General features: G+C 43.0%; 1 protein-coding gene across 1 annotated transcript; it reads right to left on the reverse strand.

Annotated features, from left to right (window-relative positions):
- Positions 1-2249: 2249 nt before the first annotated feature.
- On the reverse strand, positions 2250-49798 carry LOC147461703 (putative methylesterase 11, chloroplastic). Its single transcript, XM_086509171.1, has 5 exons — positions 49255-49798; positions 14309-14542; positions 14082-14225; positions 2863-2997; positions 2250-2774 (listed from the first exon to the last, which is right to left on the reverse strand). The coding sequence occupies exons 1-5, from the start codon at positions 49534-49536 to the stop codon at positions 2490-2492; spliced, it is 1080 nt and encodes a 359-aa protein (XP_086365297.1). The 5' UTR covers positions 49537-49798; the 3' UTR covers positions 2250-2489.
- Positions 49799-72089: the final 22291 nt, after the last annotated feature.

The following is a 72089-nucleotide window of genomic DNA, read 5'->3' on the forward strand; positions in this document are numbered from 1 at the left end:
AAAGTGATTAGTATTTTGAATGGACGTTAAAAATATTAGCCAAAACCTAGCCTTAAATTTCATGAATAATATCCAACTCAGAAGTACATAATTTAAATGTTAATTAAGAAACCAATACATGTGGAATAAAAAAATATCTCCACAATCACAAATAATAGTCAAAACAAAATTCCTAAGACTGTCCAAAAAGGGATGCCACTAGTAACAACAAGCGCATTTGTCTTACATGTATATGCATGATTGGTTACATGCGCCCCACACATTATATGGCACGTATTTAAAGGTTGAAGGCATCAAAAGAGAGTGTATATACAAGAACACAATATATAGAGACATTTCTAGTTAGGCACATGGGGACAATGACATTCGCACAAGGAACAAAAGCATTGCTAATGAGGTTATTAAGATTTTACTAAGAAGCAAGGCCTATCAATGATGTCTTTGTATGATGAAGATAATGCTTCTCATCAAGCCTCTATGAGCCTTTTATTACCTACAAGATTAATGAAGCAATTGATGCATGCCCACCATGGACCACATGATTAACACATTGCAAGTAGACGAAGCATCTGACTTAGCATTTTCAAGTACATTCAATAATCCCTTGTGTGGCACTTTTGGGTACCTTTAGCAACCACATATTATTTGTTACCCACACTAGGCTCCTGAAAAATTCTTTTAGTTTTAAAATTATCTCCATTTTACTTCAACCTAGACATCATATTATGTGTTGAAACTTCTTGGTTGGCAGTATTAAGGTTGTTGCCGTATTGTAGATGTCAAAGGTGCAATGTGGGCTGAGGGAAATTTTGCTTGCATGAGCCAAAATTTGACCACAACACAAACAAGAATGTACAAATTTACTCCACTTGAGCTTGAAAAGGAGTTTCTAATAAGTAGATTGTTGAATGCCTTCAAGGGTAGTTATGCATGTAGCGTGAAAAGACATAAAATCTATGACATTTGCATCAAGATGGAGGGAGCAAATAATAGCCCAAAGATGCTCATAGTCATGAGATCACATGTTTTTAGGTACCTGCCAAGACAAGAAATTTGTGATATATGCACAATAGATAGTCCTTCAGAAAAGAGCGAGGAAGCACATAGACCATTTGAGTGGCAAAAAAGACATTTTCAAAAGTACAATGTGGACATTGGAATTGCAAGCAAAACCTCATAAAACCCTCATCAAATTGAGATACAACTAGCTACATCTCGTCGGAAGCATTTCGCTAATAAGGAAGAAGAGAATGGCAGCACTCCTAGGCAATCTCAAAGTTTTCATGGCAATAATGAATATGTTGCATGTCGTCACATTCAATTCCACAGCTCTGCATTGCTTGTGATGAAACAAGGTGAAGGGTCACATTGGCATTCTACAATAAATAAAGAAATGGAAAGGACATTGAGACTCGATGAAAGGACCCATTACAAACCAAACAAGGTGAAAGTCATAGTTGCCTACATAAGAGGATGAGAAAGAAATTGCGTGATCCAAAGAGAAACTGGACCATCTAGCCAAGTGTCAATTGAAGTATATGAAGACATTGAAGACGATAGTATAAGTACCGCAGGAGCCCAATACATGATATCCCTCTTTATAGAGAAGGGAAACAAATGCCAACTATCTCTAACAATGACCTACATATACATAAGACAATGCTTAGTTAATGGATTGCTATAAATATCTTTTCTGGTGGCATTGATCAACTAGTCCATGATTGTTCCCAAGAGTTGGATGCTTTAGTAAGTCCTTATGTGGGCCAAAAACTAAAACAAATTCCAATGCTTCACGTGCAAAAGTCAAAGGTATGCCTATCTTCCTTCTTCACTAAGACTTATTTTAGAAATTAAAGAACTGTTAATGAGAAAAGAGAGAACACCTCTAGCTCTCTTGTGACTTTGGCCCCCTGCTGCTGAGCAACTAATCTAATTTCTAAGTTAGCTCATAGCAAAAGAAAAGTAGGAAGCCTCAGGATAATGTACATCCTACACGCAAACCATGAGGAACAGGGTCACACACACACACACACACACATTGAGGAGAGACTTATTGGCTGAGGAGACAAGGACTAAGCTAACGCATGCTCATGCTGAGGGGGTCCATCCCAGATGGAGCACGGGAGGCTGCAGAGCAAAGCGCGTGCACGGACAACCGGGGCACACATGCAAAAGCAAGGGCATGGGCGTAGGATGGTGGTGTAGCAGAGCTCTCTCTCTCTCTCTCTCTCTCTCTCTGACTGAGCATGTAAAATTAAGTCAACCCTGATTAGCCAAGTTGAACAAATGAAATATATACCCATATGCACCTGCTGCAAAGGATGAATTTGTAGTATCTCTATCTCTCTCTTTAAAAGAATTCCTCAAGGCCCTACGGTTTCTCACAGCCTCCAAGGGTGCTAATTGATGCATTCAGCAATCAAAGCCCCATATGAGTAAGGCTTCAAACAGCAAGGGACCCTCTTCCATTACACAAGAGCTTCTATGTTTTACACTGTTTTTGATTTGATCTGAGTGATCTCCACGAGTAGCTTGAACAAACCTTGTGGCTTCGAAAAGAAAGGCGAATGATCACTGCCCTTCAAGCGGAAGACTTGATGTGGAGGGTTCTGCTTGATCATGTTCTGCTGAACCGCCGTTGTCAAAGCACGATCTTCTGTTGTTTCGATGTAGTAACGAGGAACACTACCATAATTCTCCAGTGTCAAAACTATCTTCTCAAGTATGGGAGCAAAAGGCATTGGTCTGATTGATAGAGATGCCAATGCCACATCCTGCAATATCATCAGACACCTCTCAAAAACTTGTGAACACCTACCTGTAGTAGCTAGCACACACAAGTGATTCAAGTCAATGTGAGACCTTTGCTGGACTTTGATTGAAAAGCAACTCCTTCAAAACCTCCCTCTTAAACTCCACTGATGTTGGAGCGTGTGTGTTTCCATTACCATAAACAAAGACCTGCGACTTTTGCAGCAGATCATCTGCAGTGATTACCTGTACACAAAGAAGAGACATACAGTTTAACTGCACGAAAACAACACCAGAAAGCAATCACTTGGCAGAAACAAGCCTGAGAAAAGTCATAAAATATACAATCATATACCAACACTATTTCTTGGTTCTCAATCTCCCAACTCTCCTAGCATATACATTCTGAAAAATGCTCATCACTCTGATCATGAGGGTACAACACTTATCAAGCTCTAGAGAAGCAGGTGGTATATCTGTTGAAGAGGAAGAAGCCTCAACAGGTGGAATATGTGGTCCTAGTGCCTTTAACCCGTAAATCGGAGGTGTCTCTGTCTGCCTCTGTCGCCTTCTCCTCCTTTTCTTTGCTTCCCTCCTCCTAGCCCTCTTTGCCTCTGTACCTACAGATATACCTGTACATGCCTCTCCTCAAGATTTGTCTGCTGACTATGCTCTGGAACTCCACTCTCTGTATGCATCTAGTTGCCATATGCCCTACTCTACCACAAACCAAACACTGTCGTAGAGGCCCAATAAAGAACACTCTTTACCGAATATCCACTCCATGCATCGTACGAAGAGATGAATTGAGGAGCATTCTCCATGAGAGGGGTGAAGAATCAGTCACAAAGTGGGACTGTAGACTAACTAGATCCATCCCCCATGTCATCTGTATAAATAACAAAAATAAGCCCTGCTGAAGTCCAGGGCATCTTGTGCTAGAGCTCAACTGGTTCGATGTCTTGAACTGGCCTCCTCTTCTCAAAGGGAACAGATCACAATTCTAGGAATGAGCATGCCAAAAAAGGTAGCCCTGAGGTAATCCAATACTTGTGTAGCTGATAGCCTCTTCTGTCACTTTGTATACCTAGCAGCATGCCTCAAAGAGAAAACTCACCTCCAATGAGCAATACTGAATGCAGCCCGGCTGCTCAGGTTGGTGACTAGTAGTGGGATTCCTCGCCAATAAGTGACTTACCAAAGTCTGGAACCTGAGAGGCCCATGACCACCAATACCGAGAAAACACTGATGATGACCACCGATGAAAACATAATGGTTACCACCACTTTTTACTTTTTACTTTTTTGGGCTAGAGCCGGCAAGCCAGCAAGGAACTGCCTTTGCTTCGCGTGCACGCAAACGAGTCAAAGACAAATTACCTTGTGGACTTGCCGACAAAGGGAAAAGCGCTTCCATGCCGTATCGTGGCATGTCAACGGGGAATGGAAGCAAGTTTCCCCCTTGGGGGAGTAAAAAGTCTTTTCATGCCATGTTAGTCAGTCCATGTTCCCTTGTTAGTCACGCCACCCGAGGGTAACGTCGGGAAATCACCAAACGAATTCAGTGATGCATTTAAGGACCAAGGCTGAGAGAGAGGGACAAACCCTTGTAACTCACAGATCGTACTGAATCTTGCCCAGGTACTCCAGGATTTTCGCCTGGTAGAAAAAGGCCCCCGTCCAGCGGATGTCCGGTAGGACTGCCATACCCAAGGTGGGCGTCGGCTCAAAGGAGGCATCCCGATCCGGCCAACCATGATCACCAAGGCCCGCTCGGAAAGCCCGAGGACCATGTTAGGCGGGACCGCACCGTACGCAATAACTACAAGCCCTACGAGCTTTCAACACCCTCACGGGCCAGAGCATTGTAGTATCGCGGTACGGCCCCGCAGAGGAATGTTGCAACGTTATCCGCATAGGCACTCCTCAGCTGCGGTCCACGACGACCATTATGGGCCCCACGGGGGACAACCCATCCTGGCAATCGCTTTCCGCTAATCTCCCCTCCCAGGAGTAACACTTCGGTATCTTCACCGCTCGGATTGTTTAACAGCCGTCTAACATGTTCCAAACAGGGTCGTATTGAGCTTCTGAGAATGTCCAGTTCAGGGCACTGTACCAACAAGTGCGTAAGTGACCTTGAACCTTCTTCCATTCCGCATAACGGGCAAGTCCTCGACTGTGCCCGTTCAATCTTATCCTTAAGCCTTAAACCATCCACTCTTGCTAGTAACAAGACTTTCTCCTCCATCCCACCAGGGTTCTTCCCAATGCTCTGCCTATAGAGGTATCCACGCGTGTCCTCATACTTCCTCTCGATATAAGGATCAAGGGAGACACATTGATGTGAGTGTTCCCAGAGCTTCCAGCTCTCCTGTCTTGCGGTTTCAACAGAAGCGCCGTTGATATACCTCTGCCCCCAAAACTTTGTCCTTTTACACCAGGTCCACTTCTTGAATTGGTTCCATTCTGGTATATTATTAACCAAATCTGCAATCCAAGTCTTTAGACCTGCGTACTTGGTAAAAGCTCGTACCCTCTGTCCTGCACAGTAAGCTGGTACGGGGGGGAGCCCTAACTCCCGGTGAAGAGTTGCTGCTGCCACAGAACTCGACTTCGCGGCCTTACCGACTACCCACCTCATTCCAGTTGCTATAAGCGTCTCTAATGGGTTCAACTTCCTCATGTCATGTGAGCCCATAATCTCTGCTCCATAAGTCGCCACTGGGAAGACGCACGCCTTGAGAAAGGCCAACCTTGACCACATCGGAATTTTCTTAGAGCATAGAAGATGTTTATGGGCATATAAAGACTTACGTGCGCTTTCAATCCTATCCTTAAGGATAGTATCGATCGAGACTTCGCTGTCTATTAAGATGCCCAAGTATCTATATTCCGAAGCTACCTGAATCTCCTCAGGTCCGATGTGGGGTTTGAAGGCAATAAGTTCCTCAAGGTCCCCGTTGAACACGGTCGCCTGGCATTTCTTTATGCCGAACTTCATCCCCCACTTCTCCGCCCAACTATGCAATCTATCTAAACTAGCCTGCAACTCCTCCTACCACCACTAGTGAAGACTTCTACCTGTAATGCAACAAAAAACTGGACCTGTTTCCTTACTGTGAGGTATCCCAAAGACACTGTATCTGTGGGGTATGTGCCTAAATGGATAAGGATGGCAGCTTGGTTGTAAATTTTGGTATTCTTTTAATTAAAAAGGAAATAATTTGTGACTGGTACATCCAAATTTGGATTGCCGTATTGGTATTAAATAGCGTGAAGGCATAGCCTGGCAAGGTATATGTGTTGGATATACTAGAGGGCTATGTGATGAGAAGGTACATACTGTTGTACTAGATATATCAACGAGATCAAGCATGGTTGTGCAGGGTATGCTTCGTTGGGCATACTATTGACCCATATAATACGATGTCAGACAACATAGCATTGATCTGTCAGCGCATGACTCGGATGTGTTAAGACATCTGTTTTGTGTTTTACATCCGTTTTGTGTTTTATGGTACATTTGTTGTAAGTATTTGTGCTCAGAGACCAGTGTTTGCAGCATTCTCTCTTCATCAAGCTTGTCTCTAGTAATCGAATTTGTATTGGTAGTAACTGTTCACAATATTGTTTTGACTTTCTATGTCCACAACTATAAACAAGGACAATTACTCTTCTCTAAGAGGTGAGAGAAGAGGTGAAAACGTAACAAAAGGATGACGTGTACACTACAGATTGGAGTACAAGCATGCACACACATATACTTTGCGCATGTGGTTGTCAGTCTCTAACTCCAACCAATACTTATCTCATTTGACCAAGAAGACCTAATGAAATCTTCCACAACATTTTTTGCCATGCCCATCAATAGGGGTGATGGTCTTTGATGAAGACCAAGATCAATAATGACCTATGAATAATAAAAGAAGAAGAAAACGTAGAATTTATTTTTAATAGAACATTTTTCGGAACCTTTGAGGATGTCACTACCTCCTTGTGTCCTACTTTTTCAGACCATTGCTCTATTGAATACCTTTAGTTTGGTACCAAGCTCTTAAAGTTTGATCTAAATAGGACTGTAGTTAATGTTATGGATGCACACATCTAGTTCATTTTGGAAGCTTTTACAAGGAAAATCCTAGAAGGTTCTAGAAACACCTAGAAGAATGTGAAAGGTTCTAGAAGCATCTAGAAGAATCTGGAAGGTAGAAGATTCTAAAAGATTTCTAGAAACATCGAGTATCTAAAAGATTTTAGAGTTAGCTAGGAAAATCTAGAAAGTTCTAAAAAAGATCTAGAAGCTTGAAGAAGAACCTAAAAGGCTCTAGAAGAACTAGAAGATTCTAAAAGATAGAGCCTTAACCTACTTTAATATAAATTGAGGTCTTGCGCTACAAGCCCCTCACTCTAGCCAACAGTTGTGAGAATCTTGCTAGGTAAGTCCTCTTCCAGTTCTTGTCTTGTGTTTGAGTTTTGTTCTTGTAATCAAGTCTTGCCTTGTACTCCAATCTTGTAATCCAAGTCTTGTCTCAAGTTCTCTTAATCAAGTATTAACTCTTCCAGTCAAGATTAATTTAAGGGAAAATTACCAAAATACCCTTGAAATTTGTGGAAATTCTCAAAATATCCCACAAATTTCAAAAATTCTCAATATACCCCTCATATTTGGCCAAAAATTCCCAAATTGTCCTTCAATTTTTACAAACTTCCCAAAAATCCCTCATTAACCTCACAAACTCCAAGAAAATTTTTTGCGACTTTTCATAGAAAGATTGGTTCTCCCTCAATAGAAGATGCTAAAACTAGGGTTTTGTGGGCTCTAAAGATGCAATCATTCATTATTTTTGAACACAAATGCCTCTATTTGTGAGCTCACTGGTGAATAATTTTGTCTTAAGTCGCTTAAAGATAGTTCTCTACTATCAAAAGACCAGCCTATGCCAAAATTGGAGTATTTCATCCAATAATGATAAAAGGGTATATTATGAATTTTCAAAATTTGAGGGGTATTTTGGGAATTTCTACACACTTCAAGGGTATTTTGGTAATTTTCCCTTGATTTTATAATCAAGTCTCAAGTTGCGATTAATTGTGAGTGCCTCCTCTCCATCTCTTTTAGCTCAAGAGCGCTCATAACAATTAAATAGTTTTTACATGGATAATAACTCATAGGCTCTTTGACACCTGTAATACGTATTTAAGGCTGACAAAATCTGTTGTTTGTTTATATGGATATAAAAGAGTCCTATCCTTGCTTAGAGATGTTTAGGCTTGATACAATTTAACCTTGAAGATGAGGACCTAGTTCATCTATATACCTATTTTTTGTCTTGATGTATAGGATAATTGGAATGAGTATTCATTTTGAAAAAAATTATTGGAATACAAAATTGTTTTGTTACATATACTTTCTTGTTGTCTGGAGCTAGCTCTCTTTTGAACATGGTGTTTTTTTTTTGTGTCTCACTATTGTATTAAGAAAAACAACACACGCAATAAACACAGGGCACTCCCAGATAATTGGGTGGGCCAAGACGCTGGCTTTGGAATACGCTTTGTCTATGGTCTTTGGATAGACCCACTGTCGGTAATTCTTATATACCTAGATGAATCCAGGATAAGCCCAGATTCACCCTTAAAGGAAAGTGCAAGGTATAGACCCATGGTAGTCACCCACAAGACAATATAACCATCAGCTCCATCATGCATAGTATTGACTAAATACCACAACATCCCCACTAACGTCGTCAATGCCCAATAGTGGGTGTAGAACTAGGTACTAACATATGCTCCCAAACACAACACACAACACACGCACACACACATGAGCATACATCAAAACCTATGCTTGTGATGTGTGTTGTGTTTGGGAGCATATGTTAGTACCTAGTTCTACACCCACTATTGGGCATTGACGACGTTAGTGGGGATGTCGTATTTAGTCAATACTATGCATGATGGAGCTGATGGTTATATTGTCTTGTGGGTGACTACCATGGGTCTATACCTTGTACTTTCCTTTAAGGGTGAATCTGAGCTTATCCTGGATTCATCTAGGTATGTTTTTTAGTTGTATAGGGGACATGCATACTTCACATTGTGAAGCACAGACCTCCTTACAAAGCTTGGACACCGCCTTGGAGTTCACACCACCTGTCATAGAGGGCACTGACTACGTAGGAAGCACCTCTAACTTTGACTCTCTATTGCCTTTCTCACCTGCCATGAACTCAATTCCAGCATCGTTGAGCTCCTCCTCGTCAATTGGCTCTTCAAGGTCAATAAGCACCGCTTGCTTGTCCGTTGCAATTACTTGCTCTTCTACCGCTGCATTATCAAGTTCCACCAAGGAAGAGAGAAATTTGTTCTATCACATCCTCCCCATCCTCTTCCATAGGACGCACACCTGCTTCATGCCTTTTGGAAAAATTTTGCACCTGTTGCACCACCATGGTATACTCTACTGCTATCTTCGTCAACATGGCCATTAGCATGGCACTGCACACCAGCTTTACCTGCTCTTCACCACATGTAGGGCTAAACCGCTCCACTTGGTCCTCACTAAGCACCTCGGCTTGCACTTCAGGCTACTCATCTCACACATTTACAGCCTCTCCACTCACATGTAAGAGGTCAAACTCATCATACCTGGATTGGGACGACTCCATCTCCCAACTAGTGTCTGCGTCCATAGAACTATCATCACTCGACCGAGTCTCTTCTTCAGTTTCAAGCTCAGGAATCTCCTCTTGCTTCATTGTTTCAGCCTCATCTGCAAACCGCACTCTTTTCTCTCTACCACACTTCAATGGAGCTTCAACAGCTACACTCGAACTTGGCATCACTTACTTTGTCCATTCTGGAACCACCTGCACTTCCTCCACAATTGGAACCGCTCTAGCTGGTATTTTCGGCATAGGAACCACCCTATCTCTCTGTAGCCAAGTTACGACCAGTTGATATTGTGCTAATTCTTTCTATCTTTTGTGGTGCGTATGCCCTATCATCTACCTCATTTTTGTGCTAATTTTTTCGATTTAATGCTTCTTTTAGTGCTACGCTTCATTATGGTTGAGTCTGCCCTTGATCTCCGGAGTCATGACAGAAACTCAGTACGCTGAACTTATGAGCATACATCAACACAAAGTTCAGCGTACCGAGTTTCTGTCATGACTGCGGAGATCAGCCATAATGAAGCCTAGAACTAAAAGAAGCATTAAATCAAAAAAATTAGCACAAAAATGAGGTAGATGATAGGGCATACGCACCACAAAAGATAGAAAGAATTAGCACAATATCAATTGATCGTAACTCGGACGAAAGCTTCACAATGTGAAGTCTGCATGTCCCCTATACGACTAAAAAAATATACCTAGATGAATCCAGGATAAGCCCAGATTCACCCTTAAAGGAAAGTGCAAGGTATAGACCCATGGTAGTCACCCACAAGACAATATAACCATCAGCTCCATCATGCATAGTATTGACTAAATACCACAACATCCCCACTAACGTCGTCAATGCCCAATAGTGGGTGTAGAACTAGGTACTAACATATGCTCCCAAACACAACACACACCACACGCACACACACATGAGCATACATCAACACAAAGTTCAAGGTACTGAGTTTGTGTCATGACTCCCGAGATCAAGGGCAGACTCAGCCATAATGAAGCCTAGCACTAAAAGAAGCATTAAATCAAAAAAATTAGCACAAAAATGAGGTAGATGATAGGGCATACTCACCACAAAAGATAGAAAGAATTAGCACAATATCAATTGATCGTAACTCGGACGAAAGCTTCACAATGTGAAGTCTGCATGTCCCCTATACGACTAAAAAATATACCTAGATGAATCCAGGATAAGCCCAGATTCACCTTTAAAGGAAAGTGCAAGGTATAGACCCATGGTAGTCACCCACAAGACAATATAACCATCAGCTCCATCATGCATAGTATTGACTAAATACCACAACATCCCCACTAACGTCGTCAATGCCCAATAGTGGGTGTAGAACTAGGTACTAACATATGCTCCCAAACACAACACACAACACACGCACACACACATGAGCATACATCAACACAAAGTTCAAGGTACTAAGTTTGTGTCATGACTCCGGAGATCAAGGGCAGACTCAGCCATAATGAAGCCTAGCACTAAAAGAGGCATTAAATCAAAAAAATTAGCACAAAAATGAGGTAGATGATAGGGCATACGCACCACAAAAGATAGAAAGAATTAGCACAATATCAATTGATCGTAACTCGGACGAAAGCTTCACAATGTGAAGTCTGCATGTCCCCTATACGACTAAAAAATATACCTAGATGAATCCAGGATAAGCCCAGATTCACCGTTAAAGGAAAGTGCAAGGTATAGACCCATGGTAGTCACCCACAAGACAATATAACCATCAGCTCCATCATGCATAGTATTGACTAAATACCACAACGTCCCCACTAAAGTCGTCAATGCCCAATAGTGAGTGTAGAACTAGGTACTAACATATGCTCCCAAACACAACACACACCACACGCACACACATGAGCATACATCAACACAAAGTTCAGTGTACTCAGTTTCTGTCATGACTCCGGAGATCAAGGGCAGACTCAGCCATAATGAAGCCTAGCACTAAAAGAAGCATTAAATCGAAAAAATTAGCACAAAAAAGAGGTAGATGATAGGGCATACGCACCACAAAAGATAGAAACAATTAGCACAATATCAACTGGTCGGTAATTCTTGCTTAGGTTGGCAAGTGCTAGGTGGCTTGGACACAAAGATCCTAAACGGGGTTCCTATTCACAGTCTTGAATTGATTGGTTTCACAATATAGGAACTACCTATTTCACTTTTCTCTTTTAGAATTTGGTCTAAACTTAATGTCTTTTTTCAGGGAAAGACTGCATTCAAACGAAGAATCTATTGAAGTACAATAATCACATAAACATTGTCTAACAAAGCCTTAAAACTTCTACTGGATTAGAATGTTCACAGAAATATTGATTAATATTGGCTCACAAAGCTTTAGAACTCCTATTGGAGTACAATGTTCACAGAGACATTGTCTAATACTCGTTCACAAAGTCTTAAAAGTCCTATTAGAGTACAATGTTCGCGTAACCATTGTTTGTTCTTGCACAAGGTTCAAGGCGAACTAAGTAACACTCCCACTAAGATTGTTACTAGAGATAATTCCACTAGCCTGATATTAGGCTTAATTTACATACTCATCATGCTCATGCGGTAGTGGGTCCATACTCACTGGGCCTACTACCTCATTGAGTATGGTACCTTGGAAAGGACGGACGCACACACACACTTTGTACATGTAGTTGTCAGTCTGTCTCTAACCAATACTTACCTCATCTGACTAAGAAGACCTAATGAAATCAAAAGGAGTGATGGCCTTTTGATGGAAATCAAGACGGAAAATGACCTATGAATAATAAAAAAGCAAGAAGAACAAGTATAACTTATTCTATAATGGAACATTTTTTGGAACCTCTGAGGATGTCATTGCCTCTTTGTGTCATATTTTTTTAGACCATTGCTTTGTCAAATACTTTTAGTTTGATAACAAACTCTTAAAGCTTGAACTAAGTAGGAATGTAGCTAATCTAATTATCTTTAAGTTTTGACATGGATAACAACTGATAGGCTCCTTGACACCCGTAATACGTATCCAAGGCTGACAAAATTTGTTGTTTTGTTTATACGAATACACGTGAGAGTCCTAGCTTAAAGATGTTTAGGTTTGGTGCAGTCAGACCTTGAAGATGAGGACCTAGTTCATCTACAAACCTAATTTTTTTCCTGATGTATAGGTCCTAGGATAATTGGAATGAGTATTCATTCTAACTAAAATGCTTCGAATGCAGAATTGTTTGTGTGTTTACTTTCTTGTTGTCTGGAGCTAGCTATCTTTTGAACATGGTGTTCTTTTGTGTCTAAGTAAAACAGCAACACACACACACACACAAGCTCTGGATAACCCCGCCAAAGCAGGCAATAAGGACCCATGATTTGCTTTAATGGATCTTCATTATTAATAACGGATGATTTACAAGTGCTTTTCAATTGCTTTATTAGTCAATGATTTTAGAGTTTCTTTTTGGGCCAAAGTACCATAAAGTTGAGGCCATTGTGCTAGTTGTAAACAGGTTAAGTGTGTGGTTGCACACATTAGTTGTGATTTCTCTCTTCATCAATCAAGTAAAGAAATACCACAACCTGCACCTACTTGAAGATCCTAATAATAATTCATTTCCTGAACTCCTAATAATTCATTTACTTGAAGATCCTAATAATAATAGTTGTGATTTCTCTCTTCATCAATCAAGTAAAGAAATACCACAACCTGCACCTACTTGAAGATCCTAATAGTAATTCAAATATTGGCTTGGAGAGCCAACATCTCTTGGAGAAAAGGATACAATGTACGGACTCTAAAGTATAAAACCACTTTGGTTCACACATCATAAAATAGGAGGCAGGATAAGCCAAAACAGTGGCCTATAATGGCAACAAATAAAGCCATATTCCCCCAGGAAGAAAGTTCTAGCTAGAGACCTATCAAAGCTTGGAGGTGCCACAGCATACAGTCAAGCTAATCTTTGAACCGGCCATGCTGGCCACGGATGGTATGGATCATGATCAGCTCAAGCCGGAGGTCTCACATAGTCTTGGCAAGTGGCACTGGACGCCCCTCAAGGACCTCAAGGATATGAAGGCATCAAGCACTCCAAACAAACAAGATGGTGAAACTGTTGATCAGCTCTCATCCTATAGCTTGCTCCACACTTCAACATGAAGAAAGGTCTTGCTAGAGACTGATAAAAGCCTTGCAGTGTCACTGCATAGTACATACTATTAGAGCTGCCTTCGAGCCATTCCTGCTGCTCGTGCAAGGCATAGGTCAACTCAAGGAGGAGACCTGCATGGTCCTGGCAGATGCCCCAAACACCCCTCCAAGAAAAGAAAGCAAAGAGCTCTCCACACGAGCTAGAGGGTGATGCTGCTGGCCAGCCCTTATCCTACATATCGCTTCAAACTCCAAGTCCCCATAAGCAAGGGGGTGAGGCCTTGGATGGCTCTTGGATCCGAATCACCATGCTGTCAACCTTTGTCTCCTAACCACAGGCTGGTAAAGGACTGTATACTGGAATAATATGGTGAGTCTTGGCCCATTGTGTGCTAACCGGCTCCTAAACATCGTCCCTCAGAGTTTCCTCACTGTTGTGTGTTGAACAGTCTATTTGCTATTATATTAACCCTCTTAATCAATAAATATACATGGACCCAGAAGAGCATACCTCTGGAGAAAAAACATCAAAAGCACTCTGCCCATTGGCCACCATGGTCGCACTGACAAAGACAGACTTCGCAATCTTTTGAGGAAACCTCTCCATGACATATGAGATGCATGCGCCTCCAAAATCATGGCCCACCAACATTACCTATATAAAACTCTTACAATTCATAAAAAGCAATACACAGGCACCCTAAAACAAAACAGTAATTTTGAGAAGACAAAACAAACCTTCTCAGCTTCTGCAATTTTCTCCATATATTCAAGCAATGGTTTCACATAGAGCTCAAGAGAAGAGACGCAATTTGGATCACTTGAGTCAATCCCTGAACCAGCTAAATCAATGGCATGAGCAGAAAAACCTGCCTCCTCAAAAGATGCCAGTAGCTTGTACCAACACCAAGCTCCAAATCCACCACCATGGACCAGGACAATAAGCTTTGTTTCAGCCTTCAGTGCGGCTTCCTACAAGATGTGAAAAGATCTCTCTCTCTCTCTCTCTCTCTCTCTCTCTCTCTCTCTCTCTCTCTCTCTCTCTGTGTGTGCATACAAAGTGGCTGTATTCTGTCTACAAAGAGACTGTTGGGGATGCTCAAAGGCCTATCACCTAGAGGATGTACAAGACCAGGAGTACAAAGTGAGTGCTATGTGTCACGAGGACGTCGCGATTGCTAACTTGAGTTGTTGGTTTCTTTCCAATGATTTTTGTTTATTTTTTGGGATCCTCTTTTTGAAGTTGCAAATGACCGGACATTGCGTGGCCAGTGTGAAACGGCCGATGGCCGAGAGTTTCACCCGCAGTCGGGAAGGACAGGTCACCACGAGTTGGTCGGGCTAATCGGCACTAGAATCCGAGGAGTAAAAGGGTGTCTAGGCTCTTCAAAGTCATTTAGGCCCCTTGCGACACTTATAAGTTGGTGGGTACTAGGAAATTAACTTAAAAGTGGCAAACTGGACACTTGGCGGCTCCTGATGCTTTTGCCAGATTTGCATGAAGAGGGGGCGCCCAATTTGAGAGAGGGGGCTGATTTCAGCCCATTAGTGGTTGCTACAATGTATGTGAGTAGTGGGTGCAGGTGATCACAACTTTAATGGAAAGCTTGCCTTGTCCCTTGCTCTATGTAGCGCGACGATTTGCTCTCGCGCACCTCTCTCCCCCCTTTGCACATATGGTAATGCCCCACTAGTTGGGCTTCTCAGATGACCATGTACAATTCTGGGGGTTTTATGCGCGTTTGCCAAGGCAAGAGCCTTCTGTACAGGAACCAGATTAGCTAATTGCTAATCCCCTTCAAGTACGCGCACTTCCATCGCGGAGGAATGAGAACGGAGAGTTTTCTTGCGGGGAAGCGTGCTCGCTCCGCTCGAAACGGTCCAAAAACAAAGAATTACAGCCTGCTGTGTTTTTCTACAGGTTTAGGGTTTCGCACCTAAACTGCAGGGAATTGTCAGGGGAGCCACGGAAAGGCCTTGTGATGCGTGTACAATGCAATAGGCACCAAACAGTGGCAAAACAGTAAATTAGAGCACGCTGAAATTGACCTACAGCTCACTTGAAAGCTTCCATACCGCAAGGGAAAGTGTCCTTGACGTGTACTTTTGACCTACATGGATATTTGCGCCGTTATGCTAGCGAAATTGGGTCAAAAAACCTGCAATTACAGCCATGGACAAGTTTGGACAGCTTGGTGAGGGCTAGGTGCAAGAGTTGGGATCGTTTATTTGTCAACGGAGTCTCGGGAAAGCATTGGGTGCTTGTAGAGGCCATTTTGGAGAGATTTTCCGTGAGGAATCTCATCTAATTCAAGGGGCAAGTGACCCTACAAGTGCGAGAGCTCGAGGGCTACCCAGAAAAGTGATCGGCACGCAGATCGGAGCACAAAAACAAAGAAGTCAACGAGCTGCAATTTCTCGCCAGATTTTGCAAAGCGCTCTAAAGTGCGTCGAAAGTCAATTTTGTCCGTGGAGACTTCTACTGTGGTTATGTTGCCAAAATCTGGTTGGAGTAGAGGAATTTCAACCCGATAAAAGTGGGACATCTTGTGGAAGTTTACAGGTTTTTCTCAAGTATAATAAGAATAAAGAAATACCGAAAGGGGCGCCAGTCTTTGGGGCCAACAGGGTGTCGTTGTCTGCTTGGTAGCACTCTAGCTGCTAGGCCATGGTTTGTCTTGAAGTGTTGAATTCCACTCAGGCTTATTCGTGAAGTTCCTTTGTGTCGTAAAGTCTAAAGTAAAGAATTCCGGGTGAAAGCCAACGCCTACCGCCCCACGGGCCGGTTTCACTATGTGTACATCAAGGTGGCCTGTGGCATGTATAAAAAATGAACCACTGGGGATGTTGGGTTAAAGGCCCAAATGGCCCCCTTTAATGTATATTTTAAAGATTACTAACCTTTGGCCAAGTTCACATTGAACTTGGCCACTAACTTTAAATTGGTCCTATACATTTTAATAAAGGGAATGTGAGTTCATTAAAAACTCACTCACTTATTCCCCCCAACTATCGTGTAGCGTGCTCTCTCTCTCCCTCTTCGTTCTGCTAGCGCTCCCCTCGTGCAACACAGTGCCTCCTTTGCAAGGTACACACCCTGCACTTCCTCGCGTGCTCTAACACTTGCACACACCACCGCGCGCTCATCAACTGGTATCAGAGCCCAATTAGGGTTTGCTCCCAACCTTGCAAACACTGATTTTCAGCCAAGGAGGTCAACTTTCACGCGAGATTTTGCAATTTCATCGCCAAAGGACTCGTCCCCGGACACTAGAGAGCTCCCGGCACGTCAAATTGACCTAAAACAGCCTGAAATTAGGTCAAAATCAACAAATTACAGGTTATGACAGCAAAATACAGGTATTGCAAATGATGTATTAAGGTGTGGGAACACTTTGCTAAGTCCTCGCTACCCGAAAACACTGAAATTGCTGAAAAACAGGTCCTAAAACAAGTGTTTTCAGCAAATTTCAAATTTTGCAAGTGTTTTTATGATGCGATTACATTGGGGAAAGTGCAAATTGATGCAATCTACGCACGTTTGACAAATTTTGGCTATGTATGACCATTTGTGGCTCAATTTCATGCAATTTGATGCTACAAATTGGGGCTTTTGCTCTTACATGCTTCTAAAAGCTGTGCATTAGCTTTATGTATGTTTTGTGAGGCTAAAAATACCTAAATTTGTTGTTTTTGAGCACAAATTCGCTCGCAAATTTCCTGCGCATAAATTTCAGAAATTGTTTTTTGTGCTTAAAGCGACCTATTTTGCCCCAAATTGCTCCTGTGACCATTTGGAGCTGTAGTGCACACCTCTGTGAGGCTATACTCCGGTTTTTGTGCATTTTGCCCAAAAATTCAGCGTATTAGCCCTCTTATTCGTGCAACTATGGCCTCATCTTCTTCGGATGTGAAGAATCTCTTCGAGATTAGGAGGTTCGATGGAACAGGTTTCGACCTTTGGAAAGACAGGATCCAGGGAATCCTATTTCTTAAGGATTGTGAAGGGGCACTTGAACAGGTAAAGCCACAGAATATGACGGATGAAGCATGGGTTAGCCTGAACAGGAAGGCTATTACATACATTAAAATATCCATGACCGATGAGACAGTCATTGATGTGAAAGGTCTCACAACTTCTTTTGATGTGTGGGAGAAGTTAAAGGGAATGTATGAAAATACAACGCCTGTCAACCAAGTGCATTTGATGCGAAAACTTGTTGGCATGCAACTAGATGAGTCCAAGAGCGTTGCAGAGCACTTGTCGTTGTTCGCGCAGGTACTTTGTCGCAGTTACAGGACTAAGGGTTGCCTCCTTTTGATGATAAGCTAAAAGCTATCTTCTCGCTTATGACCTTACCTGAGTCATGGGAAACATTGGTGGTTTCATTATCCAATAACCCCAATTTGACCTTTGATGGTGTTAGGGGTTCTATCTTGAATGAGGAAATCAGGAGGAAAGCAAGTGGAGAGGGAGGCAGCTCTGCCAACATGGTTAGAGGCAGGACAGAAAAGAAGAATGCTTGTGCACAAAGGAGTAAGAGTAAGAGTAAGAGTAAGGAAAGAGAAAATGCCAGCAAAGGCAAGGGTGATGTGACCTGCTATCAGTGTGGCAAGAAAGGTCACAAGAAACCCGATTGCAGGTACTATAAAGCCGAATTAAAACGGAAAAAGAATGGCTGAGACAAAAATAAAGAGAAGAAGGAAGCCAAGACAGATGCACAGGATAGCTCAAAGGACAAAGAGAAGGCCAATGTGGCTTCTAGTGTTGTGATTGAGGAGCTGTCACATGTAGAGGACATCTTGTGCGCCACTTTGTCAGATGATGATGCTTATGACATTGATGCCTCTTTAAATGTTCATTCACACGACATGCAGATCACCAAGAGTGATGCTTTGTTGACTGTCAATGATGCATTATCCAAGACTTGGATTTTTGATTCCGGTGCTTCATTTCATGTGACTCCTATCAAGGAGTGTTTCTCTACTTTTGATGCTGTGAGGATTCTAGGTACTAATCCTTTATTAAGTACTTAAACTCATGATTAAGACTTAAGAAACTTAAATTGTGCTCGAGACAAGACTTAGAAGACTCTGTGTTTGATTGATTGAATGTGTGATACAAGGGCTCCTTATATAGGAGACGAAGAGACATAAATGAAAAGACACGTCTCTTGGTGAAGAGACACGACTTTAGACGTAAAGACACATCCTTTCGGCGAAGAGCTGCAACCATTGGGCGAAGAGTCGCACCCGTAGAGCGAAGGGGTGTGACCAGTCGTCGAAGGAGTGTGGCTTTTGGCGAAGAGACACGTCCTTTGGGTGAAGGGGTGTGACCATCCAAGCGCAGGGGTCCTCCTTGGCATGGCACTTCGCGTATCTGCAACTAGGAGTAGGTGTATTGCTATTAACATAGTCACAATCGTGACATTCCCTCCCATTTAAAATGAGAGCTCGTGTCAAAGAAATGACTTCTGATGTTGATAGAACTCTGGAAAAGCATTGAATCTTCGAAAATCTTTAGTCTTTGAGTTATCTGAAGTCTTTGTCTTGAACCTTTGCTTCTTGCGAAACCTTTTTGCTTTGACTGCTAAGTCCCATATCATTGCATTATTCAAAGACTTTTTAGAGGAATCTGGCATAATCAGGTTGACTGCAACAAGAGATTGATCTTCAAAATTCTTCATGCGATGTAAGGTTTCTGGTTCAAAATCTTCGAGTAACTGCGAAATATTTGGGGAAGAGGAAATCTTCTCAAGGTACTCTTCAGATGGGGTGACTTCAACTTTAGTAATCTCTGGAGAGGATTTTGGCTTGAGACTGTAATCATCTTCCAATAATGAATCCCAAAATTCTTCAGAATCATCTTCTGGAACTGTAACTTCATGACTTGTAATTGGTATATCATCATCCAATAAAGAATCAAAGAAAGCATAGTCGTCTTCAGATTCGGAATCTGCAACTATATCTTTATCTTTGTCTTCATCAATTGATTCAGGAGAAGTTAATGAATTCAAAAATTCATCAATAATAATATCTGCATCTGTATCGGAAATCATATTCTCTTCATAATCCACTGTATCATGTCGCTTGACTAGTACACGTGAGGCTTGAATCACTCTTTCCGCATGAGAAAGCCCGTGTAAAGTCAATTCACGTCCATCTTTGAACAAATTGATAGTATGTCCTCGAAAGCTAATTGTTGGATCATATTGGAATAACCAATGCTGACCAAGAATCATGTCGTAATAAGATAAAGGCATGACTTCGAAATCCAATTGATCTGCATAAGTTTGAATCTCAAACTGCAACTGTGGAACTGTCTGATCACAAGTTAAAATCGATCCATCTGCTAATTCCACATCATATAAGTGAGATGTCTTCTGAGTTGGTAAGCCAAGCTGTTGAACTATCTGAGTGCTGACGAAATTATTCGAGTATCCGCTGTCCACCAAAATATTAATGGAGCGACCATTGAGTAGTCCAAGAAGGCTCAAAACTTGCTTTGAGAGAGGCTCCAAAACTGAAGAATTGCACTGAGCATGCTTCATAAGAATACTCGTATCCTCTGAGACACGAAGCGTATTGACCACAGATTTTCCTTTATCCTTAACAGATTCTGGTTGTTCAAAATTCAATGATGTTTCCGCGTTGGAATTTCTTTTCGAATTAGACGGATTTGGTCTCTTTGGACATTTATACCATCTATGGTCACCACTGCAAATTGTACATAATTTTTCCTTCTTTGAAGTCGAAGATTCATTTGACGAAGAGCCTTGTTGAGATTTACCTCATTCCAAAGGAGGGTGGCTCCTTGGATGAGATTCGACAGTGGTGCCCCATCACCATCCTCAACTCAGCCTACAAAATTCTTGCCAAGGCTCTGAGTTTGAGGATTCAGCCACTTTTGGAGAGCCTTATACATGGGACTCAAACAGGTTTTGTCAAGGAACGCAGTATCCTTGACAACATCTTCACTTTCTGGGAGGCTTCTGCCCTAGCACGGCTCCGTGGGGAGGACCTTGTGATTCTTCTTCTCGATTTTGAGAAGGCATACGACAGAGTTGACTCGGACTTTCTAGAGGGCACTCTACGCAGGATGGGCTTCTCAGATGCTTGGATCAGAGGGGTGTCAGCTTTGTATAGACAGGCTCACAGTCAGGTGCTTTTGGCAGGAGGTAGAGGTGAGCGCTTCATGCTCACACGCTCGGTTAGACAGGGTTGTCCTCTTGCCCCCTTTCTCTTTCTGTTCTATGCGGAGGCGATGAGCAGATTTTTGGTGTCACGGCAGGTTGGTCTGAGGGGCTTAGCACTCCCTATTCGGGGAGATGAGCTACTGGACGCTGAGTTTGCCGATGACTCAGCCTTGTACTTAGAGGGCCAGGAGGCCAATCTACACGGATGTGAGCAGGCTGTGGAGACCTTCTGTTGTGCATCAGGTGCACTGATCAACTGGAGAAAGACAGTGGCTTTCTCGGTTGGCAGTGCTACTGTGCCAGATTGGATGCCAAGAGAGGATTTCAGGTGGATCCCCCCAGGGACTACAGTTCGGTACTTGGGTTGTCAGGTTGGTTTGGACTTATCTCCCGAGCAGCAGATTGCTCCTCTTCTCCTATCCATCAGGAGAAAGCTGCTACATTGGAGCTCAGCACGACTTTCGTTGGCTGGTAGAGTAGTAGTTGCCAACCAGGTGTTGTTGGCGACTATGTGGTACATCACTTCTTGCTGGATCTTTTCGAGTTCTTGTATCAACCAGGTAGAGAGGCTGATCAGGAACTTCCTTTGGTCAAGACGTGACACTCAGATTGCGCGAGCCAAGGTGGCTTGGTCGGTCATCACACTTCCTTGTTCTCAGGGAGGGCTTGGGATCATTGATCCAGCACAGCAGAGCAGAGCCCTTCTTGGGAAGTTCGTAGTCAGAGGGCTTCTTCCAGGAGAGGAGCCCTGGAAGGAGTTCTTGCTGCAGAGGCTTCGTGCCAGGGTGCCTCAGTCAGGAGGCCATTGGCAACCTTCGACCAGATGGATCTTTACAGAGATGCGACGAGTTGGTCTGAGCAGGAGACTGGAGGACCGCTTCGCTGTGAGTTTGCTTCGATCTTGGGAGCTCTTACGGCGTGGCCTACAGAAGAGACAGCCGACGTGCACGGAGGAGCGCCTACAGCAGCCCCTCGTCTGGAACCCCATGGTTAGCACTCAGAGAGGCCACTTGGTTGGGAGTCGGCCTCATGTTTCTTGGGGTCCCATGGCAGCAGGTTCACCGGGCTCTCTAGGTGACTGGCTAGAGTTCACAGGTTTGTCAGAGGAGGTGCAGGGTTTCCAGCCTACAGGGCATGAGAGGGGTGCAGAGCATGTGTCAAGACATCTCAGAGTTAGTTCCAGTTGAGTGGCTCACGCCTCTCGAGCCAGTAGCACCCCGGTGGATGGGAGCCTTCACACGATTGGAGGTTCTCATTTCAGTCAAGGCTTGCTCCGAGACTGTCCCAGCCCTGTTCTTCGAGCTTCAGGGTGGGGGACGATTACAACGAGTTGCAGTAGAGGCCCCGCAGGTAGTAGAGTGTTGTTTCTAGAGGATCCGAGTTGTGGGCATCTGTGGGAGGACTTGCGTCATAGACCTTGACCCAGCAGCTCTTGAGACTGGACACTGGAGGCTATGGGCTTGGGAGTGTCTCAGTGTTGTCCACTGGCACAAGTACAGTGGGATCCTGGTGAGTGGCTATGGAGGGACCCCTTCTCTTCTGCAGACCGCCCAGGAGTCCCCTTCTTTCAGTACACTGTTCGGCTTGGATGTCATATACTTGCAGCACAGAGAGAGGCCCGCCCCGCTGCAGCACGACATTGGCAGGAGGGGGGCCTCACAGTCGAGTTCTTGGCAGCCTTTTGGCAGAGGTTGTGGGACTCCAGACAGCCGAGGCGCGTCACTTTGTTTCAGTGGTTGGTTGCACACAGAGCCATAGCAGTAGGGAGTTGGCTTGTGCATTGTGGTCTCTCGGCCGACCAATTGGTGGAGAGTCAGCGTCATTGTCTTTGGGACTGGCCCTCGGCCCAGCAGGTGTGGCTACGAGTTCTTCGGTTGATGCCTGCTCTCTCCACGGCTCGACAATACAAATGGGGGGGCAGCGGCATGGTCCACACTCACGGTCCCGGCACTTCAGTTTGAGCTATCTTCCACCGGCAGGATGATAGTGATGCAGGGGGGGCGACCTACACTCCAGCCTGCTATAGAGCTTACTCCACAAGAGTGGTGCAGTGAGAGAGAGGAGTGTTGGGAGCTCATCAGTGGCCTGACACCTTGGTTCATCTGGTGGGCCCGCTGTTTCCGCATCTTTGAGGCTCGCCCTGTGCCACCAGCAGAGACTGCGCATGACTTTTGGCTAGAGCTGATCCATACTCTCAGAGGACAACTTGAGGGATTACAAGGTAGCTCCGACCGCATGCGGGAGCGCCGCGAGGCTTTCCTTCGACTCTGGCGCCCTGGGCCTTTCTACACCATAGTCCAGGGGGTGCTCAGATGGCACTACTGTCCACCTGTGTGGCTCTTCCCTCCTCCCATCTCTTGATTTAGCCTCATTGTATATATGTTGTTTTTTCATTGGGAGAGTCTCCCCATCATGCTTATAGCCCTCTCCTGCAAAGGTGGATGTAGCCCTATGGGCAGTTTTCATTAACTAATAGAAGGATCTTTTTCTCGGAAAAAAAAAAGAGCCTTGTTGAGTATTGGAATGCCGATCTTGAGAAAAATCACGTCTTTTACCACGATCAAGTGGAGGAACATGTGAAGAAGATCTGCTTTCAGATTGTCGATCTTGAGAATAGAACCTTGAAGTTGAATAAGGTTGCGTTGCTTGCTGTCTGAACTGAGACTGATGTTGCTGACTTTGGCTATAGTTGTCTCTGCGATCGCGTTGTGAAAAGCGAGCGCTATTTGAAGATCTGTCACCAGGGAGAAAATTCCGTGTAGGGCGTCGATTATCGCCAAGACGCTCCACACAGGCAATTGCAACATCCAAGGTGGTAGGGTTGTATTTCTGCACATCGTCCTTCAGGTTGGGTTCGAGTCCATCGATAAAACTGTGAAGTTTATCAGAGGGACTAAGGGTCTCTATCTCCAAAGTTAGCCTTTGGAACTCTGTGATGTACGCCGCCAAGGAACCTATCTAGCTCAGGCGGCGAAGAGAGGACCGGGCATGAAAATCTGCATTGGCAGGTTCGAACGCCTTGCGAATAGCACGCCGGAATTTATCCCAAGGTGTGTGTTTACCATCAGCAACCCGTCGTTGCCACCAAAGAAATGTTGTGTCCTTGAGCAGAGAACTAGCAAGTGCAACTTTTTTACTCTCGACCAAGTCCGTGTTCGATAAGTAAATCTCCATTTTGAACAGCCATTGGTCCAGCACGCGCTTGTCGCGGCGGCCATTGTACGGTTCCGGCAGTTTAACATCAAGCTTCTTCTTCTGTGCAGCATTAAAAATTTTGTAAAGTAATTGAAGTTCGCGATTGTCTACCTCTTCAGTTGGATCTGGTTCGTTTGGTTTGTCCACTGAAGCTTCAGAAGAATGTGTTGAAGATGCTACATTAGTAGTTCGAGAAACAACAGGTCGACTTCGAGAAGTGTTTTCTCTGTGCATCTCATCCAAGCGAGTGTGAAGTGATGCGAGGCTTATGGAAAGTGTGGCCATCTACTCCTTGATAAGCGTAAGGGCATCGTCAGATTGACCACCTCCGTCCTGAGAATTTGGCATGGTTACGCCTCAAAAGGAACTCTTGAACAGATGTAGATTCTGGTTCGGGAACAGGTTCTGGGACGGGTGCTCCGTGAGTGGAAAATCTCTCTGGAATAAGTTCGCGCTCTGGAGTCGGGGGATCGGGAATAATTATCACTTTCGGCTCTGAGCAGAAGAATCCAGAATCACGAACACTTCATGTGTAGTGGAATTCTCGGGCAAGATTCCATCGGGGAATTTTGTCTGACAGGTTATCCAACTGCTCTCATCGGCGAAAGGTACTGCGCGTAGAGTGTGCACAAGGCCAACGCGGGTGGGTTTTCTCTTTGTTTTTTTAAGTTAGTTTATTTGGGGTTTTTTTTTTTAATCAAGTGAGTGAGTTCATATGGTTTTTTTTTAAAAATTGGGTCTTTGGGCGGCCAACTTAAATCAAGTGACTTAAGGTCACTTGAATAATCTGAAAATTGAATAAACTGCCCAGCGTAAAAACAGAAAGGCCCAGCCAGCGATGCCTTTCAACAGCGCAATAATCAGCCCACGAAGAGGTTTAGAAGGCAGCGTTTCAGCCCAGCGTTTGCAAATTAGAAGGCAGCGTTTCAGATTTCAGCCTGACACTATGTGGGGAAAGGGTGCGCTAGTGAAGGGGCAAACCAGCAGCCAGCGTGTGAACTTTCAGCCCAATTGTGTATGGACGGTCCCGATTGGCAAGCGGCAGCACTGAATCATGAAGAGGCATGGCGAAGAGGCAAGCCTATGCAGGAAGGGGCAAGGCTGAGAGAGTGCGGCTGTTCGCGAAGGGACTTCCACGTACAAAGAGTCATGGCGAAGGGTGTCACCGAAGAGGCAAGTCACCCACGATTTTGTTTGCTTGCTGTTTGTGTTGGACCGGCTGAGATTCACAGCAAAATTCGCAAAGGGGTGCACTTGGTGACTCTGAAGCCTTCACACCCGAGGAGAGACTCCAATACAGCTTCACACATAATTGGTACTTATGTAGTTAGTATTACGATAACAAATACCATGTTACCTGATACCATCGGGGAAGAGATTGAATTCCATCTTTCTTCTGCTTCCATACAACTCCGGGTAGGGGTAGAGTGTAGCGGCGAGGGTGAGAGGCTCACAACCTTCGGGTCCCGGAAAAAAATTTCTCTGATACCACTGTGAGGATTCTAGGTACTAATCCTTTATTAAGAACTTAAACTCATGATTAAGACTTAAGAAACTTAAACTGTACTCGAAACAAAACTTAGAAGACTCTCTGTTTGATTGATTGAATGTGTGATACAAGGGCTCCTTATATAGGAGACGAAGAGACATAAATGAAAAGACACGTCTCTTGGTGAAGAGACATGACTTTAGACGTAAAGACACATCCTTTCGGCGAAGAGCTGCAACCATTGGGCAAAGAGTCGCACCCGTAGAGTGAAGGGGTGTGACCAGTCATCGAAGGAGTGTGGCTTTTGGCGAAGAGACACGTCCTTTGGGTGAAGGGGTGTGACCATCCAAGCGCAGGGGTCCTCCTTGGCATGGCACTTCGCGTATCTGCAACTAGGAGTAGATGTATTGCTGTTAACATAGTCACAATCGTGACAGATGCAGGCAAACGTGGCCATGTATACCTTGGAAACAATCATGCATGTTCCATTGAGGGTATTGGCACTGTGCATCTCTCCATAGATGGCACAAATGAGCTTGTCTTGCATGATGTTAAATATGCGCCGGGAATCAAGAAGAGTCTGCTTTCTGTTGGTCAGATGGATATACATGGTTACAGCATCCTGTTTGAGAGAGGATCATGGAAAATGACTAAAGGCTCAAGGCTGATAGTAAAGGGCACAAAGAAAGGGACACTTTACTACATGCATGGAAAGGCCCTGTTGGGCAAGTTTATTGCATTGGCTGAAATTAACTCTCACATGGAGTTGTGGCACAAGAGGCTTGGCCATATGAGCCAAAAGGGTCTTTCTAAGCTTTGTACTTTGAACAAGCTTGATGCTAAAGGCACAAAGCTTGACTTTTGTAATGAATGTCAATATGGCAAGCAAGTAAAGCGTTCTTATTACTCTGGTGTCTCTCGTAAATCTTGTGTGCTTGATCTTGTACATTTTGATGTATGTAGCACGCCTACTAAGTCTATGGGTGGGATGCAGTGAAGTCCATTACGAGGTACTTGAAAGGGACTAAAAACAAATGCCTCTGCTATGGTAAAGGACCAATGGAGTTGAAGGGATTTTGTGACTCTGACATGGCTGGTGATGTGGATACACGGAAATCCACAAGTGGCTGTGTATTTACTCTTGCCGGAGGTGCTGTTTCATGGTGTTCTAGACTGCAAAAGATTGTTGCATTGTCTACGACAGAGGCTGAATATATTTCAGCCACTGAGACTTCCAAAGAAGCTATTTGGTTAGCCCGTCTATACAGTGAGTTTGGTTTGCCTGCCAAGGCACCTATGCTTGGTTGTGATAGCCAGAGTGCCATATGTCTGGCAAAGAATGCCATATTTCATGCACCCACAAAGCATATTGATGTGTGGTATCACTTCATACGAGAAGTGCTTGAGGATGGCCTTATTACATTGGTTAAGGTCCATACATCACAAAATCCAGCAGATGCTTTCACTAAGTGCTTACCTAAATCACAACATCATCTATGTATAGAGATGGTGGGAGTCACGTAGCTTAAAGGCGCCATTTATGCCTTTAAGTGGGAGTTGTTGGGTTAAAGGCCCAAATGGCCCCCTTTAATGTATATTTTAAAGGTTACTAACCTTTGGCCAAGTTCACATTGAACTTTAAATTGGTCCTATACGTTTTAATAAAGGGAATGTGAGTTCATTAAAAACTCACTCGCTTATTCTCCCCAACTATCGTGTAGCGTGCTCTCTCTCTCTCCCTCTTCGTTCTACTAGCGCTCCCCTCCTACAACACAATGCCTCCTCTGCAAGGTACACACCCTGCACTTCCTTGCGTGCTCTATCACTTGCACACACCACCGCGCGCTCATCAGGGGAGGTACGTAGTGCCATGTGATGTGTTCATGGTCCAGACTGAAAAAAACTAAAGATCATAGTTTTTCCATACGTCAACCATATGTCGGGCTCGGATAAGTACGGAAGTACAAAATAAGTACGGACCAGACCCTCTACGGATTCCATACGTTGCATACCATACGGCACACTAAAAACAGCCTATATATGGCATTTGAAAGAATACAAGGGCGCACAAAACCATACAGTGCAATGAAACACCATAGAAATTTTTAGGATCTAGGCAAAGAACAAAGTGAGGAGGCCAAAAAATGAAGCCCTAAGGCAATGAAGTTCGAAAAACCCAATCATATGTCAATTAGACTCGGACATGTCCGCGAGTAAGGTTGCCCAATTGGACGCGTCCCGAAATAACTATGCTAAAGATCTCACCCATGTCCTAAGGAGAGAGTAGCTACGCCTCTCCATTGCCCTAGAGGAGCCCGATGAAGTATCCCAATGGCTGCAAAGAGTATGCAGCAGCTCAATCCAAATAGCTGTCAAAGTGGTCAATGTCGGGGGAGACTGTGAGCTCAGAATGTGAGTACAAGAAGCCTTCCACATGTTCGATAAATTGATGCAACGGATCATAGTAAAATCTGCATCCCTCTAAGAGTAGTCCAACTGATGGAAAATATCTAGAACCATATGTAGAATGGCCACGCTAATGATGTTGGGGTGTTGGTGATGGAAACGCTGAGTGTTGAGGTGTTGTGGGCGTTGGATGCCCCTACGGGTACTAGGTTCTGATGTCCTAAAATCTAAAGGCCAAGTGACTCATTTATAGGTTTTTTCGCCATTTGCCCTACCTACTTTTTATAAATGTCGTGTCAAAGTCACTTATTAATAAATGACTTAAGTGACTACTCATATGCCTATATACTTAAATGAATGTATATTGTGCAAGTGAGGGTATGCAACTATGACTTGCCAGATTATGCATGTCCTTCTAGAGGCTCACAAAGTGCCAAGCTAGATCCTATATATACCTTCATAAGTTCAAAATAGTCTAAGCTCACAAATTATAAGAGGGAATAAAGCACTTATAAAACTATAAAAGCAAGGAACACAAGGAAAAGAAAAAAAAAATCACTTTATTTGCTACGAAACAAAACTAGATAAAACAAAACATTATTAACTTAAAAATGTTATTAGAACAGTAATGCGCAGAATAAGTTGACGCAGCTTACTTGGCTAAAACTTAAAACAAGTACTCAACTTTAAACAAAAAATGATAAGACATCTTAAAAACTTAATCCTAAAAATCAAACTTCACACAAAAACTTCTAACGAAACAAATTCTTAAGTCCTAATCGTAAGCTAGATCCTAAGCTATACTAATTAAGACGAATGCTGACTTGTAGCAGTACCTTGTCCACGTGGCTCAAGTGCAATGCGCACGTGAGACCTCTGTTCAAGTCTCTATGCCAGTAAAAGGTAGTGAGAAAGATAGCACCGGCCTGTTAACTTCAAAAAGGGCGGTAGACTTTACTTCAAACCTTGATTTAGCTTTCACCCATTATTAGTTGTCTATTCTACCTATGCTATAATGACACAAGAGAGGGGAAAGGGATACAGGCTGCCAGATTGCACCTGTCTGAGAAGACCGACACCAGATTGGCCCCTAAATTAGGCACCCCTTTCGGTATTTCTTTATTCTTTAACAGAGCGAATAAAAGCTTTAACAGAGGGAATAAAAGCTGTGGTTATACAGTCAGTATTCCCACGCATTGGATGACTTTCCCGACGCATATAGACACTTTGCAAAACCTGGCGAGAATCTGCAGCACGCTGAATTCTTTGTTTTCTGCCCCGAAAATGCGCCAGATCACCTGTACAGCGGTCCCCTTGCGTCCCCGAACCTCCTGGGGGTATTAGGGTCCATTTAGGGCCGAAACCCTAAACCTGCAAAAATACACAGCAGGCTGTAATTCACTGTTTCGGGCTCCGTTTCACGTGCCGGTCGCATCCGTAGCAAGTCCTCGAGCTCCCGCACCTGTAGGGCTACTTGCCCTTTGAATCGGACGAGATTTCGCACGTGAAACCTCTCCGAATCACCTGTACCTGCGGGGGATTAGCCGCTAGCTAATCCAGTACCTGTGCAAGAGGCTCTTTCCTCGGCAATCGCGCATGAACCCACACAACTGTACATGGTCAATCTGATAAGCCCACTAGAGGGGCATAACCATAAAGAATAGGGGAGAGAGAGAACAGTGAGAGGTGCGCAGGTCATGACATCCTGCACCTCACTGTACATAGAGGGTAAGCCAGCACTCCATTGAAGCTCTCCCACCTGTGACAGCACTCAAAAACGAGCTCTCAGCTGAAAATCACGTTTTTGCCTTCTCTTTAAGTAGTAAACTGGCCTCAGAGTGCCAAGTGTCACTCATTTGTGCATTTTCCCGCTTTAGACCCTCGGGTCTAAAAATATCTCACCTGCAGCCTCTGTTGACTTGGCCACAGAGTAACAAAATGATCCCCATGTCAAACTGCACGTAATGACGCGAAGACATTTTGCCATCCAAAAATAGCAGTCCCTAAAATTCAGGAGTTTCTGCCATTACATTCTTCTAGGTCATCTGACCCTCTTTGTACACTGCAGCCACACCCAGAACTGAAATGTAGCCTATGTAGCAAAGGATTCCGCTTTGGCTGGCCAATGACCCCACTTTGGCTAACCATAGTCCTTGTCCAACCTTAGTGCTCTTTAGCCCTCAGGCCTGGACTCTCTCTGAACGGTTCCACACTGGCTATGCAATGCAGGGCAGTTAGATTTCGAAAGGGGTGTTTCCAAAAGTTAAAACAAACGAAATTCCCCAAAGAAAGAGAAAATAAACAAAAATGGAATTGCCACTGGTTGGTGACATAGCATGGGACATTGGGACTCTACATGATACCTAGGAAAGAACCTGCCTTCTGTGCACCCCGCAGAAAAATGTATGATCATACCAAAAAATGATCTAAGCAATCGCCAATGTACTCAGCTCGTGAGAACCACAAAGCTAATGGAGTACTAACCATGAAGGAGAAAGGAACATGGGGAGATGGCAGGGCGCAAAATAGTGGAGGCGAAGATGCAGGAGCTGCAAGTATAGAGGGCAGTGAGTGTGATTGGGTGGCACATGGTGGTGGTACTGGAGCATCAACGTGGAGAAGGCGAAAGAGGAAGAGGCGCTGGTGAGGACAGTAAAGGTGGAAAATTGGTCTCCATGGCAAAGTGTGGAGCAGTAGCTGAAGTGGTGGGCCTAGGTGCCTGTGGTCCCAACGATGGATGTTGCGAGGTAGAAAGTGTATCCTGTAATGACCAGTCCGGAGTAGTTGAAACTTGAGAGAAAGCAGATGACACTCCCTGCTAAGGTGGTGTCGGTGGTGTCGTAGGAGGCTGCCACTGACGAATGGTATGACCACAAGTAGCTCTCTGCCAACCCTCCGCAACTGCCTGAGGTAGGAGGTACTAGGGGGAGCAGGCTGACGCGAAAGTTTGGTAGGTGCTCAAAGGCATGACACCAAGAGATTGATCCGGGCATACACTTGCACTTGTGGCGAACCCATCATCAAAGCTAGTGAGCCTCGTGTAACCAGTCCCCACCGAGCGACTATGCTAGCAGGACAACCTAATAGGTGTATGGGAAGTCATGGGAAAGAGAGAGTAACGAGGAACAGAGGAATCCATTGTTGGTGATCAAACTCCTCAAGATCAAAATATGGCGTCCCACACTCTAAAACCAACAAGCAAATCCTAGCTAACATGGGAGAGCGGCTGAGGAGAAGCTCGGAACAGCGATCATCGTAAATTTGTACCAAAAAGATGCGATGGCCAAACATGATGAGCTCCAGAATGCTGTCCTTGAAACCGCTAAGTGCAGACTGAAGCCACTCATGAACAGTGGCCCGGGAGCGGGTGAGTCCCACCCATAGTTACAAGGAATGGCCATTTTCAGGTCGTCATTCCCCATTCCCAATCTAGCTTCCCGTTCCGAATCCCCGTTCCATGTTTCAGACGTGAGTGTCCGAAACAGGGAATGGCAGTTCCTACTGGTCGACATTCCCTATTCCGGAGGACTATGGTCCCACCATGTGCACAACCATAGTGCGTCCCAAGCAGTGTCAAGTAGCCATCATAATGCTAGCAAGATCCTTTGCTATTAGACGTAGGTCCAGGTGAAAGGTGCAGGAGCAACCGTCGTGGTGCTCGTTACTGGTATGGTAGCCGCCACGGAGTAAAAACTGACAAGAAGGTATAACTTCATAAGTTCAAAATAGTCTGAACTCACGAATTATAAGAGGGGATAAAACACTCATAAACTACAAAAGCAAGGGACACAATAGGAAGAAAAAAAAAAACACTTTATTTGCTATTAAACAAAACTAGATAAAACAAACCATTATTTACGGCATACGCAAAATAAGTTGAAGAAGCTTACTTGGCTAAAACTTAAAAAGTACTCAGCTTTAACTAAAAAGGATAAGACATCTAAGAGACGTAATCCTAGAAATCAGACTCCACACAACAACTTCTAAGGGAACAAATTCTTAAGACCTAATGTAAGCTAAATACTAGAAATGAATACTACTACAAACCTACGAAGAAGAGGCTGAAAATAACCAAAGAAGAACAAAGATCCAAACTTCACAATATGTGACCTTAACTTCGTTGCTTGTCCAAACAAGAAGAATAAGATTATCACCTTTATCATGCATAACTTGGACAACAGCTATGACATCCCTACTCACGTCGTCAGTGCCCAAGAGTAGGTGCAGGTTTGTATAGAGGTCATTCACGCTTTGAACGTACTCTTTAAAACCAGCAAGCTGAGTTTTTTTCACCATTCGGAGGTGATGGGTATATTCAACCATGATAAAGGCTAGCATTTGTCAAGCTAGAGCAAAAATACTAGAAGCGCTAGAGATCAGAACATCCAAATAGTGTGCTACTAAGTCAAACAATAAGTAGGCTTTTAAGCTCCCCACTTTTATTGAATTTACTATTGATTATTTTGAACATGACAAATGAAGAAACATTGAGAAAAAACACAATACGATGCAAAAATGAAGGAATGTTTTTCGTGATTCTTTTGAATGAGTATCTTTTCTCAACAAGTAAAGAAATAAGATGGCACGACTGAACAACAAAAGCAGATTTACTAGAACAAAGACGAGAAAATCTAATTAGTTGAGTGCAAATGACATCAAACTTAGAAATGTTTGAATAAATGTGAGGCATACGGATGATATTTAGATTGGCATATTCCAGTTCAAGGCGTTTATCATAAATATCTACTTCCAATCCCAAGGGAGCCTGAAAAATCTCAAGGTTTAAAAAAGCACAACAATCACTATTTGTGGTACAATTAAGCTCACAAAACTCCTTCAGATAAAATCCTCTACCTACAGAACTCGAATTAAGGTACATGAAATCTTGAAAAAAAGGAACGTCAAGAACAAAAAGATCATCTACAAAGAGTCCTACATTGCATAACTTATACAAAAATATTGGGCAAGTGTTAGCAAGAACAAGACACTCCATAAAATCAGACTTATAAGTAAAAAGATAGAAATAGCAAGAAATAAAGCAAATTTGATGCCCATGGGGATACCAACTGTTTGCTTGAAAAGAGAATCATCGACGGTTATGTATAAATTATCCAAAAGAAATCTAACCAAGATATGATGTCAATGTCATCTACAATCCTGTTGAATCTCTTTCTTCCTTTGGCTACGTCTACATTCTTACTTTTTAACAATAAGAAGTCAAAGTTAAAGGCTGACTTTTCTATTAGCAATGCCTTATACCTATCCTTCTCAAGCTTGTATGCGAAAGACTTGACTCTGAATTTAAGGTCCTCCAAAATTAGCTCGTATAGAGTGTTGTAAAGTCAAAAGTTTGGAGACATCAAGGAGAAGATTTCTCCTTAATGCTTCTTGAAGAGTTCAAAAACTCTTTATAACCGGAATTACACCTACTAAGTCGTTTAAATCCAACTTGAATCGGTACGTACGTCTTCTTCCTTAAGCAAATTTTTCCACAATTCATTTACGCTAGGTAAAATGGCTTTGAAACAATAACTAAGCCATTTGGAAACCTCGGTCAAAGAGGTGTTACAAGATGCAACTATAAATCTAAGTTTTAAAGGATTTTTGTGGAACTTCCAAATGGTATACAAAAAAGGTAATTTAAGTTGGCACTTGAAACCAAAAGAATTACAAAAGTCTTAATGTTTCAAGATAACTTCTTGCATCGAAAGATCACAACCATTGTAAGTTTGAGAGTTTACTTCACCTAACAAGCATTCTAAATAGAATGTTTTGCACGTAACAACAAAGTTATTAGACCACTTATCTACGTAATAGATTACAAAATCACGATGAAATTTCCTAAGACCAGAACGATCCAAAGAAGGTAAGCTATTCTTTCTTGAAGAAACATTCCTAGAGCAAGATGCTAATTTCAAAGAAGCTTTCTTAAGAACTACAGACTTCCAATGCGTAAAAACACCTTGAACTCCTAAAGACTCCTCAAACTTTACTACGAAACTAGAGATTCCTTTCTCTATGGCTTTCAGAAGGTAAGAGTCATCCGAGGAAGGGATCCTATATTTAGTACCTCTAGAGAAAAGGTCTTTCAAGAAATCAGAAGGAAGAATAGAACAATCGGCAGTAACTACATGACCCAAAGCTCCATTTACGTAAGAAGAAAAGGCAGCTTTACTACAAGGACAATCAATACATGAGATTGCTAGCCTTTTTTGCTTTTAAGATTACCTCTGATGTCACTATAGTTGAAAGCTTTTTGTCCTAAAGTTTTCACATATTTGAAAGCTATGACCTTTTGGCCCATGTGGCATGGATGATGGCCAGCCGCCCATGGGACTCGGGAGCACTTAGAAGTTAGAAGGGTAGGCTTGCCAAGGCCTTTCCTTGTGTGCCCTTAAATAGGAAACTAATCTCCCCAAAATTGGCCGTTGAGAGGCGTTTGAATTTTGAATTTCAAAAAGTTGCCGCTCGTCCGTCCCGCCCCTTGCCCGCATCCCATGTTGCCCCATCACCGGGGACCCGCGTCTCGGGATGCGTCCCGTCCCCGTCCCTTGTGAGAGACGTCCCTGCGTCTCAAATGCACGTCCTGTTCCCGCGTCACCCGTCACGTCCCGACTGTTTAGGGCCACGCCCCCCCCGTCCCCTGTTTCTATGCTTCAAGCAAATGTTTGCATCTGCATGGCTGTCAAATGAATTTAAAGCCGATGTTATGACGGATTACTCTGAAGGACAGGCTAAGAAAAGGAAAAGGAAGCCTCTTGTGTGCAAGTTGTTTGAGAAAAAGAAGGCTTTAATGGCTGAGAACAAATGTTTCATATGCGAGTAGCCTCGTACTTTGCTACAGATTGTCCACAAAGAAGAAGACCAACTGATTCGGATGACAAAGAGGACATGAAAGGCAAGAAGCCCAAACCCACGGCAAGGCTAGTGCCAGATATGGTGGGTGATAAGCCAAACTCAGATGCCAGTGAGTTATGTAGAGCATGGGGTAAAGCTAGAGACCACACAACACTTATCTTTTTTGACCTAGGTCCTAAAGCAAACTTTATCTCACCGGAGTTGGCCATCAAGCTGGGCATCAAATATAAAGAGTTGGGGTACACATGTCACAAAGTGATGACGTGGCTACGGGCAGCTGAAACCCTAAAATCCTTGCAAACCCTAAAATCTGCCAAAAACCCTAATTTCTGGCTGAAACCCTAATTTCAGCAAACCCTAAAAACTGCCGAGATGCAGACATGGCAGCTGGTACGGAATTCCGGAATTTGCGCCGCAAATTGCGCTGACAGCTTTTGGGCGTTGCTTTTTACTCTACGCAAGAGAAAAAGAAGAGAGTGCTTTTTTTTTAATAAAAAAAGAGAGCTTGAGAGAGAAGAGCTTTTGAGCTCTTATGCTTTTAACTGGAAAGCTTTTGGGGCTCTGCTTTTGGGCATCCCTTGTACTTTTAAATACGTGGAGAGGGCTTCACTTCTCAAAGCATCTGGACGCAGAGTCTGAGAGTGAAACCCTAGCCACTCTCTTGTACTTTAATCTGATTAATATAAAAAGAAATACCGAAAGGGGCGCCAATCTTTGGGGCCAATATCTCTAGGCATGGAACTCCGCCGGGCCAGTGCAAATCTATTGTGATCTGTGAATTGTTTTGAAGTGGTTATTTGGTGCTGTCGCGGTTGATTCTTGACTTGGAGTGTCCAAGTCTGTTACAGTGATATCAGAGCACGGCCGATTTCTCTTCTACGGGAAATCCGATCCCCGAATTTTTTTCCGCGGCACCTATGGCTTCACACAAAGATTAGTCGACTCCCTCTGCATCTAGAGATGCGGGCAAGGATCACAACGAAGATTTCGACAGAGTATGGCCCGCCTCGGCCTACTCAGGCGGAGCGGCGAGAGATGGAGCGTCGCCAGTTGATCAGCGATGCAACGAAGATGATGCTCAATTTTGCGAAGGACCCAAAATTTGCAAAATATATGAGCGAAACTTCTTTTCAAGAAGTGCATGAGCAGTGGCAGAAAACCACTACACCCACTCTCAAGAAACCTTATGCTCGCAAGAAATATTCAGAAAAGGAATTAGAAGAGGTGGTTGATGCACGGATAGCCCAGCTTTTTGACGCGCAAAAGAAAGCCAAAAAGCACGGGAAAAAGCAGAAGAAAAGCAATGACTTCCCGGGATATTTGGGTTGTCAGTCAACTTTTGATAAGCAAAGAAACAAAAGAAGCGTGTTCGATTTGAAGGAGTACCCAGTTCTTCTTCTTCTTCTTCTTCTGACAGTTCTTCTAGCTCTTCAGATTCGAGCGAAGAAGACAGAAAAGGTAAAAAGCGAAGAAAGAAACAAAGCTTCGGAAAGGGCAAGAAAAAGGTAAAGAAGACTAAATCTCGCCCAGAGACTAACAGTTCTACTGAGGACTCATCTACAAACAGCTCAGATTCTGATCATGGAAACTTTTATGCGAACAAGAAGAATTTTTACAAAGCTAACCAGTATGACTTTCTCGAAGATAAAAGCAAGAAAGTCCGAGAGTTTAAGGAAGGTGGCCACTCTATCAAGTTTGATACTTTTTCAGGATACTCAGATGCTTCAAAGGCTTTGTCTTTTATACAGCAGTTTGACATCGCTTTCGCGGGAGGACGCTATTTAGAGCACTCCAAGATTCGGAGAGCTGCCTCTTACTTTAAGGGGAATGCTCGTACTTGGTGGTCCATGCTTCTTTTAAACAAGACTGTGCCAGTTAAATGGCTGAAATTTAAGAAGCTTCTTATTTCTTCTTGGTTGACGCAAGAATGTGAACGAGATGTACGAGCTGCTTGGAACCATCTTCAGATGACCAAGAAAGATACAATCAATGCTTATTGTGAAAGATTCTGGAGCTCTTTTCTACCCGCCTCTTCATTCAAGAGATCTCATTCAGAGAACAGATTGAGCGGTTTACCTTGGGTTTACCTACAGAGATCCGAGACCACTCTTGGAACATAAGTCAGCTTCTATTCAGGAGTTGATGAGTCATGCATAGCGGGGCTTTGCAATTCACTCTGGCAGTCTGACCTACCCCACAGATGAGGTCACGACACAACGAACCGGACAGACTTCTGGGAATGAAAGTAGAAAAAGAAAGAGCAACCCAGAGAAGAAGGATGCACGACCCAAGCTTACTCCTCAGGAGAAAGCTCGCTTCATCAGGGAGGGGAAGTGCTTTGGATGCGGGGAACATGGACATATCTCCGCAAAGTGCCCTAAACAGGCACCGAAAGAACAAAATGATAAGAACGACGACAGGCCTGAGAGTTCGAGAGCAGCTGAGGAACGTGGCAGAAAAGGCAGATAGAAAAGCAGAACTGGTAGCACATGGCGTGGGACTTGCACCGAATCGAATGAATGAAAGTACAAACTTTGCCGCTTTTTGGGGCAAAGTGAAGGATCGGGAAGCTCTTTTGAAGGAGCCAAGGCCAACTTCTTTTCACTTGGAATTGGCGGCTCAATTTGGAATTACGCCCGACAGACTTACGCCACGGGCGGAGGTAGTTCGACTGGCACCCGGATGGGATGTTGCCATTACACCAAGCATTGGCAAACTTCGTTTGCAATGACAGGGGTGTTCAGGGCACGCGAGTGACGTTCTACTCGGAATCCCTTGGTACCACCAGAACTACGCCATGGTTGACTACCCGGCCGAGAAAACGACTTTGACAAAGGAAGGGCTCAGTGATTGTACTTGATGAACTTCAGTTTCTTTACTCATTCTTTTGGGAGAGAACTGAATGATGGATAAAGATTGAATATGTTTTGACCTGAACAAAAGAACGCCAAGATTTTTCTCCACACTCATGCCGATTGCTTTTTAGAGGGCCTGAAGATCAGACCATTGACCTAATACCTGGAAGCACGTCACCGAACCGGCCACCTTACCGTGTGAGCCGAGTACAGATTGAAAAGATTATGAACCAAGTGAAAGACCTCTTGGAAAAAGTTCTTGCCTGGTACTTCACCGTACTGCTCTCCACTGTTGTTGGATTTGAAGAAAGACGGATCTTGGAGAATGTGCATTGATTATAGAGCTCTCAACAAAATCACCATCAAGAACAGATTTCCGATTCCTAGGATCGATGATATACTCGACAGGTTACAGGGATCCTCGTGCTTTAGCAGGATTGACTTGAAGAGTGGATATCATCAGATCCGAATCGCGCCGGAAGACGTCTACAAGACAGCTTTTCGGACGACTTTTGGGTTATTTGAGTTTTTTGGTGATGCCTTTTGGTTTAACCAATGCTCCTGCGACATTTAACCGGATGATGGACAGGATTTTTCAAGAGCACAGGCTCTTTGTTGGCACTTTCTTTGATGATATCATTGTTTTCTCCAAGAATGAGACAGAACACAGAGATCATCTGCTTCAGAGATACACTTTTTGGGATACTTTGTCTCCACAGCAGGAGTGCAAGTGGATTAGGCCAAGATAGAGACTATACGTGATTGGCCCGATTGGAATAATGTCCATGAAGTTGGACTGTGTTCGTACTACAGGCGGTTCATACGAAAGTTTGAAGAGGTCGCTTCCCCTTTGCATATCTTGACACAGAAAGGAGTCCCGTTCTCGTGGGGATCCACAAAAGTGACTGTCTTTCAGACATTGAAAGAGAAATTGACTACAGGACCAGATTTGACTTTGCCGGACTTGCAGAAGTCATTTGAAGTATTTTGTGATGCTTATGGTTGTAGTCTGGGTGCGGTCTTGATGCAAGAAGGCCATGTCATTGCTTACGAGAGCCGATTGTTCTCTAGGCCGGATATGACAACATAGATATATGAGAAAGAGCTTTTGGCGGTTATCCATGCTTTTACTCAGTGGTGGCATTACCTACTCGGAGCGGATTTTACTGTCTTTACAGACCATCAAAGTTTGCACTACTTCTTGTCATAGAAACAGCTTTCGGAAAAGCAGATGCGGTGGGCGAACATCTTGTCACAGTTTCACTTCCAAATTGTCCATGTGCAGGGACAGAAGAATGTGGTGGCAAATGCTTTGTCTCGGAAGCCGTTGGATCTAGCTATTTCCGCGATACATCATAGGAGCTTCGAGGATATGGTCGATCAGTATGCCACAGATACAGATTTTGCAGATATTTTCAAACGGATACGGGATGGGGAGACAGTAGCTGGATACTCCCTTCGGAAAGGCTACTTGATGAAAAAGACTATGTTGTGCGTTACACAACCGTTGAGGGAAAAGGTTATGACTGAATGCCACTATCCACCTTTTACGAGTCACCGCGGCATTGCTACCACCATGAAGGGGTAGAGAGATACTTCTTTGGACCGAGACTCAAAAAGGATGTGGAAGAGTTTGTGCGTAGTTGCTTAGTATGCCAGAAGGTCAATTTTGTCAGGCATAAGGCACAGGGGTTGTTAAAGCCTTTACCCATACCCACCCGCCCCTGGAAAAGTATTGAAATGGATTTCATTTTTGATCTCCCGAGAACACAGAATGATCACGATGATTTTCCGATTACATGGCACGTCTGAGACGATTGTCTCCGACAGAGACCCCAGATTTATGAGTTTGTTTTGGAAGGCAATTTGGGAGAACATTGGCACGCAGTTACAGTTCTCGTCATCGTTCCACTTGCAGACTGACACGCAATTTGAGATTGCCAATTCAGTGATTTTAGATTTATTGAAGTCTTGTATCTCGGATCAGAAGACTCAATGGGAAAAGAACTTACCTTTGGTGGAATTTGCCTACAATAACACGATACACTCTTCGACGGGGAAGACACCATGTGAGATTGTTGAAAGTGCTGCGAAGATTCCACCCCTCCTGAGCACGAAAGATAAGATCTTCGAAGCGGATGAATATACGCGAGATCTGGATACGGCTTTTGCCAAGGTTCGCGAACTTTGCAGAAGTCTCAAGAACGACAGAAGAAGGCAGCAGATCGCCATCGTCGCGACTTGAAATTGAAGGAGGATGATTGGGTGCTCTTACGTTTTGAGAAGGCACGCCTACGAAAGAAAAAGGGAAAGGAGAGGCTTTTTCCAAAGCTTAGTATGCGATACTACGGACCTTTCCAGATCACTGACAAGATAAATGATGTCTCCTTTCGATTGAAACTGCCAGATACTTGGAGGATTCACAATGCATTGCATGTTAGTCTCTTGAAACCTGTTAAGGGTGATGTGCCTGATGATGGGGAGCCTGATGAGCAACCCGAAGTGGAAGAAAACGAGGAGATCCTTGTTCCTGAACAGATTTTGGCACATAACGATACGAAGAAAGGTAAAGTTCGAAGGCGGTTCTTGGTTAAGTTCAAGAACTTTCCTGCATTTGATGCGAAGTGGATGGAGGAGGAGGACCTAGCAGATACTCCTCGGATTGTGAAACTTTACCTCGATGTTTTGGTTTAGCATAGTCTACTCCAAACGGAACCCAAAATTTAGCTTGGCCAGAATTCTGGTGCAGTGGGATGCACAAGAGGGGAGTCACTCCGCTCCTTTGTCAACAGATGCCTTGATTTTGATACTAAAGTCACTGATGTCTCTTTGAGCTTCAGGGATACTGAGAGCTGACAGTATTCTGTTGGATGACTTTATGAAATGGAATTCCTGATTATGATACTAATTTGTTCTCAACTTCTTGTGAGTGCAGGAATTGATAGTCGAAATGACTGCAGCATTTTGGTCTGATTGATCCCGAATAGACATGGTTGCAATAGGGTTAGTCAATCGGACATCGATGAGGTCCCGATTGGACCTAGATGTGATTGCTAGCTACATTGCCGATAAATCATGGTCTAAGATCCGAATGAATGTTGAATGTCATGTGATGTCTTGTGACGTACTGTGATGTCGTGTGATGTGACTGTCGTTTTGCTACATGTGCTAGATGTGTGTTCCTAGTACGTAGGTACTAACAGTCAGTGTCTGCTAAGACGGTTTATGGCTTTTGTCGGTTTTGCAGGCGTAATCGCGGTCGATTACAATGCTTTCAAGAGGGGAGTATGTCACAAAGTGATGACGTGGCTACGGGCAGCTGAACCCTAATTTCAAGCTGAAACCCTAAAATCCTTGCAAACCCTAAAATCTGCCAGAAACCCTAATTTGCAGGAAACCCTAATTTCAGCAAACCCTAAAAACTGTCGGGATGCTGACGTGGCAGTTGGTACGGAATTCCGGAATTTGCGCCGCAAATTGCGCTGACAGCTTTTGGGCGTTGCTTTTTACTCTACGCAAGAGAAAAAGAAGAGAGTGCTTTCTTTTAATAAAAAAAGAGAGAGCTTGAGAGAGAAGAGCTTTTGAGCTCTTATGCTTTTAACTGGAAAGCTTTTGGGGCTCTGCTTTTGGGCATCCCTTATACTTTTAAATACGTGGAGAGGGCTTCACTTCTCAGAGCATCTGGACGCAGAGTCTGAGAGTGAAACTCTAGCCACTCTCTTGTACTTTAATCTGATTAATATAAAAAGAAATACCGAAAGGGGCGCCAGTCTTTGGGGCCAATATCTCTAGGCACGGAACTCCACCGGGCCAGTGCAAATCTATTGTGATCTATGAATTGTTTTGAAGTGGTTATTTGGTGCTGTCGCGGTTGATTCTTGACTTGGAGTGTCCAAGTCTGTTACAACATAGCAGAGGCAGGGTGGCATGTCCTGGCTACTCAAAAGTGTGTTACGCCTATCATTGGAAAGTTGTGTCTACATATCCAATCATATGTGGGCACAGAGGAATTTTACATCATGCCGCTAGAAGGGTGCGATGCGCTGTTGGGAATCCCGTGGATGTTCCGTATACATGGAGTTGCTGGATGTCTTCAACAAAAAGATCACCCTTCAGCATCAGGGCAAAACTCACATCCTAGATGTAAAGCTTAAAGGGGAGTCTGTCCCTATTGTATCTACTTCGGTTATCACTTCTGTAATTAAGAATCATCTTTGTCCGTACTTGATTTTTGCACGTGATGTTTCAAAGAATTGTCAGTCAAATTTATCTATGTTAGATAAAGAAAGGCAAGAGTTTAATAACTGTTTTTCCGACTCATTACCGTCTTGGTTGCCGTTGGAGAGACCTGAGGATCATGCAATAGATTTGGTGCCAAGTTGTAGCCCACCAAATAGGCCTCCCTACAGGGTTAGTGCCGCTCAGCAAAAAGAGATCATGGGCCAAGTAGAGGAGCTGCCAGAGAAAGGGCTGATTCAACCTAGTTCTTCACCCTTTTGCTTCCCAGTGCTTCTAGTGCAGAAGAAGGATGGCTCTTGGCGCATGTGTATTGACTACCGTGCGTTAAATAAGAATACCATCAAGAACAGGTTTCCTATTCCATTCTTGACCGACTAGAGGGTGCTGCAATTTTCAGCAGGATAGACCTTAAGAGTGGATACCATCAGATTCGTATCAGGCCAGAGGATGTGCACAAGACTGTGACGTTTGGTCTGCACGAGTTCTTAGTGATGCCGTTCAGTCTTACAAATGCACCTGCCACGTTTAATAGGATGATGGATCCGATTTTTCGCCCACATCAACAGTTTGTCGACACATTCTTTGATGACATGATAGTCTATTCAAAGAATGAAGAGGAGCATAGGCGTCACTTGACCATTGTGTTCGAAGAGCTACGCAGTCACAGGCTACAATCCTAAGAAAAGTGAGTTCTTCTTGGAAGAGATTCACTTTCTTGGCCACATAGTGTCAAAGGATGGTGGTGTCCAAATGGATCTTGCCAAGGTTGAAGCAATTAGGACATGGCCAGATTTGAAGACTCTGCATGATGTCCGTAGCTTCTTAGGCTTATGCTCTTACTACAGAAGGTTTATCAAGAACTTTGCCAAGATTGTTGCACGCCTTCATGCTCTACAAAAGAAAGAGGCCACGTTCAAGTGGACACAAAAAAAAGTTTTCAGCTTTTGATCTCTTAAAGGAAAAGATGACTTCGATCCAATAATTGTCTTACCATAACTCATGAAGTCATTCGTGGTCCAGTGTGATGCGTATGGCAATAGTATTCGGGCAGTGTTAATGCAAGACGGTCGGGTAGTAGCTTATGAGCATAGAATCAAACAAGGGCCAGAAAAGACTATGCAAATCTATGAGAAAGAGCTATTGGTTGTGATTCATGAGCTTTCTAGTTGGAAGCACTACCTGTTAGGTGTTGATTTTATTGTCCAGACAGATCATCAGACCTTGCAATACTTCTTGACGCAGTCAAAGTTATCCGAAAAGCACATGCGATGGGCAAACATTCTCTCTATGTTCCACTTTCAGATTCTGATGAGCACTACCTCCTCAAGGATGGTTTTATGATGATGCATAGCAGATTATGTGTCACTAGGCTATTGCGACATAAGATTATGGTAGAAAGCCATGTCCCACCGTATGCAATGTTAGGGTAAAGGTGTCTATGCCTTGCCTGGCCACCCAAGCGATCTTCACAATTTTAAAATCACAGCTCAATTTGGTCGACACGGCCCAACGTAGTTTCGTGCCCAGAGAGATTGGCCCCAAAGACTGGCGCCCCTTTCGGTATTCTTTTATATTAATCTTTGAGCAAAATACAACTCCCACAAGGTCCTCCGCTCTCAGACTCTACGTCCAGATGCTCTGAGAAGTGAGGCCCTTCGGGCTCTTTTATTCTTACAATGGATGCCAAAAGCAGAGCCCCAAAATTAGTCAAACTCAAAAGTAAAAGTTCCAAAAGCTTCAAACTTAAAAACAAAATAAGTCCAAAAAAGCTACTGGCTCCAAAAACTGCCCAAAAAGCAGTCAGTGCAATTCACGAAATTTACGTACAACTGTTAGCGCAAATTACGGGCCTGTCCGTTCAGCTTGCCACTCCAGCATGTCAGTGAAAAATCCGGGTTTCCGTACAACTGCCACGTCAGCCTGTCAGCGCGTAAAGCGTGCATTCGACAGTCTGTCCGTACTGCCACATCAGCAATCCACACGTGTGTGTCCGAGGGCCTGCCACGTCACCAGTATGTGACATACCCCCCATGTGACATACCCCCCTCTTGAAAGAATTGTAATCGCCCTCGACTACGCCTGCAAAACAGACAAAGGCCATAAACTGTCTTAATAGACACTGATTGTTACTACCGACGCACTAGACACAACAAATCTAGCACATGTACAAAGACGACAGTCACATCACTACACATGACATCACAGGACATCCCATGACAATCAATCACAGAAACATTCATTCCAAATCTCAAGCAATGACTACCAGCAACGTATTTAGTAACCACATCTAGATCCATTCTGGACCTCATTGATGTCAGGTTAACTACTCCCATATTGTGATCGCGTCTACGGAGATTTTTCGACTCAAGCACTATCGAGTGCAAGTAGTCATTCACCTCAAGCACTGTCGTGTGTGAGAAATCTTTCGCCTCAAGCACTGTCGTGTGCGCGAATCATTCGCCTCAAGCATTGTCATGTGCGAGAATTCTTTTCCAGGGATCCCAATCCATCACTAAGTTCATAATGAACAGAGTGATCCAGTCATTCATTCCATTAAATCAGTCGTGATTCATGATTCTTTATCAACTTCATTCGGGAGCTATCACTGCTTCAAAATCATCATCATATCATTCTTAATCCTGTTATCTATTCACAAATAGCAAATTCCATTAGTTTCGTTCAAAATTCATGATACTTCGGATTCATTCTGGAGCGGTCATTGCTTCCCATTGCATTCATCATCATCGATTTCACTTGTTATCTGCACACAACTAGCAAGTTCTTCCAGACAACATTAATCTCATAAATCAATAATCATCTTCGGAAATTTCTATTTCAAAGTTCTTCATTCACACACTTAGTTCATACTGAACACAGTGTTTCAATCTCTAGTCAGCTCATCCGTTCAGAAGTCTTGATGCACCTAGATCCCTGTGTAGCCATCTCATCCCGCACGAACTCTTGATGCGCTCACCACAGCATCTACTCATCTCATTCATACGGGAGATTCATACGGGAGTCTGGACGCACTACAATCATTCAATATGCGTCATCTTTTATTCATTCAAACTCATGATTCTTATCTCGAATCGAAAGGATATCCGATTCATTCCTGAGCTATCGTCGCTCTCGATCTCACCATCTCATCCTTGATTTCACCTTCAAAACAGGAAAGGAGATGGCTCACCTCGTTGCAAAAGAGTGGATGTCCAGCTCCATGCTTCCCAATCCATACAGACGCAAGTTCCTCGCTTCTATTTCTGGTTATCTGCCACAAACAACTAGATTGTCAGTACATCAGTATCTCTTTCAGTGTCCTTTCCAGTATCGAGTTCATCTTCTAGTCAACAGATCTGTATAGGCTCTTCCTGCGAGTAAAGCTTCTGCACTAGTCTGTCCTTTCAGCTTTCGATCCTGTCCTGAAAGGAGACTCAATGGGCCCGCGCCATCTCGAATGAATCTCATCAATCGGATGATTCTTCAGGTGTTTCGCAAATCTCAGGTCTTTGGAGTACTTCATCAATCTTTTCATACCCATGTCAACCTGCAGTGGACGCTTGTATTTTGCTTTGGCAAACTTCTCCATCAGAAAAAAAAAATTTGCCCAAATCTTCATTCTTTTCACGCCAGATTTTACTGTTCTTTGCTTGCCCACCTAAGGTATTATCTCCATCACATTCTCCACCAGAACCCATGTGTAACCTGGGATTCTTTACGGCTTATTCCCTGTAAGACAGAGCGGTGAAGACGGGAGCGCGCCCGATGCGCGATGAAGTAAGGGTGGGAGTGACTAATAAGTCAGGGGTTGGGACACGAAGATTCTTCAATAACAATTTCCAAAAGTGTACCCAGGTGATTTGTTTGCTCTTTAGTAGGACCGGTACGCTTTGAGAAAAGCACACACTTGATGCTCTGATACCACTATAACAAACCTGGACACCCTAAGTCTAGAATCTGTCGCGACACGAGAGAGAATCATTTAAATACTTCACATTTTTAAAATCACGGTTCAATTTGGTCGACACGGCCCGGCGTAGTTTTGTGCCCAAAGAATTGGCCCCAAAGATTGGCGCCCCTTTCGGTATTTCTTTTATATTAATCTTTGAGCAAAGTACAACTCCCGCAGGATCCTCTGCTCTCAAACTCTACGTCCACATGCTCAAAGAAGCAAGGCCCTTAGGTCTCTTTTATTCTTACAAGGGATGCCAAAAACAGAGCCCCAAAATCAGTCAAAAAGTTCCAAAAGCTTCAAACTTAAAAACAAATAAGTCCAAAAAGCTACTGCCTCCAAAAACTGCCCAAAAAACAGTCAGCGCAATTCACGGAATTTTCGTACAGCTGTCAGCGCAAAATACGGGCATGTCCGTACAGCATGCCAAATCAACATGTCAGTGGAAAATCCGTGTTTCCGTACAACTGCCGCATCAGCCTGTCACCACATAAAGCGGGCGTCCGTACAGTCTGTCCGTACTACCACGTCAACAATCCACACGTGTGTTTGTGTCAGAGGGCCTACCACGTCACTAGTTTGTGACAAGATCAGTCAACGATCTCAGCTTGCAGCCTAGCGCTTCAGTTTCCTTGCTGATCAGCCTAGCGTTTTTAGTTTTCATTCCATCCGTCGCGGACCTGCTAACGCTAGCATGTTCCATATGCGGTCCGGTACTTTTGCAACCGATTGAGCCTCTCATCGACCAATTCCTCGCCGGCATCAAGTGCTCCATTGTTGTCCATTTGGCATCATCGCCATCATCAAGGTCTGCATTTTCAGCCTTGCTTTACGCAAGAGATCTGCTACGTTTTACGCTTCAGATTTGCGTTATTGCAGCCAGCTTTCAGCCCTTCATTCCTCTCACATCAAGAGTGAAAATCAGCCCCAGATCTACCCCTTGATCGCCATCTGCAATCCCACATCAAGGAAGATGTGCATCAAATCAGCCCCGGAGGTGCCTTGTCTTGAGGAGTTACCGTAGCGACAGTCATCATTTGAGTCAAAAGAGTCTACACTTGAGGTATTGCATTGTGTGTACATTTCAATTACGCAATCTAAAGCAGATACCACATCAGCAACGGTGTAGGAGGCCCTTGAGAGGGTTGATTGGGACCCCCATCAACTGTCGGTCTTCTCTTCTCTCTCTTTCTTTCTCCCTTTACACATCTCTACTGCATTCTCTCCGCCCTCTCTCCAGGGAAAAGTAAAAGGAACCATCATTCAAGCTAAAAGGAACCATTAACACAAGGAAAGGAAGTAAAGGATTTGTGGAAGTGTAAAACCTAGATCTTCACCATATTCAATCCATTGCACCTAACAACCGGAGAAGAGGGTTCATCAACCTAAGAGAGAAATCATCATCCGGATCACCAAGAAGAGGCAAATCTGGGAATAATGTGGAAGACTCGGGAGCGAAAGCCCCCTTTAAAGGAATATGCTCGTCGAAGCTCAACACAATGCCCTTCTTCTTTGGATCATAAAGTCGATATCCCTTCGAAAGAGTACTCTAGCCAACAAATATCATTCTATTGGACTTGGAATCAAACGTCCCCCGTTGGACAAATATCATTTTGTTGGACTTGGAATCAAACTTCTCCCGTTGCTTCTTCAGAACATGGAGATAGGCATCACTCCCAATAATCCGGAAATGAAAAACATTAGGGTTTTACTGAAGTAAGCTTTCAATGGAGTCAATCGAGGAAGCGAAGTCGCAGGAGACCCATTGAGAGTATGAATTGCTATCATAACTGCCTCAGTCCATTAGGTCTTTAACAAAACTCGATGCTCGAGCATTGTTCAAGCCATCTCCAGCACAATCATATTCTTCAACTCCATTCTCAGAGGGGGCTCCAGTATTTGTAAGCTCTCGCTTGATGCCATGGTCCGCACAAAACTGTACAAAGGCATTGGAGGTAAACTCTCGCTTGATTCCATGGTCCGCATAAAACTGTGCAAAGGAATTGGAGGTAAACTCTCCACCCTTGCCGACACAAATAGTCTCAACTCCTTGTTAGAAACGTTCTCCACAAGTATACACCAATTCTTGAAGATCTCAAAAGCCTCGTCATTCTGCTTAAGGAAGTATACCCAAGTAAAGGAGCTGAAATCATCCACCAGCAACATAGAGCATAGAACTCCGCCTAAAGATGAAGTCTACATAGGTCCACAAAGGTTGGTGTGAACTAACTCCAAAACTGCAATAGCTTAGCGTGTAGAGCGCTTTGGTATAGCCTCTCTACGCTACTTCCCGTGAATGCACGAAGTACATTGTCCTTGCTTACTCCCAACATTTGATAAGCCTGCTATCATCCAAAAACGAAAAGCACGATGAAGAGAATCAACATTTAAATGACCAAACGGGTAGTGCCAAAGATCACCTGTAGGAGAACCTGTGACCAAAAAAAGAGCAAAGCCTATAAAGACCATGCTCCACCGTGCCCCCACTGACCTCCATGCCAGAGTCAAGATCCCATATGGACACCGAATCCTCCATAAAGACTACCTACGAATTCTTGAAGATCTCAAAAGCCTCGTCATTCTGCTTAAGGAAGTATACCCAAGTAAAGGAGCTGAAATCATCCACCAGCAACATAGAGTATAGAGCTCCACCTAAAGATGAAGTTTGCATAGGTCCACAAAGGTTGGTGTGAACTAACTCCAAAACTGCAATAGCTTAGCGTGTAGAGCGCTTTGGTATAGCCTCTCTACGCTGCTTCCCGTGAATGCACGAAGTACATTGTCCTTGCTTACTCCCAACATTTGGTAAGCCTGCTATCATCCTAAAACGAAAAGCACGACGAAGAGAATCAACATTCAAATGACCAAACGGGTAGTGCCAAAGATCACCTGTAGGAGAACCTGTGACCAAAGAAAGAGCAGAGCCTATAAAGACCATGCTCCACCGTGCCCCCATTGACCTCCATGCCAGAGTCAAGATCCCATATGGACACCGAATCCTCCATAAAGACTAGCTCTTTCCCTAGTGGACATTGATTGTGGTTTCGGGTGCCAACTACTATGGAGATTTTCTTCTGGTTTGCCAATGGTGGACATGATGGTCCTGGAGCTCTACTAGGATTACTTTCAGTAGCATCTTATTTTGCTGTTTTTTGTCGAGGCAGTTGTCAATGTTTCTGACTGGCTCAACTCCTAAGTTTATGTCTTAATCTACGTTCTTTGTGGTTGTGCTTGGCCTTTCTTCGTTTAATCTTGGGCATGTTCCCAGCCACCGCTTGATCGCTGCTTTTTGGAGCGTTTGGCCAGCTTGTTGATTGTAATAATGAGGCAAAGCTTAACCTCTTGGTAACCAAAAGAGCTCACAAAAAATGCAAAAGGGCAGAGCCTAGGCAAATATAACAAACTGTGCATCTCTAAATGTGGCCAAAATTGACAAGAACCCAAACCCCCCCCCACAGCCCCCGAAGACATCAATAGCCGTCTTAGGCATGAATCACCTGTTTATTGAGAAGCTGAAGGGGCTGAACAAGGGGATCCGTTGATTGTCGAGAGCGAGCACTGGCGCTACGAGAGAGCCCCTGCTTGGAAGACTGGGTGGGGTATCGCAGTGACGAGGATCTCTCCAAGCGCATGTGCTGCTGGTAAAGCTGCAGCAGCTCCTCTTCCAGCTTGGAGGGTTTAGTGCTGCTGCTTCCTTTAATGGGTTTGGGCGCCCTCCATGAATTCTTCCTTGATGGTCTCTTATCCTTGGACAGCATACATGAGAAATGCCCACCCATTTCCGAGCACTCGTTCACTAACCTTTGTTTCCTTGGCCCCTCCCCTGCTCCTTCCACCGTTTAACCATAGCTGCTCTTGCTTACAAGTAGTTGTACTCAGCAGCTCCAATTGAGTAGTGTCAACTGTTGTGTGTGTGTGTGTGTGTGTGTGTGTGTGTGTGAGAGAGAGAGAGAGAGAGAGAGAGAGAGATAGTATGGCACTTTCTATGTGATAAATTGCGAAAGCCTGAATCGACGGCTTTCCATCAGCACGTCCACTAGCTCACGCACGTGCATCAGCACAACATAAGCGTAGTTTGCCACATAGAAAATTAATAATTTCTACTTTGCCCGTATATAAGGAGTAAAGCAAGTAGGGGGTTCAATTGATTTAAAGGAAAGTAAGCTGAGAATCAAGGTCGATTCTGCTGCAGCTTGCAATTTGTTGAAATTTGAAAATTGAGGTTGCCCGTGCGTGTCAGTCGAGGAGCAGTTCAACCTCAATTCTTTGCCGTTGTAGGACATTAGGGAGGGCATCCCGCTTGCAGCATGTGGAGGAGAGAGAAGGCGAGCGTATTCGAATGCAACATGCGAAAGCAAGATTTGCGTTTTTTTTCATTGGACGTGAGGCTTTCTCGAGCAGGTCAATTGGGCGCTGAAGTGGTTACGAGAGCAACAATAGGGTTTGTATTGAATCGGTGGGTGTTCAAAACCTGAAATCCCTTTTGTAAGGGTAGTGAAGCTTTCACCTGAGAGGAGGAGGGAAGGAATCTCAAAGCGCATCTTCACGCACTAATAATGAATAAAATAAAAGTAGAGCCAGTAGGATAGTAGGATAGTAGAGGAGTAAAGCAAGTAGGGCTGCCCTTCTTCACAAATTCACAAATTGTTTGCACCCACTATGCATGCAGACTTCAAAGGAACATTATAAAAGAATGTGGTCACGCGTGCATCAGTTATCAATAACATCAACTATGCCAAAAAAAAATTGCATACAAAAATCCTTGCATATAAGTTGCATATAAAACAAGATGAAGAGGCACGAAGGCCTCCTAAGTTAAGGGGGGACGAGGAAGAGTAAGTTTTGACAATCATATAGAATTTTTGTTGTGTTTTAATAACAAGGTGAGTAGTCACGATGGCATGTTGAAGGTAAGGGGGAAGGGGGAGATTTATCAAAAGTAGGTCTCAATCAATTGTGCAATTGTATTGTTTTGATATAGAATTGTATTGTCTATATACACACATAATTAGGCCCTTATCACACCGGGCCACATGTCCATCATGAGTTGGATGACCATGATCAGCATGCCCTTGCATGAGAAGAGTTCAGATTACAATAGCTAGCACAAATGCTGTCACACTGACTGTGTGCGAGAAATTAGAAAAGTTGCTACGCGTCCAATCAAACGGCAGGATTAATGTTGGGGTTGAAGTTGGGCGGGCATGGGAGGCCGATACAATTTTGGAAAAAGTGTGTCGCTAAGCTAGATGGCCAAGTAAGTTGGGGAAACATGGACAGCATCCCAGTGTGACAAGTGACTCCGTCGGCACATCTGTTGATTAGTTGGGAAGGGAATAAACGTTGTTTGCATGTCCCAATGTGACACGGGCGTTAGAAACTAGCGGTTCCAAACCGGCCTATCTATCGGTATGGCCCCCACCACTACCTTCAACAATCGATTATGGATATGGGAAATGCACTTTCCCTTTGTCCCCAGCCCCCCCACACAAATGCACACACATCTACATAAAGATGAAATGGTCAACAAATAGTGAGGTTAAAGTTTGTGTAAATGTTGAAAGAAAAGGGAAGTTTTTTTATGGCCTTCAAAATGAAAAAAATATTTTTGCCAAACTCTATAAAGAAGTAGTATAGACCCCTTGTCTGTTACGATGGATCTACTTAAACAATGTGAAAAGATCACAATGACATTTTAAGATAAAATAAAGTAAAAAAGTAAAATAAAAATTAAAAAACAACAAAATAAAGAGACTCCATTACAAACTAAAAAGTATATCTAATAAGCATAGATAATAATTAAACAAATTCTTAAGAAACAGTAGATTCAATAAGAATAAAAAATAAAAAAATATTTTTATGAAATGTCCTTTTAGGAGGTCTTAAATGAAAAGATTATTTTACAAATCAAAATATTACATTATTTCACATCATGTCCTTTTAAGAGGTCTTAAATGAAAAGATTTTTTTGCAAATCAAAATATTATATTATTTCACATCATAGGATCAAAATTCTATGAATGTACTACTAATGCTTTGTTCTTTAAGGTTTTCAAAAGCAGTCTAAATAAACAAAGATAAAATAAAATTTTTTATGAAATGGAGCCCATGCTCTTAAATGAAATGATTTTTTTACAAACTAAAATAACAAAAACAAAGTGAAAGAGGACGAAAAAGACTTTGTGTGACCCAATTTTCAATGGTCCTCTTTAAAGAAAGAGGTACACAAATGTCAACACCTTTCACAAAAACCTAAAGAAAATATTAAAAAACAAGCAATTGTATACGTGTCCTCCATCCGATCCACTTACATCCACGGTCCACAATTTGCACCCAAAATCCACCCACCTCACTATGGTCTTCTTCAAACCAATAAATTGTATCATCTATTTTCAAAAAGTGACTCTTACTAGATCGCCTAAAATAAAACATATTAATTGATAGATGCCTTCAAGATTCCCTCTGCTCTCATTTTGTAGCCCTCACCTCCTCCTTGTGTCAACAAAAACTTCTCTCACCTGCTTGTTGCCCTTCCCTACCTCTCGACACATCATTATGCCTATGTCAAGCAAGGACGCAAGAGCTGTAGAGAGAGAGAGAGAGAGAGAGAGAGAGAGAGAGGAAGGGGACGGGGCGGATTCTATTCGTGTATGCCTTATAAGCATCCCTACCTCTGCTTTGCGTGAGGAGAGAGAGAGAGAAGAAGAAGAAGAAGAGATTCTATTCACCTATGCCTTATGAAGTGTCCCTACCTTTGCTATGTGAAGAGAGAGAGGGAGCGGGAATTCTATTCGCCTATACCTTATGAAGCGTCCTTATCTCTTAGAGAGAGAGAGAGAGAGAGATACAGAGAGCGAGAGATGCCTCTGCTTTACGATGCGCGCGCGCGAGAGAGAGAGAGAGAGAGAGAGAGAGAGAGAGAGAGAGAGAGAGATCCCTAATTGGGAGGCATGGCCTTCACGTAGTGTGCCTCCCTCTTTTCAATCATCTACCTCTAAATCTCCTCCAACATCTTCTCATTATCTCCATTAATGAGCCAATTTTTTTATTTTCTTCCAGACGGTACCCCTACTCACAAATGGTTTATATATTCCAAAGGATGGCCTATGAACTTTGAGAATAGCGGAATTAAGAGAATAAGAGCAAGCATTTTGTGAGACTACTTTGAGAACATAGAGGGTGAACTTAATTAGCGGTAGCAACATTACCACTATACTTAATTAACTTGGCATGAACGATACTTTTGCGAGAGAGAGAGAGAGAGAGAGAGAGAGAGAGAGAGAGAGAGAGAACTTGACAATAGTTGATGACCGGATTTATGTGGAGCCGGTCCCCCTCCAATAGGCTTTTGTATTATAGATTCTCTCATCAAGAGAGACTTCGTACAATACAACATTTGTGTTCCTTGTGACCCAGGTGATGCAATGAAGATGGAAAGCTTCATGCATCAAAGCATAACATAATCTTTGTAAAAGCATTAACCATCCCCGGCCTCATTCCCAAGGCCTCAAACACCTTCAAAGGTGGAGAGAGCTAGTGGGGAATGAGGGTAGGGAAGAGGAAGAAGAAACATTCATAGGAGAAAGAAATAGTTCCTCACTTATCAGCTCTCTTCTTGCTTAGCATAGCATAATAGCATAGTAATGAAGATGAAGAAGATGGCAAGCTTAAGCATTGAAGCATGGCTCTTGGTTGGATTTGCATTCCATAGCCAAGAGTATTGGTGTAGGCTCTCGACATCTCAACAAGCTTGGAGAAGGAGATGGAGCTCTTGCAATGTGTGTGTGTGTGTGTGTGTGTGTGTGTGTGTGTGTGTGTGTGGAAGAGTATACCCCCAAGCTAGCCCCCTCCTTGCTTTGGTCGACCCCCTCTTCTAGCTCAAGATGGAAGCTATTGGGCCCCTTCAAGCTAGGCCAATCACATGCAGAGTGCATATCAAGCAAGCATGCTAGCCTTGGGACAAGTGTCCCCCTTTCCCCTTTGAGAGAGAGGACTTGATAGATGCATAATCAATTAATTTGATTAACTAAATTATCATTACATCGCTTGAGAGGCCAAGCAATAGGCTTTAGGTACACCATGAGGGCAACATGAAGAGAAACTTGACAAGTGTCCTTGTTGCTTCTTTAGACTAGACTTGCCTTGTGTGAGGGTGTGTGTGTTCTCTCTCATGTTCCTACAATGAGGGCTTGCTCCCCTTGAGTAGGGATTGTGGTTGACTTTGGGAACACCTTAAGCCCCTCAAGCACCTTAGTCATGGAGCACCTTAGCACCCTCAAGCACCTTAGTCAGCAAGCACGACAAAAGCACCTCAAGCTTGGGCCGGGTTCCCACCTCAAGCATAGCCCTAGCTTGCCTAAGATCAAAGGAATTTTAACATTAACCTTTGGAGATCTTCAATGAAGCTAACCCTAAGGTCTTTAAGCTCCATTAGGTAGCCTTGCTCTTTGACAGACCCTCTCTCATTTGGACCCTTTTAACCTGGGCACCGTGTTAAGATAGATCCATAAGCACATGTCTATATTCTCACCCTTGTTCCCGTTTATTCTCCCACATTAAATAATCATTTTAATAAGAGAAAATCATTTGGGTTGGTTAGATATTAGATTTTATGACATTACCTCTCTCTTGAAATCATAGTTGTCCTCGACTATGAGGTAGAAGAGATAAAGATTATTCTATGCTTCTTAGCGGATAGAGGATCCCTTTTTACCCTACGACGTCATTCTAAGATGAATGACTAATCCATTTGGTGCTTGGGAGACGTAGTTGCCGCAAGCATGTCTGCTCTTTAGTCCATTTCATTCTCCCAAAGTAGAGTGACAAATTCTACTTGGTGTTTGAGAGACGTCATCATCACAAAGATGATTCTAAGCATGCATACTACTTAAATTTCTGCACATTAAAAAGAGAATTAGTCTTATAAGACAAAAAATTGATCATTTAAAAGAAACATGTACATTTGCTTACTCTAATGTAGCATTGTAAGCATTGACAAAGTTCATACCATCCTTAAGCTGTATTCCTTGCATCCACCTAGCATCTTCAAAAGGATAATTTTTGAACTTAATAAGATACCGTCGGATAATCTTACCATGTCGTAGTACCTTGTCTTCATGCTGAAGGATAGCATTGGGTTGTAGCACCTCTTCTTGGTCTTCGATTTTTGGAGGGTCTTCAATAATTGGTTCACTTGGGGGCTCTCCTTTGTAGGGCTTAAGTAGGCTCACATGAAAAGCATTGTGTATGAGCCAATGGTTGGGCAGCTTGAGTTGATAAGCCATCTCATTGATTGGCTTCAAGATTTGAAAAGGACCATAGTATCTTTTTTCTTATTTAGCATAATACTTTTGATGGCCCGGAGGATTTTTGCCCGTCGTTTGCCTCAATCGAGCCTTGGGAAAATTAAGTAAGAACCAATCATTTTCTTTGAACGTTAAGGCCCTTCTGTGCTTATCAGCAGTAGCTTTTTGCCTTTGTTGAGTGATGGATATAGCCTCCTTAATCTTTTGAAAAGATTCTTGTAGGTCACGGCTATACTAATCGGCAGAGAAGGTCTCCCCATGTACTTTAAGTAGCAAGGAACTTTTAGGTCTTCCCTCAATGATTTCATAAGGTGCTTTTCCCGTAGAAGTATGGACAATATTATTGTACGCATACTCTACAAATGGTAAGTACTTTTTCCATTGTGAGCGTTGATCTACTTTAGTAACATAAGTCTTTAGTAGATCGAGAATCGTAAGATTGGTTATCTCACTTTGGCCATCCGTTTGTGGGTGATAGGCAGAAGAGAAATTCAATCTTGTACCTAGATTTTCAAAGAGACCTTTCCAAAAATTATTGGTCATTCTAAGATCTCTATCTGACACAATGGATGTTGGCAATCCATGGTGTTTGCAAATCTAAGATATGAAGAGGGTTGCCATTTGGTGTGCCTTAATAGTCTTTTTGACAAGAATAAAGTGTGCTTGCTTGTTAAACCTGTCGACTATTGTCCATATTCCCGTATTCCCATGGATAGACTTAGGTAATCCAAAGATAAAATCCACAGATATACTCTCCCATGGTGAATTAGGGATTGGCAATGGCTGGAGTAATCCAGGTTGCTTCCCTCTATCATACTTAGTCTTTTGGCATACCACACATTTTGAAACATACTCTTGTATGTCCACTTTCATAGTAGGCCAATAGAAGTATGTCTCTACTCCTTAAAGAGTAGGTTGAATACCTCTATGCCTTGCATAGGGAGGAGCATGAGATTCATACATGACTTTCCCACGAAGGGAGTGGGTAACACTTGGCTATTTCCATGGAGAAGATAACCATCCTGCAAAGTGAATGGTTCTTCTTTCTTTCCCAATGCCAGGGCTGACATTATGTCTTTAAAGTCAGGGTCAGTAGTATACTCATCCATCATAGAAGATAGATCATTGTGAGTTGCTATAGACATCACATTAACTTTTGGTTGTCGTGAAAGTGCATCGGCCACTTGATTGTGCTTACCAGCAACGTGAGCAATATAAAGATATAATTGATAAATAAAATTTTCCCACCTCATTTGTTTGTCGAAAAGCTTGATTTGCGTCATGAAGTACTTGAGACTTTGGTGGTCCATTCACAAAATAAATGGAGTCCCCATTAGATAGTGCTTCAATGTGTCTAAGGCATGTAGAATAGCTAAAAGCTCTTTTTCGTATATGCCCAAGACTCGTTCATTGGCATTGAACCTTCAGCTCTCATATACTATGGCATGCCCTTTTTGAAGCAAGACTACTCCAAGGCAATCACCACAAGCATCACATTGGACCTCAAATGGCTTTGAGAGATCCGGAAGCATAAGGACTAGTTGGGAGGTAAGCTTCTCTTTGAGCTTGTCAAAAGAATTTTGCTCTTTAGCAGTCCATGAGTACTCTTCTTTGTTAAGTCATGTAATTGTAACATTTAATGGCCTAATAACTTGTGTGTAGCGGAAATGAGCATAAACATAGTGGGCATTTCATTAGAATAGATTCCTAATGAGAATTACAAGAGTGCTTGGGTGGAGAGAGCAACAAAAAGCATAACACCTAGTTAGATAGCATCGACAATACTTTCAAAAGAGAGAGAAATTAAGCTAATGACAACAGTTGAGGACCGGATTTGCATGGAGCCGGTCCCCCCTCCAAAAGGCTTTGTATTATGGTTTCTCCCATCAAGAGAGACATTGTACAATACAATTCTTTGTGTTCCTTCAAGACTAGCTAGTGCTATGAAGATGAAAGCTTCATGCACTAAGCAAAACACTTAGCAAACACAACTTGAATTATCCCCGTCCTCAGACCCAAGACCTCACACACCTTCGAAGATGGTGAGAGCTAGCAGGGTATGAGAGTAGATTGAGAGGAAGAAGGAGTATCTTACGAGAAAGATGTACATTTCCTCACATAATCACTCATATTAGCGTAGCTTAGCTTAGTAATTAGCTTGGTAGAGGAGATGAGCATGCATTGAAGCTTGGCTCTTGGTTGGATTTGCATCCACATGCCAAGAGAGTGTTGATGTAGGCTTCTATCTCACAAGCTTGGAGTAGGTGATGAGATCTCCATTAAAGCTTGGGAAGAGATAGTCTTCTTTGCTTCACACATGAGATTGTGTGCCTGTGTGTGTGTTAATGCCTTGCAAAAATCAGCCCCCTCTCTCTCTTGGGCGAGCCCTCTTGCTATTTGCTCTTGCTGAGCCCTCATTGGATCTCCCTAAGTCAAGCCAATGACCATTAAGCAGCATAAATGATAGCCTTTTGACATGTGTCCCCCTTTCCCCTTTTGTGAGAGCTTTAGGTAATTGAATAATTAAACTAAACTCTCATTGGACCCCTTTGCCTCCTGGCCAATAGGAATCAGGCAAGCCATTGGGCTCCTGAATGCTCATTGGACCCCTTGGGAGACTGCCCAATAGTCTTCTAGGAGACTTAATTCTCATTGGTTTCTTTTATTAAATGTTTTTTTAATTAATTAAACTAGATTTACTCTAGCTTAATTCTCATTGGTCCACTTCAAGGGTCATCCAATAGAAACTGGGCACACCTTGTGGGCATCTTGCCTATGGAGCTGACATGTGTCCCTCATTCCCTTTGTGTAAAGGGAGCCTGTGTGTGTGTGTGTGTGTGTGTGTGTGTGTGTGTGTGACTTTCTCTCTCATCCCCTACCTTCAGGGCTCGCCCCCTCCCATGTAGGGATATGCAAAGACTTTTTTTACACACACAAAGCATCCAATTTCCCCTAGGTTTGACCTTTGGACACAACCTTTGAATTTTGGAACCTTAGCATTTTGGAAGTCTTAATGGGCTGAACCTTAGGGTCTTTTTAGCCCATTGTTGCACATGGCTCTTTTGCAGATGCCCCCCCCTTTGGATCCCTATTTTCCCTCCTTTGGATCCCTACTGTGGCCGGTCTGCTAGCTTAACCAATATTCTAGCTTTTTCTCCCCTGGCACTTCCCCACATTAAATGATCAATTTAATATGAGAAAATCATTTAGGAGAATTAGATATTGATTATTATGACATAATGGTCTTGCTTTGAGAGAATTTTGCTATGAAGCGTCTATAGTATGCACACATACTAATAAAGCTTCTTAGCTCATGTAGAATCCTTGGGTTAGGCCATGATTTTATTACCTCCAACTTTGGATCCATATGGATACCATCTTGAGAGATAATATGACTAAGTATCGAATCTCTTGAAGGAAAAATCCGCTCTTCTTTTGACTGATAAAAAGTTTGTTCTCTCTCAAAGCTTGAAAAATCACCTGAAGATGTTCCTTGTGTTCCTCCAAGGATTTGAAGTAGATGATGATATGGAACACTCTAGTGAATTTGCGATAGGTCTCTAAAGATTATCTCCATTAAACGATTGAACGTGGCTGGTGCAGTATTCAAGCCAAAATGTTGACATTCAGGCCAACTGGCCGTACATCCCACTTATTACTAACCCATCTACTAACTTAACCAATATACACTTATTCTTTAATACAACAGACTAAGGAGCTGCAGCAATAGGATAACGTTGTTGTGCGCTCCACCCAAAGCAGGTCTCTCTCTCTCTCTCTCTCTCTCTCTCTCTCTCTCTCTCTCTCTCTCTCTCTCTCTCTCTCTCTCTCTCTCTCTCTCTCTCTCTCTCTCTCTCTCTCTCTCTCTCTCTCTCTCTCTCTCTCTCTCTCTCTCTCTCTCTGCTCTCGCACTTGCACTCGCATACGCTTCCTGCGGCACCTTCAACTGGTATCCGAGAAGGGTTTGTGCTTGTTGTTTTTGCGTCTACGCGCGCGCACTTTCAAAAGTGCAAACAGGTTTCCGATTTCAGCATTGGCAAAGTCAGTGTTTCGAGAGCGTTTCCAACAAGTGTCCTGAAGTTTTACCCCCCTTTCGAAGCTGTCCGTGCAGTCGAAAGCTTCATCCGAGCTATGCTTCAGGAGTTGTATTTTTCAACTCCACTTTTGCTACAGGTAGAGGTACATGGCACAGGTGCAGGTTGTTCAGAGACTATTTTGGGATGGTATATAGCCGTTTTATGGCTATTATGTGTTATTGAGATGGTGTTTATAGGCTGATTAGGAGCACTTTTTGGCATCACATTGTCTCGGGTTTTTTTTCAGGCATCCATCTCCTCACAGGTTCTTGCATACATACAGAACATCCAGGTTTCTTACAGGTTGCAGCGTTTAGCATCAGCACAGATTTCAGTGGGAGTACTTCATGCGCATATGCATCATTTTGGTACTTTTGATAGTGCTTGAGCTCTTTTGAGAGCGGTTTTACTCCCTGTAGGGATTTGTTTACTGCTTGCACATTTTTGTTTGGCACCTGTTTGAGCACGTATACTGCACCTTGCAATATTATTGACAGTGGATGTACGTTGAGTTGCGGAAACTATCATATGTACCTTTTGTGGAGCCGATTTGGCTTGTTTCTGAAAGTCCCGACCGTTTCTAAGACTCGGTTCGGAGGCCCTTTCTGAGACTGGGCTGGTTTCTTGTCTGCATAACCTTTTGTGAGGGTCGATAGCGTGAGGTTTTCTTAAGCTGGGGGATTCTCGAATGTTGAGATCCTTTCGATGATATAGGTTGTTGGAGTACCCCTTTTTTTGTGGCCTCGCCATAGGACATGTACAAAGAGTGCTAGGTGCATTTGATGCCGTGTTGGCAGTCTTGGGGCAGCTTTTTGACTTTTTATGCACAGTTAGTGGTTGATGCTCCTGTCTTATGCTCTGAGAGCATTACTTTTTATGCGTTACTGATCTCTTGTGACATTTTTGGACTGAGATTCTATCAATTTTTCTGGGGAAACTCTGCCGAATTTTCCCAGAATTACCAGTGTTTATTGCCATATTATCTTTAGTTTGCAGCCATGTCATCTAGTGGTGAAAAGGATATTTACAATATCTGGAAATTTGATGGGACGAATTTTGCTATCTGGAAAGAGCAGATTCAAGATGTTCTTATACAAAAAGCCAGCTGGATCCTATCATGGAGCACCCAGAGGGCGAGTATACAGATGTTGAGTGGGAGAAACTTGATGCTAAGGCCAAATCTACCCTCCGTTTGTATTTGGCCGAATGTGTGTACTTTACTATAGGTGGAGAAAGGACTGCTAGAGATGTATGGGATAAGTTGTGTTCTAGTTATGAGAACAAAAGTGCCACTAATAAGGTTTTCTTGATGAAGAAGCTGTTTCACCTTCGTATGAAGGAAGAGGGCACTATTTCTACTCACATTAATGAGTTTAATATCATTTTCACTCAGTTGACCACTCAGGGTTTGGTCTTCGATGGGGAAATCAAATGTATCTTCTTGCTATGCAGTTTACCCTCATCTTCGGATACATTCTGTACTAAAATTAGCAACTCAACACCTAGTACCAATCTAGTGTACAATGACGTCCTTGGGAGTCTGTTTACCGAGGAGATTTGCAGGAAATCTCTTGAAGGCAAGAAGGATGGTGATGCGTATGTTGCTAGTGATAGAGAGGGGGGTCGCACTCAAAGTTGTGCCAAAATCAAGGAACGTGGGGGCTCACGCAATAAGTATCGGGGTTCTATGCGTAATGTTGAGTGCTATCATTGCCATAAAAAAAGGGCATGTGAAGAAGGATTACAGGAAATGGCAGCAAAGCAAGAAGGATAAACAATCCGGTGACGCTTCTAAGTCTCATGATTCAAACAATGGCAAAGCAAAGTTTAGAGGAGATCAATGTGCTAGAGTCTTCAAATGCTCCTATTGTAGAGACTTTTCCAGCGGTTGTCATGCCACTTACCTCTGACGTATTGGTCTTCACAGCAGATCTACCTGTCGAGGCTCTTGTTATAGACGATGCGCAGTATGCACAGAATTGGATAGTAGATTCTGGTGCGAGTTTCCATGTGACACCACATAGAGAGTGGTTCTCTACTTATTCTCACTCTTATGGAAAAGTGAGACTTGGTGATGCTTATGAACTAGACATTGAGGGTGTCAAAAATATCAAATTGCATCTAAGGAATGGCACGCACTTTACTTTATGTAACGTCACACATGTGCCCAAGTTGACTAAAAGCTTGATTTTTGTTGGTCAGCTTGATGATTTGGGCTACAACACCACATTTGGCAATGGTTCGTGGATAGTACGCAAAGGTAATCTTGTTGTACTTAGAGGTCAAAAGCATGGTATCTTGTATTCCATGCATGTGTTAGATGTTGATCATGATTACATATCTATAGTCGAGCTACCGTCTATTGAGTTGTGGCATTGCTGGCTAGGTCATATTAGCCAAAAAGGAATGAGAACTCTGACTCGTTTTGGATACTTACCTGTCTTGTCTTATGTTGATTTTCTTGTTTGTGAGCACTGTATCTATGGCAAACAAACTAGGTCCGTGCACTTATCATTGGGTCAAAAGCGAGCTGAACCTCTAGATTTAGTACATAGTGATGTTTGTCGTCCTATGTCAACCAAATCTCGAGGGGGGGGGGGGGGGGGGGTAGCTATTTTGTGACATTCATAGATGACTCTACTTGAAAGGTGTCAGCATATCCTTTGAAACATAACGATCAAGTTCTTCCCATGTTCCAGAAATTTTTGGCACTCCTTGAGAATCAGTCCAGCAAGAAACTCAATAGGTTGCAGACTGACAATGGTGGAGAGTATGTCTCCAAGGAGTTTGACAATTTCTGTGCTAAAAGGGGGATTAAAAGGCACTTTACTGCACCATACACACCGGCTCAAAATGGAGTTGCTGAGCTCATGAATCGTACGATTCAGGAAAGAGTCACAACCATGATTTCTAGGTCAAATCTCACACAAGGCTTTTGGACAGAAGCCGTCTTGACCGCAGTGCACATTATAAATCGTTCGCCTAGTACGCCATTGAATTATGAGATTCCAGAAGAGTTATGGTCTAAACATAAGCCCCACTATGACCATCTACGTGTTTTTGGTTGTGAAGCTTATGCTCACGTGCCTAAACAACTTCGACAGAAGTTAGAGCCAAAGTCACACAAATGTATTTTCATTGGATATGATGCATATGGAGAGATGGGATATCGTCTCTGGCACCCTGAATCTCGTCGAGTCATCCATAATTCAGATGTGATCTTCAATGAGTCAAAGATGCATAAACAACCTATTAAGGAAATAAGCTTTGGAGAGTCACTTTTGAGGATGTTGCCTCGGAGAAAGTGAAATCAAGTCAGTGGGCTAGTGATGCACCTTCCACTAGCAATTCTCCAGATGGAGCGGATAGCAATGGTCAAGGAGTGAGACGGTCTACTAGAGTCTCTCCTCCACTTGCGCGTTTTGAGCCACGTCTTGATTACATCAGGTTGATCGATTGTGGTGAGCCAAGCTGCTACCAAGAAGCCATGATGGCGGATGATGTGGTGAAGTGGGAGCAGGCTATGGAATTTGAGTATAACTCCATTCTGGCTAATGACACTTGGGACTTGGTAGAACTGCCAACTAATGCGAAAGCTTTACCTTGCAAATGGGTTTACAAAAAGAAATTTATCTCAGGTGATCCAAATCCAAAGTACAAGGCTAGACTTGTAGCCAAAGGGTTCAAATAGCAAAAGGGAGTAGATTTTGATGAAATCTTATCGAATGTGGTCAAGATGACAACACTTAGAGCCGTACTTGGTCTTGTAGCGATTGAGGACATGGAACTTGTCCAAATGGATGTGAAGACAACATTTCTTCATGGGGATCTCGATGAGGATGTTTACATGCAGCAACCTGAAGGGTTTGTTTAGGAGAACTCATCTCGTGAGGAGCTAGTATGTAAGCTCAAAAAGGCACTTTATGGCTTAAAGCAGGCTTCAAGGCAATGGTATCATAAATTTGATGCATGTATGAGGTCTCAAGGATATAAAAGGAGCGAAGACAATCACTACTTGTACACAAGAAAGCTAGATGATGGCTCGATGATCATTCTAGTTTTGTATGTTGATGACATGCTTATAGCTAGGAAATCCATTGCGAAAATTTCCAACTTGAAGAAAGCAATAATTTTGCAATGAAAGATTTGCGGGATGCTACACACTTTCTTGCCATGCGAATAAAAAGAGATTGCAAACATCGTATTCTTGAGTTATCTCAGGAAACATACATTGAGAAAGTTTTGCAGCGTTTCAATATGCAGGGGGGAAAGCATTGAGTACCCCAATGCAGGCATTCTTGAAACTTAGTAAGGAAGATGCACCCAAATCTGATGCTGAGCGAGCTGAAATGGCTAAGGTATCATATTCTTCGGCAATGGGCAATCTCATGTATGCTATGGTGGCCACAAGACCATACATTGCTTTTGCAGTGGGAGTGGTGAGCCAATATATGGAAAATCCTGGCAGCAAGCATTGGGAAGCAGTGAAGCACATTCTTAGGTACCTCAAAGGTACGATCGACAAGTGTTTACGCTTCTGGAATAGTGATGCATCCATCGTGGGTTATGCGCATGCAGACTAGAATATCTTCATTCACTATCCTTATTTGATGATAGCCACTTTTAAGGTCAATCCTATTGAAGTAGGTAGAGCTTTGTAGCTTATCAAACAAATCTTATGCCCGCGGTACGGGAAGTCTGTTTTTGATAGTGATATAATTTAATGCTCGATAGTCCCCACACATGCGGTATGTACCATCTTTCTTTCTCTTGGGGCAAGAACGATAGCCATGTCCTTACTCTGCACATGTAAAACATTTGTGGTCCTTACAAAAAGCTTCAAGCTCTTCAGGAGAGAGTTTATTTTTACCTTTGTAAACTCCCTTCTCCTTGGACTGATTGTTGTTGTTGTTGGAATTGCCTTGGGAAGAATTTTGGGCATTGGTTTTCCCTTTTGCATTACTTTTGTCTTTGCTTTCCATGGGCTTGGCATTCCTTCTAACAACTTGTTGGAAATTGATGCGCAAAGCAACCATAATGTGGTGGATTACTTCGGTGATAGAACCAGGCCATTGGGAGTTGACGTACTCCACCATCTCTTCAGGTAATCCCGCACAAAATTGTTGCTTTTACTCGGCGGAGTCTATCTTTTGAAAGATAGTAGCCTTGAGATGTAGATCCCAAAACTTGTCCACATATTTGTGGATAGACACATGGGAGAGAAGCTTCAAACCTCACCATTTGGTAAGCACTTTGTCCTTTGCATCGCTTGCAAGGAATCGCTCCATGATGGAAACTTGTAGAGTTTCCATTTCTTTAAGGCCTCGCCGTTGCCACAAAGGCTAGCCCACCATTGACGAGAAAAATTTTGGAAGTTCATAGCTACATGGCCTAGCTTGGAGGACTCCATGAAGCCCTCATCTCCAAAGGCCGGATCAAATTGCTGGATGAAGGCCAATACTTTGTCGGTAGCACCAAAGGTGCCATCATAGGTGAGAAAAGAGATATTCTTTCCTCCCTCTTTGAACTTCTTGAGCTTTTGGAACCTTCACCATGCAGGGTAGGATTTGCGGTGTCCTCTCCTCTTGTATTCTAGGAGAATAGCTATTAATTTCGTCGGAAGAGGAGGAAGGTGAAGAAGAAGGAGAAGAGGGTGACCTCTTTCTTGCCCTTTTCTTCCTTTGTTTCCTCTCTTCCCTTTCGGAGTTACGAGGAAAAGGACTATAAGTTGACCGTTTCCTCTTAGGAGGAGTTGGGGACTGTCTAGACCGCCGTCTTCGTGGAGCCACATCTTTAGAGGAACTTAGGGATTCACTTCTTTCTCGTTCTTTGGATTCCACCTCTCTTATGGGAGAGAGTCTTCTTTTGGGAGTCTCATCAAGAGGCCTCATAAGCTCTCTCTCCTCTTGGAAAGGAAGGGAAATCCCATAAGCACAAAGTTGTTGAGTAACTTCGGCTTGCAAAGCATGGTTGCCCATAGCTTGTTGCAACCTGGTAACAAGATAATTGACAAACATGGGGGCATCATCATTAGCACCTTCATGTGCAAAATCAAAGTTATAAATGTTCATTCTACTCTCTTGGTTATTGTCAGTCATGCTAATTAAAATTATGTATACATTACTTTGTGCTTTGGTACCCTCAGAAACCTTCGCCGCTACTTCTCTTTACCTTTATAAAATAGTTCTCAAGCAGCCACATCCATGCTTTAGACACTGTTGATTGCAAAGACTAGTGGAGAGGGTCTAACATTACTCAATTGATTAAGGTTCCTATTCGGCTTGCTCGTAGATCAATAATGGTTAAGCCAAAGGCAAGCCCCGAGAGGCTCCATTATTAACACTATAGTTCCCAACGGTGTACCTCGAACTAACAAGATGATAGATCCCTCTCCCACTTACCCTATTGCAATGAACAAGCCCAACCTTTCATGGACAAATTAAGGACCTCTCTTCTTAAGCAAGAAAAGAGAAACCAATAGCTATGATACCAATGTAATGAAAATGGCCTATGAACTTTGAGTATAGCCGAATTAAGAGAATTACAATGAGCATTTTTTTTGAGAACATAGAGGGTGAACTTAATTAGCGGTAGCAACATAACCATTATACTTAATTAACTTGGCATGAACAATACTTTTGAGAGAGAGAGAGAGAGAGAGAGAGAGAGAGAGAGAGAGAGAGAGAACTTGACAACAGTTGAGGACAAGATTTGTGTGGAGCCAGTCCCCCTCTAATAGGCTTTTGTATTATAGATTTTCTCATCAAGAGAGACTTGGTACAATACAATCTTTGTGTTCCTTGTGACCTAGGTGATGCAATGAAGATGGAAAGCTTCATGCATCACAAGCATAACATAACCTTTGTAAAAGCATTAACCATCCCCAGCCTCAGTGCCAAGGCCTCAAACACCTTCAAAGGTGGAGAGAGCTAGCGAGGAATGAAGGTAGGGAAGAGGTAGAAGAAACATTCATAGGAAAAAGAAATAGTTCCTTGCTTATCATCACACTTCTTGCTTAGCATAGCATAATAGCATAGTAATGAGGATGAAGAAGATGGAAAGCTTAAGCATTGAAGCATGGCTCTTGGTTGGATTTTCATTTCATAGCCAAGAGTGTTGGTGTAGGCTCTCAACTTCTCAACAAGCTTGGAGAAGGAGATGGAGCTCTTTCACTTTGCACTTCAGCCAATGAGAGAGAGAGAGAGAGAGAGAGAGAGAGAGAGAGAGAGTGGGAGAGTATACCCCCCAAGATAGTCCCCCTCCTTGATTTGGTCAACCCCCTCTTCTAACTCAAGATCGAAACTCATTGGACACCTTCAAGCCTGGCCAATCACATGCAGAGTGCATATCAAGCAAGCATGCTAGCCTTGGGACAAGTGTCCACCTTATCCCTTTGAGAGAGAGGACTTGATAAATGCATATCAATTAATTTGTTAAAATAAATTATCATTGGATCGCTTGAGAGGCCAAGCAATAGGCTTTAGGCACACCATGAGGGCAACATGAAGAGGAACTTGACAAGTGTCCTTGTTGCTTCTTTAGACTAGGCTTGCCTTGTGTGAGGGTGTGTGTGTTCTCTCTCATGCTCCTACAATGAGGGCTCGCCCCGCTTGAGTAGGGATTGTGGTTAATTTGGGAACACCTTAAGCCCCTCAAGCACCTTATTCATGGAGCACCTTAGCACCTTAGACATTAAGCACCTCAAGCACCTTAGTCAACAAGCATGACAAGCACCTTAGTCAACAAGCACGGCAAGCACCTCAAGCTTGGGCCGGCGGGTTCCCACCTCAAGCACAACCCTAGCTTGCCTAAGGTCAAAGTAATTTTAACACTAACCTTTGGAGGTCTTTAATGAAGCTACCCTAAGGTCTTTAAGCTCTATTAGGTAGCCTTGCTCTTTGAAAAAGCCTCTCTCATTTGGACCCTTTTAACCTTGACCCCGTGTTGAGATAGATCCATAAGCACAAGTCTATATTCTAACCCTTGTTCCCGTTTATTCTCCCACATTAAATGATTATTTTAATAAGAGAAAATCGGTTAATAATTAGATTTTATGACAACCCCACTCAAATAATAAGGTAAAAGGTGCACATTACACATCAACATTTTGAAAAAAAAAAAGATACATTAAAAATTAAAACACAAAAATATTTTAATGCTTTTGTATTATAAGAAAAGATAGATTGAACAATCATAGAAGTAATAAAAAAATTAGTGAATGATTTTTCTTGAAATCCTTAATTGAAATGACCCTTTATCAATATCTCACACAATGTTTGTGAAAGTGTAATTGCCTAAGTGGCAAGTTTCCTCCTTGTACAAATGCAAACTGAAAATACTAATAGAAATTTCCAAATCTACAAGATGTTCGAACTATTTTCTAGAATATTTTCTCGGGTTTTTTTCCCTTTACCATCCTTTGCAACCGGCTTATCTGGACTTTTTATCGGCTCAAGGTTAAGCTCATGCACACCTTTGTCAAACATTGACCTCACATCATGAGATCGAACTCCTATGAATATATTGTTTAATCTTTTGCTCTCTAGAGTCTTTTTCAAGCATGCCAAAATGAGTAAATGCAGCTTTGGAGAATAGCTTTCTATTAACAAGACTTTTGAGCCCCTTAGGGACACTTGTCTTATAAAGAAACCTTCACCCTTTGTGGACTAAGGCCTTTAGCAGGCCAACAAATAAATAGTGCACGTGTGACTGCCCAGACATGCGGCATGATTATTTCCAAAAGGAACTTATAACTATGCATCATGTGATTGCTACCTAAAAGAAAAAGAAGAAAAATCAAGAAACCATAATCAAGCACAAAATTTTGACATCTCCCATCAATCAATGGTTCACCTCAAAGATAATCTGTTTTCAAGGACCTTCGCTTCACAGGATTTGGGATTTGCACTATTCTTACAAACTTTGAAGTGCAAATTTCCTAGCACTTCTTATTTGGGCATGCATAAGGTCTTAGTAAAGCATTGCATCTTGAGAGCAATTGTGGACTATTGGATAAAGATTGTTGAGTAGTTCCACATGGCAAGCTAATGATGACAAACTTTCTTTATTTCTTGTGGGAGGGGCATTAAGTAATCTCTCCAAAGTGTTTTTTTAGTCATTATTCTTGAAGAGTGCAATGTGCGTAGTATGTGTGTGCAGTGCGAGTCTTACTGTAACCCGAGCAAGATTTGTTGAGTAATGAGAAACCCGAGCGAGTAGCAAAGTTGTTATACAAGTATGAAAACCTTGTCATGATCCACAAAAAAAATCAACACTACAATTTTAACGCAAGATTTGTTGAGCAATAATGAGAAACCATAATAGCTTGGTCAAAACAAGAGCATCATGCATAGCAATCAAGTTCAGTACCCAACTTGAGTGAAAGGACTCGAACCATCCAATCCGGTCCAAGGTTCGCTGTCCAAGGTTTGGATCAACAATATTTAACAACTGCAATTTGTTAGTGATGAACAAAAAAACCAGGCTTCAATAAATATTATCGCTATGCGTAAAACACATAAACAAATACAAAGCAGTCACCTTTTCAACACTCTCCATATTCGAGTGCTAAATCATTTTGAATCTTCTCCTCCTCCTTTTAAGTCTTTAATTTGTCATTGTCTGCCTAGCATGATCTATTCTCTGGCTCAATTCCTTAGACGCTTGTCATTGTCTGCCTAGCATGATCTATTCTCTGGCTCAATTCCCTAGACATTTGCACCTTTTCCACATACTCACAAATATATAATATGTACAAAAGATCTTTTAGAAAGCTCTATCTTAAAGTCTTTGTGTATATCAACCCATATTGGGTCCCATGATGGAAGAAACTCCTCTATAAAATACATAAGCACATACAAAAAAGGAACACTTAGCAACTATTTATGACAACAAAAAAGAACACTTAGCAACCAAAGAAGGACCGAAGTAGGAAAATGAAATGCCTGTCACATAAGCTTCCTCCTTCTTACAATTCCAAATTGAAACAATGAAAGCTCCTTTTTCTTGCATATAGCCCTCCTTTGCAAAAGCATCTTTTAATCCATCGATCGCTTAAACCTCTCACCCTTGCATAGGTATTCAATCGACATAAAGTAATTGGTGGACAATCAAAACAACTAAAAATGCAAGAAGTAAATTGAATAATATCCTGTCCTCAATGCATATATAGCTTGTGCTCATCCCCGAACTTTGTGTCTACTGTTACTTCATCTCTTACAACATAGGGCACTATTTGTAAGCATGCCTCTTGTGGAGCAGGAGACTCATCAACTTCATGTATGGAGCCAAGCCCCCAGTCTTGACTTTGCATCTCCTCCTCTTGTGTCTCCAAGCCTTCTGTCATATCAATGATAGAGACCACGCTTATTTCATCACTACTTTCTAAAATACTTGAAGCTTGATTTAAAGAAGGCCGTCTTTCTCTCCGACCTTGTCCACGAGTAGAAGGACTAGCATAACACAACAAAAACCAATTTTCTTACTTTACTGCAATACCAAACCAATTTCACTACAATAATAATAATAAAAAAACTAACTCAAAAACTCCTTCTAGCCTACCATGTCGGCAATATCTATGCTACCTTGGATGGCTTCAAGGAGCTAACAAATTCTAGCAAGTGATGACCAAATTTGAAAAACAATCGCGTGTGTTATCACAGTGGTACGTTTTGATTTACAACAATGATTCAAAAACTTTTGAGAATTATGACACACTAGTAGCTTTAATTTCATTGATTATAGAGTACTTAAAAACTTAGGAGAAGAAAACCTCATGTAGCCATCCACGCCGGCATGGATGGGTATAGAGAGTTTGCAAAGGTAACTTGATGATATGACAGGAATATCGCTCTCACAATAATGGTGCCTCTTCTCATGTTCAGCCAAGAAACCAACTCTGCATTATCATACTCATCTTCATGTGGAAGCAGCAGCACTAGCTTGGCCACCCTTGATTAGTCACAACCGACCATGTACTATTGCAAAACTATCATGAGATTGACCCCCATTTGTAGCAGCTGCATGAGCTAAAGCACTATTAGCAGCAAAGATTAGCACCATTATCACCATGTTATTCAGGCATCAAGTTACAACAAGCTATCAAGGTAAGTGTCGCTCAATTTTAGCACTTCAGACTCTTGTAAACATGTGAAAGGAAGCCACTAAATCTATTTTCAGCTTGAGCAAAGGGTTCAGAATACCCAAAAGAATACCTGAAAGAGTTTATCTGACTCATCCAGAGTCCCAGCTTGCTTGACGTTTTGCAAACGGGATGTTTGGTCTAGTTCTTTCCTTTGGACTTTTCCTCATAGGATTAAGGAGCAGGCAGGCTTGCGTGTGGCGCTACGGAGCAGGCATGCATAGGTGATGTCTGTGTTTTGGCTTGCTTCATGTAAATTGAAAGCTGGCTATTTGTCATGACAAATACAAGCTTATACTAAGGGGCAAAGGGATCTTGTAATGATAAGCTTGGTTGGCTAAGAGCACTATATAATGGCAAACTATGGTTTGCCAATCATGGTACTTGGAATATTCTATGCACCCACAGAGCATGTGCCTACGGCATCCCTGGATGCCTTTTCAGGCCAAACCCATGGTCCCTTGCTGCAGCCCAAAACTCGAAGGTAATCCAGGTAGGCGTCCAAATGAGTATAAATGGAGGCGCCTAGTGATATCTCTATAGGGTCATGCATATTAGTGGTGACAATATGTCATCTTGTTGTGGCAAGAAGAAGCTAGTGCATGCGATTATAGAACTGCAGTAGCTGGCCGGCGTTATGAGGAGGCATGCACGCTTACAAAAAATAACTTCGTGTAGCCATCCACGTCGGCGTGGATTGCTATAGGTAGTTTGCAAAGCTGTCAATAGCACACCGCGCTCAATGCCCAAGCCGAGTTGACCTCAACTACCTTGCAAGTCTAGTAGATGGAGCCCATCCACCAAGAGGCCTGCCGTATGGCTCATATTGTAGCCATTCAATTGAAGCAGCCAGCTCTCGCTCACCACCTCTCTCCGCTAGATCAGGTTTGAAGCATGCATAAAACCTGTGTCGGATGGAAAGCTTTAACGAGCTGCCATCGCAATCGCTATCTTTGCTGGCATCACCACCAAGATATTTTAGGCCATAAACTCCTCATAATCGGCCCTGCAACAACCTGCAACAGCTTTTGAATGACCTACTTTTACTACTATAGCACACTTCAATTAAACCCACCTTATCAAATAGATGAAGCTCAATTCTAGAATCTCCATGCGTCCAGATGCCACCGGATCCATGGATGATAATGGAAGAGACCTGGCCGGGCTTACAGAAAGGGGAAGGAGGTGTCTCTAATTTGCTTGTCGTCAATGGCAAACAAGTCTTTTGCAATCGTGGAGGAGACCTTGAGGTTTGGGCAGAGGTTCCATTGCAACTTGGTCCGGGCATGCGCGCCATCTCACATACACACACAACTTTAATGGAGCCCTGCTACATCCACCAAGACATCTGCCGTACAGCTCATGTAGCCATGCTATTGAAGCAGCCAGCGCTTGCTCTCCATCTCTCTCCACTAGATCAGGTTTGAAACGTTCATAAAACCTGTTCCAGTTGGGCAAATGAAATGTCAGCCATATTGTTTAAGCTTCTTCATGCAAAGGCGAGAGTCGTCATTTGCGCGCCTCTTAGGTACCTCTGAAAACTACCTGTAGTCATCCACGCCGGCGTGGATGGCTACAGGCAGTTTTTTTAACATAGCATAAGGTTATTGCGTAAGGTTGTGTTCCTATTGGATAGGAAAACCACGCTAGCTACCAGTAGTAGGTCGTTCAGAAGCTATTGAAGACTCTTGCGGTGCTATCAACGATAGCGATGGCGATGATAGCTCATTAAAGCTTTCAGCCCTTCATTTCATTTGCCCACTTGGGGAAGGAGGGGATGAGGATAGATTTTGAGCGCTCAGCTGAGCTGG

Source organism: Adiantum capillus-veneris, chromosome 3, assembly GCF_014529385.1.
Source record: "Adiantum capillus-veneris isolate H3 chromosome 3, ASM1452938v2, whole genome shotgun sequence".
Classification (NCBI taxonomy): domain Eukaryota; kingdom Viridiplantae; phylum Streptophyta; class Polypodiopsida; order Polypodiales; family Pteridaceae; genus Adiantum; species Adiantum capillus-veneris.

Excerpts from the sequence above, each read along its gene's own strand:
- LOC147461703 (XM_086509171.1), bottom strand. The coding sequence starts at position 49,536 with ATGGGTGGGCATTTCTCATGTATGCTGTCCAAGGATAAGAGACCATCA. Across the intron at positions 14,543-49,254 it reads TTCAGCTTCTCAATAAACAG|GAAGCCGCACTGAAGGCTGA; the intron begins GTGATTCATGCC and ends CACATCTTGTAG. Across the intron at positions 2,998-14,081 it reads TTGATGTTTTTTCTCCAGAG|GTAATCACTGCAGATGATCT; the intron begins GTATGCTCTTCT and ends CTTTGTGTACAG.